The 72,089-nt window shown below is 49.5% G+C and overlaps 1 long non-coding RNA gene across 1 annotated transcript; it reads left to right on the top strand.

Annotated features, from left to right (window-relative positions):
- The first annotated feature begins 1,142 nt into the window (after window positions 1-1,142).
- Window positions 1,143-37,337, top strand: LOC116966204. The gene is made up of 2 exons (XR_004409933.1): window positions 1,143-1,212; window positions 37,223-37,337. It is a non-coding gene; the product is annotated as an uncharacterized LOC116966204 (long non-coding RNA).
- The last annotated feature ends 34,752 nt before the right edge of the window (window positions 37,338-72,089 follow it).

Genomic DNA, 72,089 nt, shown 5'->3' on the forward strand with positions numbered 1-72,089 from the left:
GCACGTGGAAAACAGTGCCCAGCAGGCTGCGTGTTGAAAACTCTGCGCAGCTTGCCGTGAGGAGCAGAGGCATTGTGACGTCATCAGCTCACTTCAGCTCATTAGATTTTAAAAAGATCTCGGATGAGTGAAGAATTTGAAGGAATAATTAATCAAATTTTCAGATGAGGCAATTTTCGAGATCATGAGGTAAATCTACCGGAATACGAAAACATTTCACCATTAGCGCGTCGGGTTTTCGAGGAGGTGTGAATCAAAGAAAAAGACTCAAGTAAACAAACACACAAGTAAACATCCAAGATCAGAGTTTTATAATAATACTAGACCAAGTGCAGAGCCGTTGGGTCTGTACCCCCAACGTGCGGTTGCGGGGGTGGGGGGTGGCATGCGGCGTCACACACCCTAACCACCCCCACACACACACTAACTGTGGCTTTAGTCCACAGTGGTGGGGGGGGGGGGGGGGGGGGTGGGGGGGCGCCGCCTGGAAGCAGGTGGGCCTCGATTGGTGGGAATGTGGGCATTGTGACGTCAGCCACTCAAGCGGCGATTATATTTTTTTAAAAGTGAGTTTTGTAATCAATTTTATTCAAAATCTGGGGAAATTATTGACCAAGGAGTGGATTTCTGAACTCATAAGATAAATCCCTACCGAAATTGTAAAAATTGTAAAACCTCTGCGTTTTGCATCAGGAAATACATTTCAAAGGCAAAATGCCGTACACACACACATACACACACACACACACATAGTTTTAAAAGTATATAGATAGATAAGATTTTCTGTTTAATATTTCTTATTTTCATTTTTTAATTTTGAATTATATATTATTGTCACTTTGTGGATTTTTTGAATTTTTTTTTGTTTTTTGATTTATTTATTTGAAACTAATGTTTTGGTTTTTTGGATTTTAAAAAGCTATATTTATTTGTAATTGTTTTCCTCTGCCCAAGCTCCCTCGGCGCGCATGCGCGGCAGTCTCGTCGACCATCGATTGATGACGATGGAGGAGGCGGGCAATTGGCCTGGCCGCGTCATGATATTTGAATCAGCATATATTTGCATCTGATTAGTTTCCGCCGGTTCCCCCGAAGTGAGGCGAAGGGGAGGGGGGTGTGATTGACGGCCGTTGCCCGGCGACGTGAGCCGGGGGAGGGCTCCAGCGCTTGGCCACTACTGAATGGAGTCAGCGCCAACCGATGGAAGCGCCGGTAATGTGCACTCTCTCTATCTTCTTAATTTTTTGCATATTAATAGCTGCTCTTTGCATAATTTGGGGCTCCCTTTATTGATTGCAAGAAAGAAGGTCTAATGCATTGGCTGGAGCTCTTTCTACGGCTAAGTAGACAGAGCACCAACGTCTGAATGTTTTGCGTCAAACATCAAATTGGCAATAAAAAAAAGAATTACATTTTCAACAGATTAAGTATCTGCAAAAGATGCATAGGATGCTTTAGAGTGGAATGCAAATAGATAATGCGAGCAGCCCCTTGTATAAAAATTAGATTGAGCATATTGTTTGCAGTTATTGTGTCTGCTGGAATTAAATAATTTCATCAAAAGTGGTTTATTTTCATTATAAACTTTTGCGATTTCGTTTAGAGGGTGGATTTTAATGAAAGTTTACAAAGTAATTTGGCGGAGCGCTCATAATTTGGCAGGTTTAAACGATTCATTTGGTTGCAAAAGATAAAGTGTATTCTCTCTCTGTGTGTGGCAGGGAACGCGTGGGGATTTCGTTTATAAATATTTTTCTTTTTTCGGGAGGAAAACAAAATCAATGGCAAGGCACGGAAATTAATGCCGTATATTATCCCCAAAAAATCAATTAAAAGGTGTGGAATTGGGGTTGTGAGATTTCAACTGCTGTGCAGATCAGAGGAAGAAAGACAGTCTGGGAGGGAGATGGTGATGCAGTTTCTGTCTGTCGGGGAAACCCCAACCTTGTAAATTACCGGGGAACTCGTCAAATACACTTCTAATTGCGACTAAACAATGCAGCCGCGATTGAAGACGTTTCTGCTCTTTAACGTTGAATTTTTCTTGCATTTTAAACCGACGAGTCCTTGTCGGCTGGACTGGTTTTAGCATTTGCTGGGAATAGTCGAATGTGTGTGCTTAAAAAAAAATAATGATCATATTTGTCATGTTTTTTTGGCTTTTCACACGATTGAAATGGTGCGTTTTCTGCAGGTGATATTTGTGTGTGTGTGTGTGTGTGTGTGTTGTTGCATGCGGCGAACATTGCTCATTGTTCACACTGGATGTTCATTGTCAGGGGCGATGCGTTTGAACCATTATATCCCTTTAAGTGTGTGTGTGTGTGTGTGTGGTTTACTGGACAGGTACATGTTTTAAAATTTCCCCTTCCACAATTACGCATTGTGTATAATACAGGACCCTGGGGTACATTTGTCTGCTCCCCCCCCCCCTGGAGGTGGAGTGGGGAGCCTTTCGTGTAAGGGTAGTCGTGCCTTCATTTGTCATTTGTGGCTGGGGCTGGGGCGACAGACCTCTATTGCCCGTCTCGATGGCAGCTTCACAATGGATGATTCAACCCCCCCCTGAACGATGTGTTTCTGTCCTGTCGATTGTGTTTTTTGCCTCTTGGCACCAGCAAGAGGATTTCTGTCCGAGACCCTCATGTTTGTGTTATTCACACGACTGCCCCACTGTGAATTCACCCGAAAACACCGTGGGTCTTCCTCCCCCCCCCCACCCCCACCCCTACCAAGCTGGATGGGCAGAAGGCATTGTCGTTGTCGAGAGCTCTCTATCTCATCGCTTTGTGTAAAAGGAGACACAGTACAAAGGCTCAGCAGGTCGGGCGCGAAACTGAGCAGACAATGAGGGAGGATTATGTGTAGGGAGTGTGGGGGGAAGGCAGGAAAACGAAGCCATTATTTGATCCCGCCGAATTACAAAGCAGGCTCTATGGTCTATCTATTTACAATTCCCCCCCACCCGGTCAATATCTGCCTGACTTCTCCCATGCCACCCACCAAAAATGGGGAATAATCCCAAAGATGTGTAAGGAGGAACCTCAGGTGCTGGTTTAAACTGGGGGAGAGACGCAAAATGCTGGAGTAACTCAGCGATTCGGACAGCATCTCTGGAGGAATATATGAGGTTTCGGGGCGAGACACTTCTTCATAGCAAAAGGATTTGAGTATAGGAGCAGGGAGGTTCTACTGCAGTTGTACAGGGTCTTGGTGAGACCACACCTGGAGTATTGCGTACAGTTTTAGTCTCCTAATCTGAGGAAGGACATTCTTGCCATAGAGGGAGTACAGAGAAGGTTCACCAGACTGATTCCTGGGATGTCAGGACTTTCATATGAAGGAAGACTGGATAGACTCAGCTTGTGCTCGCTAGAATTTAGAAGATTGAAGGGGGATCTTATAGAACTTACAACATTCTTAAGGGTTCAAAAGGGAACTGCAGATGCTGGAATATCGAAGGTACACAAAATTGCTGGGGAAACTCAGCGGGTGCAGCAGCATCTATGGAGCGAAGGAAATAGGCGACGTTTCGGGCCGAAACCCTTCTTCAGACTGATGGGGGGTGGGGGAAAGAAAGAAGGAAAAGGGGAGGAGGAGGAGGAGCCCGAGGGCGGGCGGATGGGAGGGTGGGAGGAGACAGCTAGAGGGTTAAGGAAGGGGAGGAGACAGCAAGGGCTAGCCAAATTGGGAGAATTCTATGTTAATGCCATAAGGACGCAAGGTCCCCAGACGGAATATGAGGTGCTGTTCCTCCAATTTCCGCTGTTGCTCACTCTGGCAATGGAGGAGACCCAGGACAGAGAGGTCGGATTGGGAATGGGAGGGGGAGTTGAAGTGCTGAGCCACCGGGAGGTCAGGTAGGTTATTGCGGACTGAGCGGAGGTGTTCGGCGAAACGATCGCCCAACCTACGCTTGGTCTCACTGATGTAAATCAGCTGACATCTAGAGCAGCGGATGCAGTAGATGAGGTTGGAGGTTCTTAAGGGGTTGGACAGGCTAGATGCAGGAAGATTGTTCCCGATGTTGGAGAAGTCCAGAACAAGGGGTCACAGTTTAAGGATAAAGGGGAAATCTTTTAGGACTGAGATGAGAAAAATATTTTTTATACAGAGAGTGGTGAATCTGTGGAATTCTCTGCCACAGAATGTAGTTGAGGCCAATTCATTGGCTATATTTAAGAGGGAGTTAGATGTGGCCCTTGTGGCTAAAGGGATCAGGGGGTATGGAGAGAAGGCAGGTACAGGATACTGAGTTGGATGATCAGCCATGATCATATTGAATGGCGGTGCAGGCTCGAAGGGCCGAATGGCCTACTCCTGCACCTATTTTCTATGTTTCTATGTTTCAGACAAAATGTCTCGACCTGAAACGTCACCTGCTCCTTTTCTCCAGCGATGCTGCTCCGAGCCGGTGAATTACACCAATTCTTTGGGATAATCCCAACACCCTGCAGCCCTCCAGCTGCTTTGGTGATAAATGCTGAATCTTGGTTCCAAATCCTCCGTGCCTGCTACCGCCAACCCTTGCGTTTAGGAAGGAACTGCCAATGCGGGTTGAAGATGGACACAAAATGCTGGTGTAACTTAGTGGGACGGGCAGCATCTCTGTAGCGGAACACAGAAACATAGACAATAGGTGGAGGAGTAGGCCAGTCGGCCCTTCGAGCCAGCACCGCCATTCAATATGATTATGGTTGATCATCCACAATCAGTACCCCGTTCCTGCCTTCTCCCCATATCCCCTGACTCCACTATCTTTAAGAGCCCTATCTAGCTCTCTCGTGAAAGTATCCAGAGAACCGGCCTCCACCGCCCTCTGAGGCAGAAAATTCCACAGACTTACAACTCTCTAGGTGAAAAAGTGTTTCCTTGTCTCCGTTCTAAATGGCCTCCCCCTTATTCTTAAACTGTGGCCCCCGGTTCTGAACTCCCCAACATCGGGAACATGTTTCCTGCCTCTGGCGTGTCCAACCCTTAATGATCTTATATGTTTCAATAAGATCCCATCTCATCCTTCTAAACTCCAGAGTGGAGAAGTCCAGCCGCTCCATTCTTTCATCATATGACAGTCCCGCCATCCCGGGAATTAACCTTGTAAACCTACGCTGCACTCCCTCAATAGCAAGAATATCCTTCCTCAAATTTGGAGACCAAAACTGCACGGGACCCTTCTGGTTGGGGCCCTTGTTCAAAATCTAAAATGCATTCTTCAAAATCTAGGAAGGGTCTAAGAAATGTCACCTGTCCATTTCCTCCGTAGATGCTGCCTGACCCGCTGAGTTCCTCCAGCACTTTATGTTTTGCTCAAGATTCCAGCAACTGCAGTTCCTTTTTTAAAATTTCTCCACTATTTTTTAATGCAAACCTTTGTCCCTCCATCCCAGTATCTTGGCATACAGTTCTGCAGAGACCGTTCCCACCGCAACTCCCTGGTCCACTCGTCCCTTCCCACCCAAACGCCCCCTCCCCAGGTGCCTTCCCCAGCAACCGCAGGAGATGCAACACTGTCCCCATCCCTTGACTTCATCATAGGACCCCGACAGTCCTTTCAGGTGAGACAGAGGCTCACTTGCACCTCCTCCAACCTCATCTCCTGTATCCGCTGTTCCGGGTGTGAACTCTTATACATCGGCGAGACCAAGCACAGACTGGGCGATCGTTTCACTGAACACCTCCGCTCAGCCCGCCTGGACCTACCTGATCTCCCGGTTGCCAAACACTTGAACTCCCCTCCCATTCCCACACTGACCTTTCTGTCCTGGGCCTCCTCCATTGTCAGAGTGAGGCCCAGCGCAAATTGGAGGAACAGCACCTCATATTTCACTTGGGCAGCTTACACCCCAGCAGTATGAACATTGACTTCTCTAACTTCAAGTAACCCCGGCATTCCCTCTCTCTCCATCCCTCCCCCTTCCCAGTCTTACTGTCTCTGACTACATTTTATCTCTGTTTTCTTTGTTGTCACTTCCTTCCAGCTAATAATGATCTATTCTACATTTTTCTTGATCTGCATCTCTTTTGATGTCTTGTTTTCACACCTTACCCTTCCTTATCTCTGTGTCTCCCACTCCCCTGACTCTCAGTTTGAAGAAAGGTCTCGACTCGAAACGTCACCCATTCAGACGATCATATGTGATAGGAGTAGAATTAGACCATTCGGCCCATCAAGTCTACGGGGTGAACGTGAAAACTCCGTACAGACAGCACCCGTAGTCGGGATCAAACACGGGTCTCCGGTGCTGGAAGCGCTGTAAGGCAGCAACTCTACCACTGCGCCACGGGGCCACCCTTCCCCTGCCTTCTCCCCGTAACCCCTGACACCCGCACTAATCAAGAATCTATCTATCTCTGCCTTAAATATATCCACTGACTTGGCCTCCACAGCCATCTGTGGCAAAGAATCCCACAGATTCACCACCCTCTGACTAAAGAAATTCCTCCTCATCTCCTTCCTAAAAGAACGTCCTTTGATTCTGAGGCTGTGACCTCTGGTCCTAGACTCTCCCACCAGTGGAAACATCCTCTCCACATCCACTCTATCCAGGCCTTTCACGATTCTGTACGTTTCAATGAGGTCCCCCCCCATCATTCTAAACTCCAGCGAGTACAGGCCCAGTGCCGACAAACGCTCATCGTACGTTAACCCACTCATTCCTGGGATGGTTCTTGTAAACCTCCTCTGGAACCTCTCCAGAGCCGACACATCCTTCCTCAGATACGGGGCTCAAAATTACTCACAATATTCCAAATGCATCCATTCCTTCTATCCGAAGATGCTGCCTGTCCCGCTGAGTTACTCCAGCATTTTGTGTCGAGCTTCCGTATCCAAGTTAGCTTTACTAATGATGAATGCATTTACCACAGTAAAACTGTGTAAATACTCGAATCAACCTCCACATTTGTACACATTTGTGTATAAAACCATGAGAGCAATAGATCGGGTAGATGCACGGGTATAGTCTCTTGCCCAGAGTAGGGGAATCGAGGACCAGAGGACATAGGTTTAAGGTGAAGGGGAAGAGATGATCTGAGGGGTAACTTTTTCACAGAGAGGGCGGTGGGTGTATGGAACGAGCTGCCGGAGGAGGTAGTTGAGGCTGGGACTATCCCAAAGTTAGACAGGTACATGGATAGGACAGGTTTGGAGGGATATGGGGCAAACGCGGGCTGGTGGGACTAGTGTAGCTGGGACATGTTGGCCGGTGTGGGTTAGTTGGGCCGAAGGGCCTGTTTCCAAGTTGTATCGCTCTATGACTCTATGACAATCCCCAGTTAAGGACGACACATAGAAACATAGAAAATGGGTGCAGGAGTAGGCCATTCGGCCCTTCGAGCCTGCACCGCCATTCAATATGATCATGGCTGATCATCCAACTCAGTATCCTGTACCTGCCTTCTCTCCATACCCCCTGATCCCTTGAGCCACAAGGGCCACATCTAACTCCCTCTTAAATATAGCCAATGAACTGGCCTCAACTACCCTCTGTGGCAGAGAGTTCCATAGATTCACCACTCTCTGTGTGAAAAATGTAGGTGAAAACATCTCCAGCCCCCGCCCGTGAACACCTCCAGCCCCCGCCCACGAACACCTCCAGCCCCCGCCCGTGAACAGATCCAGCCCCCGCCCACGAACACCTCCAGCCCCCGCCCGTACACATCCAGCCCCCGCCCACGAACACCTCCAGCCCCCGCCCGTACACATCCAGCCCCCGCCCACGAACCCATCCAGCCCCTGCCCGTGAACACCTCCAGCCCCCGCCCACGAACACCTCCAGCCCCCGCCCGTACACATCCAGCCCCCGCCCACGAACACCTCCAGCCCCCGCCCGTACACATCCAGCCCCCGCCCACGAACACCTCCAGCCCCCGCCCGTACACATCCAGCCCCCGCCCACGAACCCATCCAGCCCCCGCCCACGAACACCTCCAGCCCCCGCCCACGAACACCTCCAGCCCCCGCCCACGTACACATCCAGCCCCCGCCCACGTACACATCCAGCCCCCGCCCACGAACACCTCCAGCCCCCACCCGCGAACACATCCAGCCCCCACCCACGTACACATCCAGCCCCCGCCCGCGTACACCTCCAGCCCCCGCCCGCGAACACATCCAGCCCCCGCCCACGAACCCATCCAGCCCCCGCCCGCGAACACATCCAGCCCCCGCCCGTGAACATGGACACGGTACAGGCAGGAAAAGTGCACACATGAGAATATTTCATGGACATGCCAAATCTTGTAAGGAAGTAGAAATGTTGATGTGCTTTCTTCATGGTTGTGTCAAGGTGCTGGGCCCATATATTCAGAGATAGGCACGCTCAGGAATATGAAGTTATTGACTCTCCTCCACCATAATGTCATGAGGACAAGTTTACTGGATCCTCACTCTTTCTCTTCCTCAGCCAACAATCAGTTCCTTGGTTTCACTGGCGTTGTTCACCAGGATCTGTCCTGGTCCCTCAATACCACCAAACTGATCAAAAAGGCACAGCAGCGCCTTTACTTTCTGAGGAGGCTCAAGAAAGCTCACCTGTCCCCCCAGATCCTGTCCAACTTCTACCGCTGTACCATCGAGAGCATCCTGACCACCTGCTTCACGGTATGGTACAGCAGCTGCACTACAGCTGACAGAAAGGCACTGCAACGGGTGGTGAAAACCGCTCAGCACATCATCGGTGCCCCTCTCCCTACCATGGATGCCCTCCACCGCAAACGGTGTCTGAGACGGGCCTGGAAAATCATCAAGAACCCCTCTCACCCTAACCATGGACTATTTGGGACGACAGATGGCACAATGGGCTAAGTGTTCGGCTGGCAACCGGAAGGTAGCCGGTTCGAATCCCGCTTGGAGTGCATACTGTCCTTGGGCAAGACACTTCACCCAACTTTGCCTGTGTGTGAATGTGTGTGAGTGATTGGTGGTGGTCGGAGGGGCCGTAGGCGCAGATTGGCAGCCACGCTTCCGTCAGTCTGCCCCAGGGCAGCTGTGGCTACAGAAGTAGCTTACCACCACCGAGTGTGACTGATGAGTGAATGAATAATGCGATGTAAAGCGCCTTGAGTATTAGAAAGGCGCTATATAAATCCCATCCATTATTATTATTATTTGCCCTCCTCCCATCAGGGAGGCGGTACAGGAGCCTCAGGTCTCGCACAATTGCAGGCTGAGGAACAGCTTTTTCAATAACACCATTACACTGCTGAACTCAGAGTCCCGTCGCTAGCTATCTTTAGACTCTCCCATTTGTATACATTTATTTGCCTATGTACCAGTTTAATTCATCCACAGTCCACACATCGTTAACCAGTATTTTTATTTTTATTTCTGCTATCTTGCACTATGACCAGACGCTAAACTGCATTTCGTTCTACCTGTACTCGTATTTGTGCAATGACAATAAAGTTGAATTGAATTGAATTGAATTGAGACCATTTGGTCAGTCAACGTGGCACAGTGGTAGAGCGGGCGGGGGCTGGAGGTGTTTTCACCTACATTTTTACACAGAGAGTGGTGAATCTGTGGAATTCTCTGCCACAGAAGGTAGTTGAGGACAGTTCATTTGCTATATTTAAGAGGGAGTTAGATGTGGCCCTTGTGGCTAAAGGGATCAGGGGGTATGGAGAGAAGGCAGGTACGGTAGCAATGTTACAACATTTTGAGATTTTAAAAATCAAGTCTGCAATTTATCCCATCAGATAAAGCATAAAAAAAAGTTTAATTTGACACCTAATTCACTTTTATATCTCAAGTATTTAAAAAGTTATGGCCATTTTCATACTGGGAAATGAGCATCTTGTTCCCTATTGATTTTCTATGGACATAACAAAAAAGCTGTGATCGTGGACAGTCAAAAGCCCATAACTTTCTTAAAAATTAAGAGAACTGAATGAAATTTTCAGTTATCATAGATTGAAGCATTCTGAAACAAATATAAAATAATCTTACTTGGATGACCTGAAATTAAAGCATATAATTAGTTAGTTACCTAATTGTAGCTAATTTCAGACTTCAATTACTAGATCTAAACATCTATCCATTTCTTAATAAATGATTAACATTTTTAAATAGCCTAAATGTCCAAATAATATTCACAAATAATTCACAATAAAACATGATTTTTAAATCTCATTTACATTAATTTATAGACTAAATGGAAGGAGTTTAATGTTCAATTGCTGTAAATAAATGCCCATTTAAATCAGCTTTCCAGTGGGTCCCTGTGAACGCGCTGGTTTAGAACGTTCACATTGCGGTAGATTTGTGCCCCCAAATGCAGAGAAAAATACTGCGGGATATAATGGGCCGAAAATGAGCTACTCGCAATATTAAACTTTGTATAAAGGGATCTTAAGAAGCCCTTTTTAATGTAAAAATATACAGCCTACCTTCTATTATTTGCTTTATGAGACCCTGCGGTTGCTGGTGGTCGCGGGTTTAGAGATTGATTTTTAAACTACTATAACTATTATACGAGGCCTTTAAAACTAATAATAGCTTTTGCGACGGGGTCTTTCAGCGATTTTTCGTTAATAATTAACTAGGCTGAACATCTTCGATTGGAACAGCCTAGAGAAAATCGCGTTTTAAACCCGCCCCCCTCTAAACGGCGCCAAAATCGCGCACACCCGCAGCGACAGATTTTCAGCGACGCTTCAGGTAGGCTTTGCAACATACCTAGGTACGGGATACTGAGTTGGATGATCAGCCATGATCATATTGAATGGCGGTGCAGGCTCGAAGGGCCGAATGGCCTACTCCTGTACCTATTTTCTATGTTTCTAAATCTTTCCCCTCTCACCTTATTCCACATCCTCAGGAAGGATGAGAGTGGATCTTATAGAAACATGTAACATTCTTAATTCAGGCTAGATGCAGGAAAAATGGTCCCAATGTTGGGGGAGTCCAGAACCAGGGAGTCACAGTTGAAGAATAAGGGGTGGGCCATTTAAGACTGAGATTAGGAAACACTTTTCACCCAGAGAGTTGTGAATCTGTGTTAGATTTTGCTGTTAAAGGGCCTGTGCCACTTGGGGGACCTAATCCGCGAGTTAAGAAGAGTGTCTTCGACTTTCAAGCTCGAGGGCACTCGCCTGGGAAGCCTCGAGCTGGTTCGACCGACCGTGTTGAAACCGCCAGCTGGATCGACCGACTGCGCGCGCACACACACACACACACACACACACACACACACACACACACACACACACACACACACACACACACACACACACACACACAGGCAGGGAAAGCGGGGGAGCGCTATCTGAAATTCGCAGTGTACGGTAAGTCCTTTAGAGAGCGCGGGGGGGGGGGGGGGAAGGGGAGGGAAGGGGGAGAAGGGGGAGACGGGGGAGAAGAAGGAGAGGAGGCACTTGGAATAAAGGAGAAGTATAATAAAGTTTAGCGGGTTTTCGTTGGTCCTGAAAACTCCAATGAGCAAATCAAAATGCCCGGTCAGTGAAGGACATTGCCTACGGCTGCCCTCGACTGCCTGTAACTAAATGGCGACCCCACTCCACTGCACTACGTGTCAAAAAGAACCATGCCGACACAATTATACTCGTGGAACATTTTTCAACATGCTGAAACATTTCCGCGACCTAGCTGAGGCCACGAGTATTCGGGAACTTCCCTCGAGCATGAAGGAGAGTTCCAGCGACCTCATAGGACCACGTGTCGACCATGCTGCGAGTTTGAAGGTCGAAGACTCTCTTCTAAACTCGCAGATTAGGTCGCCCAAGTGGGACAGCCCAATTAGGCTAACGGAATCAAGGGATATAGTAATAATAGAAACATAGAAACATAGAAATTAGGTGCAGGAGTAGGCCATTCGGCCCTTCGAGCCTGCACCGCCATTCAATATGATCATGGCTGATCATCCAACTCAGTATCCTGTACCTGCCTTCTCTCCATACCCTCTGATCCCCTTAGCCACAAGGGCCACATCTAACTCCCTCTTAAATATAGCCAATGAACTGGCCTCGACTACCCTCTGTGGCAGGGAGTTCCAGAGATTCACCACTCTCTGTGTGAAAAAAGTTCTTCTCATCTCGGTTTTAAAGGATTTCCCCCTTATCCTTAAGCTGTGACCCCTTGTCCTGGACTTCCCCAACATCGGGAGCAATCTTCCTGCATCTAGCCTGTCCAACCCCTTAAGAATTTTGTAAGTTTCTATAAGATCCCCTCTCAATCTCCTAAATTCTAGAGAGTATAAACCAAGTCTATCCAGTCTTTCTTCATAAGACAGTCCTGACATCCCAGGAATCAGTCTGGTGAACCTTCTCTGCACTCCCTCTATGGCAATAATGTCCTTCCTCAGATTTGGAGACCAAAACTGTACGCAATACTCCAGGTGTGGTCTCACCAAGACCCTGTACAACTGCGGTAGAACCTCCCTGCTCCTATACTCAAATCCTTTTGCTATGAAAGCTAACATACCATTCGCTTTATTTATAAGCACTTTAAACAACCGCAGCTGCCACAAAGTGCTGTACATGAGAACTCATGGACAAAAAGTTATTACAAACCATTAAAAACCATAAAACGAAGGACTAAAAACAGTAAAAATTAAAAGACATTAAAAGCACTAAGAACAGTAGCAATGTCTCAGCCAGTGTCGAAAGCCAGAGAATAAAAATGTGTTTTTAGGGAGGATTTGAAGATGGACAGTGAGGGGGCCTGTCTGATGTGCAACGGCAAGGTGTTCCAGAGGGCCGGAGCAGCAACAGAAAAGGCTCTATCCCCTCTGAGCTTCCGCTTAGACCGTGGTACCACAAGGAGCAGCTGATCAGCTGACCTGAGGCACCGGGCAGGAGCATATAGGTGGAGCAGCTCAGAGAGGTAAGGCGGGGCGAGCCCATTCAACGATTTAAAAACAAATAAAATAATTTAAAAATAAACTCGAAAGTGCACTGGGAGCCAGTGAAGGGAGGCCAAAATTGGCGTAATAAAAACATAGAAATTAGGTGCAGGAGTAGGCCATTCGGCCCTTCGAGCCTGCACCGCCATTCAATATGATCATGGCTGATCATCCAACTCAGTATCCCGTACCTGCCTTCTCTCCATACCCTCTGATCCCCTTAGCCACAAGGGCCACATCTAACTCCCTCTTAAATATAGCCAATGAACTGGCCTCGACTACCCTCTGTGGCAGAGAGTTCCAGAGATTCACCACTCTCTGTGTGAAAAAAGTTCTTCTCATCTCGGTTTTAAAGGATTTCCCCCTTATCCTTAAGCTGTGACCCCTTGTCCTGGACTTCCCCAACATCGGGAGCAATCTTCCTGCATCTAGCCTGTCCAACCCCTTAAGAATTTTATAAGTTTCTATAAGATCCCCTCTCAATCTCCTAAATTCTAGAGAGTATAAACCAAGTCTATCCAGTCTTTCTTCATAGGACAGTCCTGACATCCCAGGAATCAGTCTGGTGAACCTTCTCTGCACTCCCTCTATGGCAATAATATCCTTCCTCAGATTTGGAGACCAAAACTGTATGCAATACTCCAGGTGTGGTCTCACCAAGACCCTGTACAACTGCAGTAGAACCTCCCTGCTCCTATACTCAAATCCTGTACTCAAATACTCAATGTGCTCCCTCTTTCGAGTTACGGTCAAAAGGCGAGAGGCAGCATTTTGAACCAGCTGGAGACGAGCCAATGAAGCTCGTGCGACTCCAGAGTAGAGTGCGTTACAGTAATCTAGCCTAGATGTAATAAAGGCATGGATTACTGTTTCAAAATGCTGCCGCTCGAGGATGGGCTTCACCTTTGCCAGCTTCCTTAGGTGAAAGAAGCTGGACTTAACTACCGCGCCTATTTGTTTATCTATGGGGGAAAAGCAAGAACGGGGCCCTGATTTTGGATGATCAGGTAGCTGGGACATGTTGGCCGGTGTGGGCACGTTGGGCCGAGGGGCCTGTTTCCATGCTGGATCACTCTATGATTCTGAGTACAGGAAGGTGGTGGAGGGATGAGATGGTGTCCAAACAACAACTTCTCTCTCAGTGTCAGCCAAGTGAAGGAGCTGGTCTTGGAGTTCAGGAAGCAAGGTGGGATACATGCTCCAGTCAACGTCAATGATGCAGAGTCTGAAGAAGGGTCTCGACCCCAAACGTCACCTGTGCCTTCTCTCCAGAGATGCTGCCTGTCCCGCTGAGTTACTCCAGCAATTTGTGTCTACCTTCAATAGACAATAGGTGCAGGAGTTGGTGCACAGATAATAACCTCTTACTCAACACATCAAAAACACACAAACTCATCATTGATCTCAGACGTAAGGCACAACCCAAGACCCCCCTACTCAACTCAGGCGAACCCATATCCACCACTGACTCATTCAAATTTCTTGGCACTCACATAAGCAATAACCTCAAATGGAAAATCAATACAAATCACATCTACAAAAAAGCCAACCAAAGACTCTTCTTCCTCCACCAGCTCAAGATGTTTAGAGTGAGGAAACATCTCCTAATCAAATTCTACACAGCCATCATCCAAAGCATGCTCACTTCATCAATTACAGTCTGGTTCAGCAGTTTAGACACTCACTCCCGTAATAAATTACAGCGCATAGTTAACAAAGCATCCAAAATCATCAGCACTCCCCTTCCATCAATAGCATCACTCCATCACAAACGGTCTGTGTCAAGGGTGAAGAAAATCATCTCTGATCCCTCCCACCCAGCTCACCACATCTTCCACCTGCTGCCATCAGGAAGGCGCTACAGCTCACTGCCCGCCAAGACATCTCGATTTAAAAACAGTTTTTACCCACACGCAATCCGAATTCTGAACACACTATGATAACAGCACATATCCTCCCCATGCATGTACTGTATATTGTATGATGTTGTGTTTTATGTTATGTTTGACGGGAATCAGCCTACCTTGTAACATCCTGTACTGAACCTGAATTCCACCAGCTTGACTGTGTGGTCATTAAATAATCTAATCTAATCTAATCTAATTTGGCCCTTTGAGCCAGCACCGCCATTCACTGTGATCATGGCTGATCATCCCCAATCAGTACCCCGTTCCTGCCTTCTCCCCATATCCCCTGACTCCGCTATCTTTAAGAGCCCTATCTAGCTCTCTCTTGAAAGTATCGAGAGAACCGGCCTCCACCGCCCTCTGAGGCAGAGAATTCCACAGACTCACCACTCTCTGGGTGCAAATGTGTTTCCTCATCTCCGTTCTAAATGGCTTTCTCTTCATTCTTAAACTGTGTGTGCCCCTGGTTCTGGACTCCCCCAACATCGGGAAAAATAGTGCAGCTGGTGGTCCACATGTTTCTTTGTGTGAATATCACCCACAATTCTAAACGCTTTAACTCCCCCTCCCATTCCCACACTGACCTTTCTGTCCTGGGCCTCCTCCACTGTCAGAGTGAGGCCCAGCGCAAATTGGAGGAACAGTCACCTCATATTTCGCTTGGGCAGCTTACACCCCAGCGGTATGAACATTGACTTCTCTAACTTCAAGTAACTCCGGCATTCCCTCTCTCTCCATCCCTCCCCCACCCAAGTCGCACCAGCTTCTCGTTCTCACCCAACAATCAGCTAACAATGGCCTGTTTCATTTATCATCGTCACTTTAAAAAAAATATCATTCATTCATTGTTCTGTGTCTCTCTACATCACCGTCTATATCTCTCGTTTCCCTCTCCCGTGACTTTCAGTCTGAAGAAGGGTCTTGAGCCTTCTCTCTCATGGCCGTCCGAAGGGGGGGTGCGTTGGGTGCGACTGCACCCCCCCTTTTCTCCCCTAAGAAAAAAGTCACCAAAAAAAATCAAAAAAAAATCGGTTTAAAAAAAAAAAAAAAAATCGGAAAAATAAAATCAACTTTGGAAACGGCCAGTTCTCTGTTCTCCCGTCCCCGGGCGGGAGTGTCTGAATCTGAACCCAACGCCTGTAACCCCAACACCAGACGGCGCTGCGGCGGAGCCCGCTCCCCTCGCCTTCCCCCGCCGCCGGGGCTCAAGCCATCTTCCCCTCACACCACCCCCGCTGGGCCCACGCCACCCCCGCTGTGACCACGCCACCCCCGCTGGGCCCACGCCACCCTCACAGACCCCCGCTGGGCCCACGCCACCCCCGCTGGGCCCACGCCACCCCCGCTGGGCCCACGCCACCCCCGCTGGGACCACGCCACCCCGCTGGGCCCACGCCACCCCCGCTGGGCCCACGCCACCCCCGCTGGGACCACGCACTCCTGCTGGGACCACGCCACCCCCGCTGATCCCCGCTGGGCCTACGCCACCCCTGCTGGGCCCACGCCACACCAGCTGGGTCCACGCCACCCTTGCTGAACCCCGCTAGGCACACGCCACCCCCATTGGGCCCACGCCACCCCCACTGACACCCGCTGGGCCTCCGCCACCCCCACTGGCCCCACGCCACCTTCATACCCCCCGCCCGCTGGGCCCGCGCCACCTTCATCTTCGCCACCCCCCCGCAAGAAAGAGGGGGGGATGTGAGGGGGGGAGGGGGAGAGAGAGATGGGGGAGGGGAGAGGGAAAGGGGGATTCTCTTGAGTGAGATTGCAAAATTAAGGTAGGTTTTTGAGCCATTATATTTTCTACTCCATATGAATTATATTAAACAATATCAAATAATATCAAACAATTGGAATTGCTTTCTTTTCCTTGATAACAATACTGAAAAATATGAATTCTATAGTTTGTGACTAATACACATTTTAATGGGATCATTATATACAGATGTAACATTTCCATTTTGAGATCGGGGGGGGGGGGGGGCAAATATGCGTCAAGCCGATAGCCTAGATAGCCGATAGAGTTAAAAGATAGCCTAATCGATAAGGAGCTGAGAAGAGGAATCAGAGCTGCCAAGGAAAGGTACTCTGAGAAGTTGAGGAGCAAGTTCTCAGCTAATGACTATTCTTCAGTTTGGAAGGGCATGCAAGAAATCACCAGCTATAAGAGGAAAGCCCCCCGCTCTTTGGACAATCGTCAGCTGACGAACGACCTGAATGAGTTTTACTGCAGGCTTGAAAATCAAAAACGTAATCCTGGTACCCCTCCCCAACAAACACAGCCAGACCCCAGTCTGCAACGAATGGACCCTGCACCCTCTCCTTCCCATTCACCACTTCACACCTACTTAAGGCAAGACTCCAGTATGAAAAGACTGGACCCTTTCCCACCCCACCCAACACTTCACATCCACTCACAGCCTGACCTCAGTCTGCAAAGACTGGGCCCTTCTACACCCACCCCACTCCAATCACCACTTCACACCCAATGACTGCACCTCCACAGACACCTCTGTCAAGCTTCTCAAGTTTGCGGATGACACAATCCTGATTGGACTGATCCAAGATGGGAATCTCCGTATTCTTTTCAGTTTGACATCTTTCCTATAACACGGTGCCCAGAACTGAACACAATATTCTAAATGCGGTCTCACCAACGTCTTATACAACTGCAACATCACCTCCCAACTTCTATACTCAATACTCTGACTGATGAAGGCCAAAGTGCCAAAATACTTTTTGACCACCTGATATACCTGCGACACGACCTTCAAGGAACCATGCAACCATCAACCATTCCTCTGCCCACCTGGCTAATTGATCCAGATCCTGTTGCAATCTTTCACAACCATCTTCACTATCTGCAAAACCACTCACTTCTGTATCATCAGCAAACTTGCTAATCTTGCCCTGTTCTGTGACGTTTCACAGAGTGCTGGAGTAATTCAGCGGGTCAGGCTGAGTATAGAAGTTCGGAGGTCATGTTGCAGTTGCATAAGAAGTTGGTGAGGCCGCATTCAGAGTATTGTGTTCAGCTCTGGGCACCATGTTATAGGAAAGATGTCATCAAACTGGAAAGGGTACAGTGAAGATTTATGAGGATGTTGCCAGGACTAGATGGCCAGAGCTATAGGGAGAGGTTGAGTAGGCTGGGACTCTATTCCATGGAGCACAGGAGGATGAGGGATGATCTAATAGAGGTGTATAAAATCATGATTTGAATAGATATGGTTGAGTCTTTTGCTCAGGGTAAGTGAATCGAGCAGCAGAGGACATAAGTTTAAGGTGAAGGGTAAAAGATTTAATAGGAATCTGTGGGGTATGTTTTTCACACAAAGGGTGGTAGGTGTATGGAACAAGCTGCCAGAGGAGGTAGTTGAGGCAGGGACTATCGCAACATTTAAGAAACAGTTAGACAGGTACATGGATAGGACAGGTTCGGAGGGATATGGATCAAACGTGGGCAGGTGGGACTAGTGCAGATGGGACATGCTGGGCCGAAGGGCCTGTTTCCACACTGTATCACTCTATCTTTCCCACTCAAACCCATTCTCCTGCCTTCTCCCCATTACCTCTGACACCCGTATCAATCAAGAATCTATCAATCTCCTCCTGAAAAATGTCCATTGACTTGACCTCCACAGCTGTCTGTGGCAATGAATTCCACAGTTCATCACCCTCTGACTTAAGAAATTCCTGCTCATCTCCTTCCTAAAGGAATGTCTTTTAATTCTAAGGCCGTGGCCACTGGTCCTAGACTTTCCCACAAGTGGAAACATCCTCTCCAAATCCACTCCATCCAGGTTTTTACCAGGCTGGGACAGACGGCAACAGCTTCACACCGTGCCCCAAAGCTTGTGTCCTGTCCTGCATCACCCAAGGCAGCAGAGATTTTATAGGAGAGGGCAAGCACCGTAACAAAGTAGCTCACGATGGCTTGGGTAACATTCAGGAATGTCTATGCATGGCACATCATGAATATTACTGAAGAACGGTCTTGACCCGAAATATAATCTATACCTTTTCGCCAGAGATGCTGCCTGACCCACTGAGTTACTCCAGCACTCTGTGACATGTCACCTATCCATGTTCTCCACAGATGCTGCCTGACTCACTGAGTTACTCCAGCACTCTGTGACATGTTACCTATCCATGTTCTCCACAGATGCTGCCTGACCCACTGAGTTACTCCAGCACTCTGTGACATGTCACCTATCCATGTTCACCACATACGCTGCATGACTCGCTGAGTTACACCAGCACTCTATGAAACGTCGCATATTCCTATTCTCCGCAGATGCTGCCTGACCAACTGAGTTACTCCAGCACTTTGTGACTATTTTCCCTTCACCCTTCTGCCCAAGCCCACTCTCCCCCCTCCTTTCCTATGTTCCTTTCCACCCATAAACCTCTCTCTGCCTTTACATTTCACTCCTCTTTCAAATCTGCTCTACTTATCTACATGCATTTTTCTTCTTCACTTTTTAGTCATAGAATGATGCAGTGTGGAAACAGGCCCTTCAGCCCAACTTGCCCACACCGACCGACATCTAAACTAGTCCCACTCACACGCGTTTGGCCCAGATCCATCTAAATCTGTCCTATCCATGTACGTGTCCAAATGTCTCAGTCCCAGTCTTAACTACCTCCTCTGGCAGCTCGTTCCATACACCCAGCACCCTTTATGTTAAAAAGCTACCTCAGATTCCTGTTAATTTCTGAAATATTGGTCATAAATTTGGTGCAAAAATGCTCCAAAACAAGGCTCAGAATGAATCAGAGAGCATTTAAAACCCCTGAGCTTCCAGGGCCCGCTTAAGGGCCTTGGACCCTGGCATCGAGGGACTTCATGCTCCGCGCTCGTGATGTGCGCAGCGCGCTTATTATTTCACGTTAAGTTTTTTGTAATCCTGTCATGCCACTCCCCTTTTTAAAAAGCTTCGTACAGGCCTGTCTCTTGAGATGCTGCCTGTCCCACTGAGTTACTCCAGCTTTTAGTGTCTATCTTCGGTTTAAACCAGCATCTGCAGTCCCTTCCTACACATCATCCACAATATGTCCAGGATCACCAAATTGGTGCTACAGCTAAAAAACACACCAACACCACTACTTCCTCAGAAGACCAAGGAAGTTCGGCTTGTCTCCAAATTTAATTTAGTTTAGTCCAAAGACACAGCTCGGAAACAGGCCCTTTGGCTCAACGAGTCCGTGCCGACCAGCGATCCCCGCACACTAACACTATCCTAAGAAGGGTTTCGGCCTGAAACGTCGCCTATTTCATAGAAACATAGAAACATAGAAATTAGGTGCAGGAGTAGGCCATTCGGCCCTGCGAGCCTGCACCGCCATTCAATATGATCATGGCTGATCATCCAACTCAGTATCCCGTACCTGCCTTCTCTCCATACCCTCTGATCCCCTTAGCCACAAGGGCCACATCTAACTCCCTCTTAAATATAGCCAATGAACTGGCCTCGACTACCCTCTGTGGCAGAGAGTTCCAGAGATTCACCACTCTCTGTGTGAAAAAAGTTCTTCTCATCTCGGTTTTAAAGGATTTCCCCCTTATCCTTAAGCTGTGACCCCTTGTCCTGGACTTCCCCAACATCGGGAGCAATCTTCCTGCATCTAGCCTGTCCAACCCCTTAAGAATTTTATAAGCTTCTATAAGATCCCCTCTCAATCTCCTAAATTCTAGAGAGTATAAACCAAGTCTATCCAGTCTTTCTTCATAAGACAGTCCTGACATCCCAGGAATCAGTCTGGTGAACATTCTCAGTACTCCCTCTATGGCAATAATGTCCTTCCTCAGATTAGGAGACCAAAACTGTACGCAATACTCCAGGTGTGGTCTCACCAAGACCCTGTACAACTGCAGTAGAACCTCCCTGCTCCTATACTCAAATCCTTTTGCTATGAAAGCTAACTTTCCTTCGCTCCATAGATGCTGCTGCACCCGCTGAGTTTCCCCAGCAATTTTGTGTACCTAACACTATCCTACACCCACAAGGGGCAATTAACACATACACCAAACCCAACCTGGTTTGGCACAGGAGATTGATTGGGGACGATCAGCCATGATCACAATGAATGGCGGTGCCATAGAGCAAGTGCGGAACTCGCTATCAAAACATGGAGGGGACGGGGGACACAATTTTATGGCGGCCACGCGCGCATGCGCACACTCACACACACGCCCGAGGCTTTGGAGGCTCAATCCAGCGCTAAAAGCGGAGATTTTAAAATCGGGATGACAAAAACTTGGGGGGGGGATGTCCCTCACCTCTCAAAACATGGGGGGGGGGGCGTGTCCCCTCTGCCCCCCCCCCCCGGGTTTTCCGCCCCTGCCATAGAGGGAGTACAGAGAAGGTTCACCAGACCGATTCCTGGGATGTCAGGACTTTCATATGAAGAAAGACTGGATAGACTCGACTTGTACTCGCTAGAATTTGGAAGATTGAGGGGGGATCTTATAGAAACTTACAAAATTCTTAAGGGGTTGGACAGGCTAGATGCGGGAAGATTGTTCCCGATGTTGGGGAAGTCCAGGACGAGGGGTCACAGTTTAAGGATAAGGGGGAAATCTTTTAGGACTGAGATGAGAAAAACATTTTTTATACAGAGTGGTGAATCTGTGGAATTGTCTGCCACAGAAGGTAGTTGAGGCCAGTTCATTGGCTATATTTAAGAGGGAGTTAGATGTGGCCCTTGTGGCTAAAGGGATCAGGGGGTATGGAGAGAAGGCAGGTACAGGATACTGAGTTGGATGGTCAGCAATGATCATATTGAATGGCGAATGGTGCAGGCTCGAAGGGCCGAATGGCCTACTCCTGCACCTATTTTTTATGTTTCTATGTTTCTAATCGACCTACAAACCTGCACGTCTTTGGGAGGAAACCAGAGGACCCGGAGAAAACCCATGCAAGTCACGGGGAGAACGTGCAAACTCCGTACAGACGGTGTCCGTGGTGGGGATGGAACCCGGGTCTCTGGCGCTGTGAGGCAGCGACTCTACCCGCTGCGCCACCGTGTTGCCCTTCTCAAACAGTGTGTTTCAGGCATATTTAAAGCACGTTTTGTAGCCAAGTCTCGAGATTCTGGGTTTATACGCCTCTCCCACTTATGTTTGTCCACTATCGACTTTTGATCACTTTCTTGTGCTTTCCCTCAGTCTGGGGCTGTTTTAAAAACTTTCCATTTCTTCTTCTGGTAATATTATACATCTAAACTTGTTTGAACTTTGTTGCTGCTTTTTACTGTTTCCTTCCTGTGCTCACCGCACTGCCGAATTAATTTAAATCCCCCCCCCCCCCCACCCACCCCGCCACAGAACCTCTGTATCTTCTGCTGAGAATGTTGGTGGCAGCTCTCTTAAGGTGCAAACCTCCCAGCACCCCCTCCCCTTCCCCCTTCCCCCTCTCCTCCTCCTCCTCCTCCTCCTCCTCCTCCTCCTCCTCCTCCTCCTCCTCCTCCTCCTCCTCCTCCTCCTCCTCCTCCTCCTCCTCCTCCTCCTCCTCCTCCTCCTCCTCCTCCTCCTCCCCCTCCTCCCCCTCCTCCCCCTCCTCCCCTCCTCCCCCTCCTCCCCCTCCTCCCCCTCCTCCCCCTCCTCCTCCTCCTCCCCCTCCTCCCCCTCCTCCCCCTCCTCCCCCTCCTCCCCCTCCTCCCCCTCCTCCCCCTCCTCCCCCTCCTCCCCCTCCTCCCCCTCCTCCCCCTCCTCCCCCTCCTCCTCCTCCCCTCCCCCTCTCCCCTGAATTTCTTTAGCCAGAGGGTGGTGAATCTGCGGAATTCTTAGCCACAGACAGCCATGGAGGCCAAGTCAGTGGATGTTTCTAAAATTGAGATAGATTCTTGATTAGTGCGGGTGTCGGGGGTTATGGGGAGAAGGCAGGAGAATGGGGTTAGGAGGGAGAGTTAGATCAGCCAAGATTGAATGGCGGAGTCGACTTGATGGGCCGAATGGCCCTTGACACCCGTTCCAATCAAGAATCTATCTATCTCTAGCTTAAAAACATCCACTGACTTGGCCTCCACAGCCCTCTGTGGCAATGAGTTCCACAGATTCACCACCCTCTGGCTAAAGAAGTTCCTCCTCATCTCCTTTCTAAAAGAGCATTTATAGTGGCTGATTAGGAAAAGGGGAGATGCAACGAGACCTGGGTGTCATGGTACACCAGTCATTGAAAGTAGGCATGCAGGTGCAGCAGGCAGTGAAGAAAGCGACTGGTATATTAGCATTCATAGCAAAAGGATTTGAGTATAGGAGCAGGGAGATTCTACTGCAGTTGTACAGGGTCTTGGTGAGACCACACCTGGAGTATTGCGTACAGTTTTGGTCTCCTAATCTGAGGAAGGACATTCTTGCCATAGAGGGAGTACAGAGAAGGTTCACCAGACTGATTCCTGGGATGTCAGGACTTTCATATGAAGAAAGACTGGATAGACTCGGCTTGTACTCGCTAGAATTTAGAAGATTGAGGGGGGATCTTATAGAAACTTACAAAATTCTTGAGGGGTTGGACAGGCTAGATGCAGGAAGATTGTCCCCGATGTTGGGGAAGTCCAGAACAAGGGGTCACAGTTTAAGGATAAAGGGGAAATCTTTTAGGACCGAGATGAGAAAAAAAAATTTCACACAGAGAGTGGTGAATCTGTGGAATTCTCTACCACAGAAGGTAGTTGAGGCCAGTTCATTGGCTTTATTTAAGAGGGAGTTAGATGTGGCCCTTGTGGCTAAAGGTATCAGGGGGTATGGAGAGAAGGCAGGTACAGGATACTGAGTTGGATGATCAGCCGTGATCATATTGGATGGTGGTGCAGGCTCGAAGGGCCGAATTGCCTACTCCTGCACCTATTTTAGGGACGACAGATGGCACAATGGGCTAAGTGTTCAGCTGGCAACCGGAAGGTAGCCGGTTCGAATCCCACTTGGAGTGCATACTGTCGTTGTGTCCTTGGGCAAGACACTTCACCCACCTTTGCCTGTGTGTGAATGTGTGTGAGTGATTGGTGGTGGTCGGAGGGGCCGTAGGCGCAGATTGGCAGCCACGCTTCCGTCAGTCTGCCCCAGGGCAGCTGTGGCTACAGAAGTAGCTTACCACCACCGAGTGTGACTGAGGAGTGAATGAATAATGCGATGTAAAGCGCCTTGAGTATTAGAAAGGCGCTATATAAATTCCATCCATTATTCATTATTAGTATTTTCTATGTTTCTATAGTTTGTTATCATGTGTACCAATCGACAGTGGATAGTGTAGGAAGGAACTGCAGATGCTGGTTTAAACTGAAGATAGACTGATGATGAAATGCTGGAGTAACTCAGCGGGACAGGCAGCATCTCTTGAGAGTAGGAATGGGTGACGTTTCGAGTTGAGTTCCTTCTTCAGACTGAGATTAAGGGATAAGGGAAACGAGAGATACAGACGGTGATGTAGAGAGATAAAGAACAAACGAATGAAAGATGTGCAAAACAGTAACGATGATAAAAGCCATTGTTTGCTGTTTGCTGGGTGAGAACGAGAAGCTGGTGCAACTTGGATGGGGGAGAGATGGAGCGAGAGGGAATTCCGGGGCTAGTTGCAGATAGAGAAATAAATAGCTTTTTTTGTTGTGTGCTATCTAGTCAGCAGAATTATTACACAAATTACCATCAATCTGTCCACAGTATACAGATACAGGTTAAAGGGAATAACGTTTAGTGCCAGGTAAAGTTCGATTAAATATAATAATAATAATAATAATAATGGATGGGATTTATATAGCGCCTTTCTAATACTTAAGGCGCTTTACATCGCATTATTCATTCACTCCTCAGTCGCACTCGGTGGTGGTAAGCTACTTCTGTAGCCACAGCTGCCCTGGGGCAGACTGACGGAAGCGTGGCTGCCAATCTGCGCCTACGGCCCCTCCGACCACCACCAATCACTCACACACATTCACACACATTCACACACAGGCAAAGGTGGGTGAAGTGTCTTGCCCAAGGACACAACGACAGTATGCACTCCAAGCGGGATTCAAACCGGCTACCTTCCGGTTGCCAGCCGAACACTTAGCCCATTGTGCCATCTGTTGTCCTATATATATTCCGAGGGTCTCCTATGAGGGAGATAGTAGTTCAGGACCGCTCTCTGGTGGTGGTAGGATGGTTCAGTTGCCTGATAACAGCTGGGAAGAAACTGTCCCTGAATCTGGAGGTAGACAAAAATGCTGGAGAAACTCAGCGGGTGAGGCAGCATCTATGGAGCGAAGGAATAGGTGGCGTTTTGGGTCAAGACCCTTCTTCAGACTGATGTGGAGGTGGGGGGGGGGGGGGGGTGGGGGGGGCAGGAAGAAGAAAGGAAGAGGCGGAGACAGTAGGCTGTGGAAGAACTGGGAAGGGGAGGGGAAGGAGGGAGAAATCAAGGACTACCTGAAATTGGAGAAGCCAATGTTCCTACTGCGGGGGTGTGAACTACCCAAGCGAAATATGAGGCGTTGCTCCTCTAAGTTGCGGTGGGCCTCACTCTGGCCATGGAGGAGGCCCAGGACAGAAAGGTTGGATTCGGAATTGGAGGGGGAGTTGGAATGCTGAGCCATCGAGAGATCAGGTTGCTTAGTGCGAATCGAGCGGAGGTGTTGGGTGAAGCGAATCTGGAGGTGTGCGTTTTCATACTTCTGTATCTTTTGCCCCAATGGGGGAGAGGGGAGAAGAGGGAGTGGCCGGGGTGCGAATTGTCCTTGATTATGCTGCTGGCCTTGCCGAGGCAGCGTGAGGTGTAGATAGACACTGGAGTCATAGAGTGATACAGTGTGGAAACGAGCCCTTTGGTCCAACTTGCCCACACCGGCCAACATGTCCCGGCTACACTAGTCCCCCATGCCTGTGCTTGGTCCATATCCCTCCAAACCTGTCCTATCCATGTACCTGTCTAATTGTTTCATAAACGTTGGGATAGTCCCAGCCTCAGCTACCTCCTCTGGAAGCTCGTTCCATATACCCACGACCCTCTGTGTGAAAAAGTTACCTCTCAGATTCCTATTAAATCTTTTCCCCTTTGCCTTGAACCTATGTCCTTTGGTCCTCGATTCCCCTACTCTGGGCAAGAGACTCTGTGCATCTACCCGATCTATTCCTCTCATGATTTTATACACCTCTATAAGATCACAGCTCATCCTCCTGCGCTCCATGGAATAGTGACCCAGCCTGCTCAACCTCTCCCTGTAGCTCACACCCTCTAGTCCTGGCAACATCCTCGTGAATCTTCTCTGAACCCTATCCAGCTTGACGACACTTCACGCAATACTATATGAACTGCATGCCTCCTCAATGCTATAGAAACATAGAAAATAGGTGCAGGAGTAGGCCATTCGGCCCTTCGAGCCTGCACCGCCATTCAATATGATCATGGCTGATCATCCAACTCAGTATCCTGTACCTGCCTTCTCTCCATACCCCCTGATCCCTTTAGCCACAAGGGCCACATCTAACTCCCTCGTAAATATAGCCAATGAACTGTGGCCTCAACTACCTTCTGTGGCAGAGAATTCCAGAGATTCACCACTCTCTGTGTGAAAAATGTTTTCCTCATCTCGGTCCTAAAAAATTTCCCTTTTATCCTTAAACTGGTAACCCTTGTTCTGGACTTCCCCAACATCGGGAACAATCTTCCTGCATCTAGCCTTTCCAACCCCTTAAGAATTTTGTAAGTTTCTATAAGATCCCCCCTCAATCTTCTAAATTCTAGCGAGTACAAGCCGAGTCTTTCCAGTCTTTCTTCACATGAAAGTCCTGACATCCATGAAACTTCTCTGTACTCCCTCTATGGCAAGAATGTCTTTCCTCAGATTAGGAGACCAATTTATCCACCAATGCATCTTTCCACATGGGGTCTGAATGCATTTTAGGTATTGTTCCCTTTGTCTTTAATTCTTACTTTATCAATAGACAATAGACAATAGGTGCAGGAGTAGGCCATTCGGCCCTTCGAGTTAGCACTGCCGTTCAATGTGATCATTGCTGATCATCCACAATCAGTACCCTGTTCCTGCCTTCTCCCCTTATCCCTTGAATCCGCTATCTTTAAGAGTTCTATCTAACACTCTCTTGAAAGCATCCTGAGGATTGGCCTCCACTGCCTTCTGAGGCAGAGAATTCCCCAGATTCACATCTCTGGGTGAAAATGTTTTTCACCATCTCAGTCCTAAATGACCTACTCATTCTTAAACTGTGGCCCCTGGTTCTGGACTCCCCCAACATGGGGAACATGATTACTGCCTCTGGCATGTCTTGTGAACCTTGTGAACCTACGCTGCACTCCCTCAATAGCAAGAATGTCCTTTCTCAAATTTGGAGACCAAAACTGCACACAATACTCCAGGTGTGGTCTCACTAGGGCCCTGTGCAACTGCAGAAGGACCACTTTGCTCCTATACTCAACTCTCTTGTTATAAAGGCCAATTGGCTTTCTTCACTGCCTGCTGTACCTGCATACTTACTTTCAGTGACTGATGAACAAGGACCCCCAGATCCCGTTGTACTTCCCCTTTTCCCAACTTGACACCATTCAGATAATAATCTGCCTTCCTCTTCTTGCCACCAAAGTGGATAACCTCACATTAAACTGCATCTGCCATGCATCTGCCCACTCACCTTTCTTGGGGTCCAGTACCAACCTGCATGTTGAAAAGAACTTGAAGATGCTGGTTTAAACCAAAGATAGACACAAAAAGCTGGAGTAACTCAGCGGGACAGGCAGCATCTCTGGAGAGTAGGAATGGGTGACGTTTCGGGTCGAGACCCTTCTTCAGACTGAGAGTCAGGGGAGAGGGAAATGAGAGATATAGATGGTGAAGTAGAGAGATATAGAACAATGAATGAAAGATATAGGTATGTTGCAAAGCGTACCTGAAGCGTCGCTGAAAATCTGCCCCAGCCCGTGTGCGCGATTTTGGCGCCGTTTAGAGGGGGGCGGGTTTAAAACGCGATTTTTCTCTAGGCTGTTCAAATCGAGGATGTTCAGCCTAGTTAATTATTAACGAAAATTCGCTGGCAGATTCTGTCGCTTGAGCTATTATTAGTTTTAAGAGCTTTAGGTAATTGTTATAGTAGTTTAAAAATTAACCTCTAAACCCCCGACGGCCGGCATCCGACCGGATCTCATACGGGGGACAATAGGAGGTAGGCTGTTTATTTTTACATTAAAAAGGGCTTCTTAAGATCCCTTTATACAAAGTTTAATGTTGCGAGAAGCTAATTTTGGGCCCATTATATCCCGCAGTATTTTTCTGGGCATTTGAGGTACAAATCTACCGCAATGTGAACGTTCTAAACCAGCGCTTTCACAGGAGCCCACTAGAAAGCTGATTTAAATGGACTTTAATTTACAGCAATTGAACACTAAATTCCTTCCATTTGGCCTATAAATTAATGTAAATGAGATTTAAAAATCATGTTTTATTGTGAATTATTTGTGAATATTATTTGGACACTTAGGCTATTTAAAAATGTTAATCATTTATTAAGAAATGGATAGATGTTTAGATCTAGTAATTGAAGTTTGAAATTAGCTACAATTGGGTAACTAACTAATTATATGCTTTAATTTCTGGTCATCCAAGTAAGATTATTTTATATTTGTTTCAGAATGGTTCAATCTATGATAACTGAAAATTTCATTCAGTTCCCTTATTTTTTAAGAAAGTTATGGGCTTTTGACTGTCCACGATCACAGCGTTTTTGTTATGTCCATAGAAAATCAATAGGGAACAAGATGCTAATTTCCAAGTATGAAAATGGCCATAACTTTTTAAATACTTGAGATATGAAAGTGAATTAGGTGTCGAATTAAACTTCTTTTTATGCTTTATCTGATGGGATAAATTGCAGACTTGATTTTTTAAATCTCAAAATTTTGTAACATTGCTAAAAGATATGCAAGAAGAAACGATGATAAATGAAACAGGCCGTTGTTAGCTGTTTGTTGGGTGAGAACGAGAAGGTGTGGGAGGGATGGGAGGAGAGGGAGTGCCGGGGTTACCTGAAAATTCGAAGTCAATGTTCACACCACTGTAAGCTACCCAAGCGAAATATGAGATGCTGTTCCTCCAATTTGCGCTGGGCCTCACTCTGACAGTGGAGGAGGCCCAGGACAGAAAGGTCAGTGTGGGAATGGGAGGGGGAGTTCAAGTGTTTGGCAACCGGGAGATCAGGTAGGTCCAGGCGGGCTGAGTGGAGGTGTTAAGTGAAACGATTGCCCAGTCTCTCTGATGTAGAAGAGTCCTCATTCGCCAGCTTCTCCTGGACCACCTATATTGAAGCAAGGAGCAAGACAGCTCACCAGCGCTTCTACTCCCTCAGAAGGCTTAGGAAGTTCAGCATATCCCCTACAACTCTCACCAACTTCTACAGATGCGCCGCACAAAGCATGTTATTAGGATGCATCACAGCAGGGTTTGGGAACGGCTTCATCCAAGACCCGCAAGAAATCGCAGAGAATTTCCAAAGACGTACAGGTCTGTAGGTTAATTGGCTTGGTGTAAAATGTAAAATTGACCCCAGTGTTAGTGAGCAGGGATCGCTGGTTGGCATGGACGCAGTGGGCCGAAGGGCCTGTTTCCACAATGTATCTCTAAACTAAACTAATCTAGGTTGAGGTGAGAGGGGGGAGAGTTTAAAGGAGATGTGTGAGGCAAAGTGTTTTTTTGCACAGTGTGGTTGGTGCGTGGAAGGAGATACCAGAGGAATGTTTCAAAAGCATTTAGACGGACATATGAACAGGCAGGGATTGGAGCATGCAGCCCATGTCCAGATAGATCTAGGTGAGAGGGTCCAGAGGAGGTTTACAAGAACCATCCCAGGAATGAGTGGGTTAACGTACGATGAGCGTTTGTCGGCACTGGGCCTGTACTCGCTGGAGTTTAGAAGGATGAGGGGGGCACCTCATTGAAACGTACAGAATAGTGAAAGGCCTGGATAGAGTGGATGTGGAGAGGATGTGTCCACTAGTGGGAGAGTCTAGGACCAGAGGGCACAGCCTCAGAATTAAAGGACGTTCCTTTAGGAAGGAGATGAGGAGGAATATTTTTAGTCGGAAGGTGATGAATCTGTGAAATTCTTTGCCACAGACGACTGTGGAGGCCACAAGTCAGTGGATATATTTAAGGCAGAGATAGATAGATTCTTGATTAGTGCGGGTGTCGGGTTATGGCGAGAAGGCAGGAGAATGGGGTTAGGAGGGAGAGATAGATCAGCCACGATTGAATGGCGGAGTAGACTTGATGGGCCTAATTCTGTCATCAAGTCATTTAGGTAATCGATTGGAAGATGGCCTCCTCTTGTTGTGTATGGCGTGCACAGCCTAAAGGTGTAGGCCAAGGGGAGGAGACATCCAGGCCAGGACTGTGTGGATGGGCTTTGATGCCCCCAGGGAAAAGCCTCAGTGGGCAATCCTTCATGATGGGTGGGATGGTCTGGTTTGGATGTCCGCAGTCGCAAACAGGGCTGGCTGTCATCCCTCACTTATGCAGGTGAGGGGCTGTTCTTGCATGGAGGGTGCGGATTCTGTTCAGGGTTAGCCATTGCTTGCAATGGAGGTCAAACCCGGTGGTTTCAGTGCGTGGGGTCTGAGATGACCTCTCCGTTGTTGGTGTTGCCTTCTTTCCAGGCTCTTCCAGGGATTTAACGAAAGACCAGAAGGGTTTGCAGGACTTCAGGCGCATGTTGGGCAGCTTGTTCAAGTCAGCATGGATGGGAAGGTAAGGGTTAGCCTCGATGGTGCACCAATCTTTCAACATCCTCTCCCTTCCGCGTATGCTGGGAGGGGTGATATGAGAGAGGGCAGGAAGCCACTGCAAAGGTTTGGTCCCCTAAGCTGAGGAAGGACATTCTTGCTATTGAGGGAGTGCAGCGTAGGCTTACAAGGTTAATTCCCAGGATGGCTGGACTGTCATATGCTGAGAGAATGGAGCAGCTGGGCTTGTACACTCTGGAGTTTAGAAGGATGAGAGGGTATCGCATTCAAACATATAAGATTGTAAAGGGCATGGACACGCTAGAGGCAGGAAACATGTTCCCGATGTTGGGGGAGTCCAGAACCAGGGACCACAGTTTAAGAATAAGGAGTAAGCCATTTAGAACGGAGACGAGGAAACACTTTTTCTCACAGAGAGTGGTGAGTCTGTGGAATTCTCTGCCTCAAAGGGCGGTGGAGGCAGGTTCGCTGGATGCTTTCAAGGGAGAGCTAGCGAGGGCTCTTAAAAATAGTGGAGTCAGGGGATATGGGGAGAAGGCAGGAACGGGGTACTGATTGTGGATGATCAGCCATGATCACATTGAATGGCGGTGCTGGCTCGAAGGGCTGAATGGCCTACTCCTGCACCTATTGTCTATTGTCTATTGCATAGGTGTTGACTTAAGTGTCCCTGTGATGACCTGTATTGCAGAGTTAAGGACAGTGTCAACTGGTTTGGTGTGGCAGCTATTAGCCCAATCTGGTGAGCAAAACTCGACTGTTGAGTAGATGGGGGCTAAGCTTGCGGTATGGAGGGTGTGTGCATTGGATCCCCTGCTGTTGCCTGCAAGTTTCCTGATGACGTTGACCCTTGCTTTCAATTTATCAGCCACCCTCTTCAGGTGTTCACGATAGGTGAGGATGCGATCCAGGGTGACTCCGAGGTACGAATGGTATGTTAGCATTCATAGCAAAAGGATTTGAGTATAGGAGCAGGGAGGTTCTACTGCAGTTGTACAGGGTCTTGGTGAGACCACACCTGGAGTATTGCGTACAGTTTTGGTCTCCTAATCTGAGGAAAGACATTGTTGCCATAGAGGGAGTACAGAGAAGGTTCACCAGACTGATTCCTGGGATGTCAGGACTTTCATATGAAGAAAGACTGGATAGACTCGGCTTGTACTCGCTAGAATTTAGAAGATTCAGGGGGAATCTTATAGAAACTTACAAAATTCTTAAGGGGTTGGACAGGCTAGATGCAGGAAGATTGTTCCCGATGTTGGGGAAGTCCAGAACAAGGGGTCACAGTTTAAGGATAAGGTGGAAATCTTTTAGGACCGAGATGAGAAAAACATTTTTTACAGAGACAGTGGTGAATCTCTGGAATTCTCTGCCACAGAAAGTAGTTGAGGTCAGTTCATTGGCTATATTTAAGAGGGAATTAGATGTGGCCCTTGTGGCTAAAGGGATCAGGGGGTATGGAGAGAAGGCAGGTACAGGATACTGAGTTGGATGATCAGCCATGATCATGTTTAATGGCGGTGCAGGCTCGAAGGGCCGAATGGCCTACTCCTGCACCTAATTTCTATTTCTTTGTTTCTATGTACCTGGGGAATTCTTCATTCTTCACCGGCTTACCACAAAAGGACACTCGGAGCTTTGCATTGGCGAGCAGATTGTTGAGGTGAAAGGCAGTGACAGGTGTCTTAGATGGGTTAGGGCGAAGTCGCTCTGGTGTTATCCTCAAGGGCAGCTCCCTGATAGGCAAGGGCAAGGTCATCTACATATGCAAACTCCCTGGATGAGGTAGTTGGCATATCACTCACATCAATGTTGAAGGTTAGAGGAGCTAGGACAGAGCCCTAAGGGGAGGCCATCATTCAGGGTCCTGGTCTGGTTCCCAAACAAGACCCTACATCTACACGGTTAATTCCCGGGATGGCGGGACTGTCATATGTTGAGAGAATGGAGCAGCTGGGCTTGTACACTCTGGAGTTTAGAAGGATGAGAGGGTATCTCATTGAAACATATAAGATGGTTAAGGGTTTGGACACTCTAGAGACAGGAAACATTTTCCCGATGTTGGGGGAGTCCAGAACCAGGGGCCACACACAGTTTAAGAATAAGGAGTAAGCCATTTAGAACGGAGACGAGGAAACACTTTTTCTTACTGAGAGTTGTGAGTCTGTGGAATTCTCTGCCTCAGAGGGCGGTGGAGGCAGGTTCTCTGGATACTTTCAAGAGAGAGTTAGATAGGGCTCTTAAAAATAGCGGAGTCAGGGGATATGGGGAGAAGGCAGGAAAGGGGTACTGATTGTGGATGATCAGCCATGATCACATTGAATGGCGGTGCTGGCTCGAAGGGCCGAATGGCCTACTCCTGCACCTATTGTCTACAGTTGCTGGGATGGATGAGAGAGCGCTTCAAGATTCTGGATGGCCGAATTCTGCACCAATCATTTACGGACTTACGAACGTTTGAGATGGGATTAATTTACATTGGTATCATGTTCATTCCAGACATGGTGGGTTTTGAAGGGTTTGTTCCTGCTCTATGGAGGGGAGACTTAACTCCCATATCATTGAGTGAGGAGTTCAGGAGAAAAATGCTGAAGAAAGGTCTTGACTCGAAATGTCACCTATCCAATTTCTCCAGAGATGCTGCCTGACCCGCTGAGTTACTCCAGCACTTTGTAGCTGTCCACGTTCTCCACAGAGATGCTGCCTGACCCGCTGAGTTACTCCAGCACTTTGTACCTGTCCACGTTCTCCACAGAGATGCTGCCTGACCCACTGAGTTACTGCAACACTTTGTACCTGTCCACGTTCTCCACAGAGATGCTGCCTGACCCACTGAGTTACTGCAACACTTTGTACCTGTCCATGTTCTCCACAGAGATGCTGCCTGACCCGCTGAGTTACTCCAGCACTTTCTCTCCTTTTGCGTAAACCAGCATCCGTAGTTCCTTGTTTCGACTCAGAAAAAAAAATATTTTGACAATAGACCTTTGGGTCCAACTAGGGCCATAGAGCTTCAAGATGTTTACCTAAGTTAGTCCCATTGCCCCTTATATATCAGAATCTTTTTCCATATATCTGGACTTACATCTGATCTTATAGACGTGAATGATCTTATAGAGTGTATGGATCGTATAGAGGTGTATAAAATCATGGGAGGAATAGATCGGGTAGACTCACAGAGTCTCTTGCCCAGAGTAGGGGAATCGAGGACCAGAGGACATGGGTACAAGGTGAAGGGCAAAAGATTTAATAGGAATCTAAGGGGTAGCTTCGGTTTCCTCCCACACGCCAAAGATGTACGGGTTTGTAGGTTAATTGGCTTTGGTAAAATTGTAAATTGTCCCTGGTGTGTGTGTAGGATAGTGTCAATTTTAATTTAGTTTGGAGATACAGCGTGAAACAGGCCCTTCGGCCCGCCGAGCACAGGCCGACCAGTGATCGCTGTACACTAACACTATCCTACACACACTGTTTAACCTACAAACCTGCACCTCTTTGGAGTGTGGGAGGAAACTGAAGATCTCGGAGAAAACCCACGCAGGTCACGGGGAGAACGTGCAAACTCCGTACAGACAGCACCCGTAGTCAGGAGAAAACCCGGGTCCCTTGCACTGTGGAGCAGCAACTCTAATGCTGCACCACCATTGGATAGCATTGGTGTTTGGGGATCGCTGGTATGCACGGACTGGGCGGGCCGAAGGGCCTGCTTCCGTGCTGCATCTCTGAACTAAACTAGAAATGTGAAGATGGACCTAATTTGAGGAAGGACATTCTTGCTATTGAGGGAGTGCAGCGTAGGTTCACCAGGTTAATTCCCAGGATGGCGGGATTCAGGTTAAATGGGACAATGGTGTATCTGCTCCATTCTGTGTTAGTAACGGAGTGCGGCAAGGAGGAATTTTGTCTCCTATTTTATTTAATGTTTATATGGATGAACTATCAAATCAGTTAAATAGGTTAAAAACTGGCTGTCTTGTGGGCAACACTATTGTTAATCATCTTATGTATGCAGACGACCTGGTCCTGCTCTGTCCATATAGTGCTGGGCTGCAGCAGATGTTGAAGGTGTGCTCTCAGTATGGCCTTGATTATGACATAATCAAGGCCATACTGTGGTAAATTGGATTAGTAAGTATGCAGATGATACTAAGATAGGTGGGGTTGTGGATAATGAAATAGATTTTCAAAGATTTATGCCAGTTGGAAGAGTGGACTGAAAGATGGCAGATGGAGTTTAATGCTGATAAGTGTGAGGTGCTACATCTTGGCAGGACAAATCAAAATAGGACGTACCTGGTAAATGGTAGTGAATTGAAGAATGCAGGTGAACAGAGGGATCTGGGAATAACTGTGCACAGTTCCCTGAAAGTGGAATCTCATGTAGATAGGGTGGTAAAGAAAGCTTTTGGTGTGCTGGCCTTTATAAATCAGAGCATTGAGTGTAGAAGTTGGGATGTAATGTTAAAATTGTACAAGGCCAATTCTGGAGTATGGGGTACAATTTTGGTCGCCTAATTATAGGAAGGATGTCAACAAAATAGAGAGAGTACAGAGGAGATTTACTAGAATGTTGCCTGGGTTTCAGCAACTAAGTTACAGAGAAAGGTTGAACAAGTTAGGGCATTATTCTTTGGAGCGCAGAAGGTTAAGGGGGGACTTGATAGAGGTCTTTAAAATGATGAGAGGGATAGACAGAGTTGACGTGGATAAGCTTTTCCCACTGAGAGTAGGGAAGATTCAAACAAGGGGACATGACTTGAGAATTAAGGGACTGTGTGGAATGAGCTTCCAGTGAAGGTGGTGGAGGCAGGTTCGTTTTTATCATTTAAAAATAAATTGGATAGTTATATGGACGGGAAAGGAATGGAGGGTTATGGTCTGAGCGCAGGTAGATGGGACTAGGGGAGAATACGTGTTCGGCACGGACTAGAAGGGTCGAGATGGCCTGTTTCCGTGCTGTAATTGTTATATGGTTATATGGTTATAAAGTATAACGCTAAGAAAAGCCGCATATTGATAGTTAGAAGCGCTGAGGACAGGGAATCAACTTTTCCGACCTTTTATTTGTCAGACAGTCCTCTTGCTGTGTGTGAGAAAATTAAATACCTAGGTCATGTCATATCCGATGACTGGACGGATGACAAAGACCTCTACCGACAGCGCTGTAAAATTTATCTTCAAGCTAACATGCTTATAAGGAAGTTTTCTATGTGCTCTGACTCTGTGAAGTGTTCCCTGTTCAGAACCTACATCACACCGTTATATACTGCTCAATTGTGGTCTAATCATAAGAAAAAGAGTATGCAGAGGCTCAAGGTAGCATACAATGATGCAATGAGGTTGCTACTTCGTGTCCCTAGGTGGCAAAGTGCCAGTCAATTGTTTGTGTCCACTAGAGTGCCAACCTGTGAGGCACTCTTAAGACAGCTGATGTTTAGTTTTATGTGTCGCCTGGACAAATCAGAGAACCACATAATTGAAGCCCTAGTCAGCCCTCTGAAAAGCTGCTATAGATTCACTTCTAGGCTAAGATGGCATTGGTGCAATAGCTTGTATATTTTATAGGCTAATATGCAATTTTTAATGTATTTTTGTATCTCCTTATACTGTATGATGTGTTATATGGACCTGTGTCTGAAATAAAGCTTTAATTTAATTGTCATATGTTGATAGAATGGAGCAGCTGGGCTTGTACACTCTGGAGTTTAGAAGGTTGAGAGGGCATCTCATTGAAACATATAAGATTGTTGAGGGTTTGGACACGCTAGAGGCAGGAAACATGTTCCCGATGTTGGAGGAGTCCAGAACTAGGGGCCACACACACAGTTTAAGAATAAGGAGTCGGCCATTTAGAACGGAGACGAGGAAACACTTTTTCTCACAGAGAGTGGTGAGTCTGTGGAATTCTCTGCCTCAAAGGGCGGTGGAGGCCGGTTCTCTGGATACTTTCAAGAGAGAGCTAGATAGGGCTCTTAAAAATAGCGGAGTCAGGGGATATGAGGAAGGACATTATTGCCATAGAGGGAGTGCAGAGAAGGTTCACCAGACTGATTCCTGGGATGTCAGGACTGTCTTATGAAGAAAGACTGGATAGACTTGGTTTATACTCTCTAGAATTTAGGAGATTGAGAGGGGATCTTATAGAAACTTACAAAATTCTTAAGGGGTTGGACAGGCTAGATGCAGGAAGATTGTTTCCAATGTTGGGGAAGTCCAGGACAAGGGGTCACAGCTTAAGGATAAGGGGGAAATCCTTTAAAACCGAGATGAGAAGAACTTTTTTCACACAGAGAGTGGTGAATCTCTGGAACTCCCTGCCACAGAGGGTAGTCGAGGCCAGTTCATTGGCTATATTTAAGAGGGAGTTAGATGTGGCCCTTGTGGCTAAGGGGATCAGAGGGTATGGAGAGAAGGCAGGTATGGGATACTGAGTTGGATGATCAGCCATGGTCATATTGAATGGCGGTGCAGGCTCGAAGGGCCGAATGGCCTACTCCTGCACCTAATTTCTATGTTTCTTTGTTTCTATGATATGGGGAGTAGGCAGGAACGGGGTACTGATTGGGGATGATCAGCCATGATCACATTGAATGGCGGTGCTGGCTCGAAGGGCCGAATGGCCTCCTCCTGCACCTATTGTCTATTGACCATAATGCAACTGAATAGCCCACTTCAGACTTTTGAAACTAAATCGACCTTTAAATGTTGTTTTTCCGCATAGAGTCCTGGCTATGTGGAACAGCTTCCCAGCCAGAACAGTCAATGACGTACCTATTTATACTCTCGCAAAGGAGCTGCTTGAATACCTGGCTGAGAAAGGATTGGCCATTACTAAGGTACGTACCAACGTTGTATGATACAATACGATAGAACTTTATTCATCCCAGGAGGGAAATTGATCTGTCAACAGTCACGAAACACAACAAGATACATGAAACATGAACTTAAAGTGACCAGTCGAAAGGATTGGAGATGTGCAAAGATTTGGGGAATGGGGGGTGCGGGGCGGGTTCAGTCTACCTGGGACGACAGATGGCGATTTGGGACGACAGATGGCACAATGGGCTAAGTGTTCGGCTGGCAACCGGAAGGTAGCCGGTTCGAATCCCGCTTGGAGTGCATACTGTCGTTGTCTCCTTGGGCAAGACACTTCACCCACCTTTGCCTGTGTGTGAATGTGTGTGAATGTGTGTGAGTGATTCGTGGTGGTCGGGGGGGCCGTAGGCGCAGATTGGCAGCCACGCTTCCGTCAGTCTGCCCCAGGGCAGCTGTGGCTACAGAAGTAGCTTACCACCACCGAGTGTGACTGAGGAGTGAATGAATAATGCGATGTAAAGCGCCTTGAGTATTAGAAAGGCGCTATATAAATCCCATCCATTATTATTATTATTACCCCACGACAGAAAGATTACAAGAACCATCCCAGGAATGAGTGGGTTAACGTACGATGAGCGTTTGTCGGCACTGGGCCTGTACTCGCTGGAGTTTAGAAGGATGAGGGGGGGACCTCATTGAAACGTACAGAATAGTAAAAGGCTTGAATAGAGCGGATGTGGAGAGGATGTGTCCACTAGTGGGAGAGTCTAGGACCAGAGGTCACAGCCTCAGAATTAAAGGACGTTCATTTAGGAAGGAGATTAGGAAAAATTTCTAGTCAAAGGGTGGTGAATCTGTGGAATATTGGATATTTTTATGGCAGAGATAGATAGATTCTTGATCAGTATGGGTGTCAGGGGTTATGGGGAGAAGGCAGGAGAATGGGGTTAGGAGGGAGAGATAGATCAGCCATGATTGAAAGGTGGAGCAGACTTGATGGGCCGAATGGCCTAATTCTACTACTATTCCTAATGTACAGTTTGATAGCCACAGGGTAGATGGATCATGTTGGCCAGTGTGGGCAAGTTGGGCCGAAGGACCTGTTTCCACACTGTATCACTCTATGAGGGATATGGGCCAAATGCGGGCAGGTGGGACCAGTGTAGCTGGGGCATGTTGGCCGGTGTGGCCAAGTTGGGCCGAAGGACCTGTTTCCACACTGCATCACTCTATGACTCTATGAGGGATGTGGACCAAGTGCAGGCAGGTGGGACTAGTGTAACTGGGGCATGTTGGGGAACCTGCTCCCTTATACATCAAAGGAGACATGGTGGAGAGAGTCACTGGCTTTAAGTTCCTGGGAATAAACATCTCCCAGGACCTCAAATGGCAAATGAACACCGTCACTCTCGTGAAGAAGTCAAATCAGCGGCTGTATTTCCTGAGGTCTCTGCGGAGAGCAAACGTCTCACAACCGCTGCTGCTGTCCTTCTATCGATGCGCCGTGGAAAGTATCCTCTCCTATGGAATCCTGGTGTGGTTTGCTAGCTGTACTGTGGCTGAGAGGAGGGCGCTGCAGGGAATTATAAAAACTGCGCAGAGCATTACAAACGCCCAACTGCCCTCCTTGGATGACATATACGAGGCCCGATGCTTGCGCCGGGCCATAAATATCAAGCAGGACACATCCCACCCAGCCAACCATCTTTTTACTCTGCTACCCTCCAGGAGGCGATTCAGGACTCTGAAGGCTCGCACCGGTAGACTAAAAAATAGTTTCTACCCATGTGCGATAAAAGAGCTAAATTCCAACAGAGAACGCTGGGGAAGCAAAATGTAATTCCAAGAAATGCCGCCAAATTCTTTTAAATTCTTTTAAATTCTTTTAAAATACCTATTTATTTTTTACTAATAAGTGTACATATGTGTTAATGGTTGTCGTGTTTGTATTTTTTTTAACCGGAGGAGATGTAATGGAATTTCGTTGCACAGTATTGTGCAATGACAATAAACGTATTCATTCATTCATTCATTCATTCATTCATTCATTCATTCATTCATTCATCATTCATTCATTCATTCATTCATTCATTCATTCATGTTGGCCGGTGTGGGCAAGTTGGGCCGAAGGGCCTGTTTCCACACTGCATCACTCTATGACTCTATGAGGGATGTGGACCAAGTGCAGGCAGGTGGGACTAGTGTAACTGGGGCATGTTGGCCGGTGTGGGCAAGTTGGGCCGAAGGGCCTGTTTCCACACTGTATCACTTTATGACTCCCTCGTGCAATCCAGGCAGTTTGTAGTTTGGAGATTACTTGGAGTTTGTTGTGTGTTCAATAGCCTGTCGGTTGTTGGGAAGAAGTTGTACTGGACGTTACAGTTTTCAGGCTCCTGTTCCTTCTTCCCGATCCCCGCACACAAACACTACCCCACACACACTGGGGACAATTCACGATAATACAAAAGCCAATTAACCTACAAACCTGCACGTCTTTGTCGTGTGGGGGGGGGGGGGAGGAAAGCGGAGCCATTTACCTTGATCACCATGCTCTTTGTCTCCTTTTCACACCTTACACTTCCTTATTTCTGTGTCACCCTCTCCCCTGACTCAGTCTGAAGAGGGGACTCAACCCGAAACGTTGCCCATTCCTTCTCTCCGGAGACGCTGCCTGTCTCGCTGAGTTATTCCAGCATTTCGAGATACAGCGTGGAAACAGGCCCTACGGCCCACCGAGTCTGCGCCGACCAGCGATCCCACACATTAATACTATCCTACACACACTAGGGACAATTTTTACATTCACCAGGCCAATTTAACTATATACCTGTACGTCTTTAGCGTGTGGGAGGAAACCGAAGATCTCAGAGAGAACCCACGCAGGTCACAGGGAGAACATACAAACTCCGTACAGACAGCACCTGTAGTCGGGATGGAACCCGGGTCTCTGGCGCTGTAAGGCAGCAACTCTACCGCTGCACCACCGTGCCGGGCTGTCGTTCGTAGTGTGCAAATACCATGAAGCTTGTTGGGGAGAAGCTGTTCCTGAACCTGGACCTTACAGGCTCCTGATGGCAGTGGTGAGATGTGAGCATGGCCAGGATGGTGTGGGTCTCTGATGATGTTACATAGAAACATAGACAATAGGTGCAGGAGTAGAGGCCATTTGGCCCTTCGAGCCAGCACCGCCATTCAATATGATCATGGCTGATCATCCAGAATCTGATCATCCAGAATCTGTGGGTTTAGTCCACTGTATTTTGTGTAGTACCCGACTGATGAGACCGTAGTACCTATTGATGAGGTAGAAAGAAGGGGAGAACATAGAGATTAGTTTCCCCCCCCCACCTCAATACGCAGAAATGTATCCATGCCACTGCCTTGAGTTGGTTCCATGCGACATACATTGGTACGTGGCGATTCAATTGGAATATAAGGTAATCGATATCTGGTGTCCATATTGCTTTGTAATCTCAGCAAATACTTTTGGTTTAAATGTTCGTTTACAGTATTTAGCTCACATGATAGGTAAGTTACTGATGGTCAAACATGTTTAACGACATACGGTTACCAATTGTTAAATAAATTGTCACATAATATCAATTTTATTCCGCCCAAGTGGTTTGGTATATGCCACCACTGTGATGTTGTTAATTTATAAACGAACATGCAAAATGGTGCACTACTGAGCAATATGCTTGCCCAATAGTAAGTAAGTTTTATTTTTATAGCACGTTTTAAGTCAACTCGCATTGACACCAAAGTGATTTATAAAAATAGATAATACGTTTGCATACCATAGAAAAAGGTTAACAAATAAAGAAAATGGACTCAACACATATAGAGTTCTACACAAACGTCCCCCCCCCCTCACAGCAGAATCAAATTTCCACTGTGGGGAAGGCACCAGAATGTTAAGTCCTCTTCCTCTGAAAACCCCCGAGGTCGGCCCATTTGTGGCCTTGCAGCCAGTCCGATGAATATACTCAATAGAACATACTCAATATTTCTAACTAGGTTTAATGCCCAGTGTCTATAATAATAATAATATGTATCTTTTATTGTCATTGCACGTCAGTGCAACGAGATTTAGTGTGCAGCTCCACTGATGTACAAGAAGGTAAATAAATACAATACATAAATAAGCAAGCTGAATTGATTGACGTGACCATCTGAGGGAGACTGTCCAAAGGGGGTGGGTGGGGGGGGCACTCATTAGGGCCGGTTCAGAGCCGCTATAGCTCTTGGGATAAAGCTGTTCCTGAGTCTGGAGGTTCGGGCGTAGAAGGCCTTGTAACGTCTGCCGGAGGGAAGTAGTTCGAACAGACCGTGGCAGGGGTGTGATGAGTCCTTATGGATGCTGAGGGCCTTCCTGAGGCACCGTGTGTGGTAGATGCCCTCCAAGGCTGGTAGCTCTGTCCCGATGATCCGCTGCGCTCTGTTGACGACGCGCTGAAGAACTCTCCTCTCCGCCTCCGTGCAGCTGAGATACCACACTGAGATGCCATACGTTAATATGCTCTCTGTGGTGCAGCGGTAGAACGTTGTCAGCAGCTGTTGGGGCAGACCAGTCTTTTTTAATGTCCTCAGGAAGAACAGTCGTTGCTGTGCCTTCTTGACCAGCGCAGCGGTGTTTGTGGACCATGTGAGGTCCTCTGAAATGTGAGTGCCCAGAAACTTAAAGCTGGACACTCTCTCCACACTTTCCCCGTAAATGGAGATTGGGGCGTATTCTCCAGAATGGGACCTCCTGAAGTCAATAATCAGCTCCTTGGTCTTGGAGGTGTTTAGTGCCAAGTTGTTATTGGCGCACCAGTCCGCCAGGTTCTGCACCTCCGCTCTGTAGTTTGTTTCATCACCGTTGGTGATCAGCCCAATCACTGTTGTGTCGTCTGCAAACTTCATGATGGTGTTGGTGTCGAATGCAGGGACACAATCGTGAGTGAAGAGGGAGTAGAGCATGGGGCTTAGTATAGTGATGACAACTCCAGATTAGTCCATTTGCCACCATATTCTAGGTATGGGATATAGTTTGAACACTAGTATCTCAGCTGATTGGAAAGGTACAATGTTCAGTAGCTGGTAATGCTGCTACTATCCCAATTACTTTTGCCATGTAGTTGATAGGTGGTTAAATGTTACCATAACTGATAGCATTAATGAATACCAGATAGACAATGTTGTAGATATCTGGATAATATGACAGAGCCCAGGCTAAAATAAGTTAGTAGCTAATGCAGCTGATATAGCTATTCCAAGGATAGTCTGTCGTTAACATATAGACATGCCATGACGAAATGTTCATTAAGTGTCAGGGCTGGTTTGAAATTCTGGAATAGCTTCGGCTCATATAAGCCAATTCAATAATAAGTCAACTTAAATCAAGTCAAGTCAAGTTTATTTGTCACATACACATGCGAGATGTGCAGTGAAGAAAAGTGGCAATGCTCGCCATGGTTGCCCCATCCAGGTAAATTGTGGTATATCCGAAATCTTATATAAAAGGGTACTGAATAGTATGCATCTTTAAAGTCGATGTCTACCATAAAGTATCCTTGGAATCCATGGTAGTAGTTACAAATTCCATAAGTGGGTATACCTGGTGAATACTCAAGTGGTTAATCAATGATGGTGCGACATTCACCATCTTGGGGTTTTTTGGTACCAAAGGCTCATATGAGATTTCTTATGACCCCTGGTATATCTTTCCCAGTAGCTAGACCCTCATGTTTCTTTGTGGGAGGGTAGACCCCTTGGGGTGTAAGTTGAACTGGTGGCAAGATATTCATTCTATTCCCCTTGAATATTTTTTGGTATATAACTACCAAGAGTGATAGCTTCCCAACCAGGTGTGAATCCCCCCCCCCCCCCTCTGTTAGTACAAACCCTTCACCTTTATGTGATGGTAGGAACCATACTTATCTGTCTTCACTGTTGTTTGGTGGTGTGTTCATTTCTTCGGTTTCTGGTTCCTTGTCTGTAGGGATGGTGTGTTGGGGGGTGGCGCATTTTCCATGGGGCCCGCTCTGGGCCCTGGCCTAAAAGGCTTATGGGATTGGCATGCAGGCCCCGAGCTTTCACCAGCACCATGACGTAGACGCCCCTGGTGGACGCATAGAGGAACTGCTGTCTGGTTTAGTGTGGTGCTCATTCCAGACCCTGCCCTCTTGAGCCGAATATTTTGGACACTTCGTCCAGTTTTTTAGGCTTGGTTTGGTAACTTGCCAGATAGCAGGATCTGTGGTTGTGAGGTCGGCGTTCTCACAGTCCTGTGATTTTTATAGGTTGAGGGCAGGTTTGTGACTTCCCTTGAGAAGTTGCGGAGCATACTGTGAACAGTAGGGTCAGGTGTTTTGCCATACTACCCTGCCCTTCTGGAATGAACATGCAAACATGATAGCCAACGTCAGGTTATCAAATGCAATTTTAAGATATTTGGGTTTTAAAATGCCCTGCTCAATGTATCCCCCAATAATGGTGGGCACTTTGAGTAAATGCAATTTTGGGGAGGCCAACGCCTCATGGCTTCCTGTCTTGGAGAGGTTTTTTGGAAAAACAGGTAGTAGGCTGGCAGTCAGTGAGACTGAAAGGCCATCTCGCTCGTGGTGAAGCCACGTAGCGGCCACACCCAGCAGCTCTTCCTGATCCTGTACCTCAAGCATACTCCCGATGTTGTTCAGCCAGTGACCCCTCTTCTTGACCAGCCCAGCTCTGGTCACCATCAATCCCTCGACAAGGGAGATGACCAGTGCTGTAGCACTGGAGCGGGAGTGTTATGCTCCCTTGGCGGACTTGCCCCTGCTCCTGGGGCAAGTCTCGCTGGAGTTTTATACTCCATGACCTTACTCAAGGCTTGGAGAGCAGACACTTGCTGGTTCCATCTTCTGTGTCTGTCTCCAGCCCGGGATTTGCTTGCTGACTTGCTCTGGAGACTGCCTGCCGTTTTCGGCCGGTATCTGCGGTTCTCGGGCGGCGTGTCTCCTTGTCGGGGGTATGCAGGGATACCGGCCGGTTTTGAATTTCCCTCCAGTCCGCTGCTGTTGGTCAGACAGCTGTTAGCGGACTGGGCATCGGCGCAGTACCCTGCTGTGGACCGCAGCGTGTGCGGTCCCGGTGCCGCCTCTCCCCCCTCCACTGACGGAACGCTCCTTCCCTGGAGTCGAACGGGGGCCGCTTCCCTCTGCTGCTTTGCTCCCCCTGGAGCAACAAACGAGAGCAAAGTCGCGACTTTAAACTGAAGGTAAGTACTTACGATGGCACAATGGACTAAGTGTTCGGCTGGCAACCGGAAGGTAGCCGGTTCGAATCCCGCTTGGAGTGCATACTGTCGTTGTGTCCTTGGGCAAGACACTTCACCCACCTTTGCCTGTGTGTGAATGTGTGTGAGTGATTGGTGGTGGTCGGAGGGGCCGTAGGCGCAGATTGGCAGCCACGCTTCCGTCAGTCTGCCCCAGGGCAGCTGTGGCTACAGAAGTAGCTTACCACCACCGAGTGTGACTGAGGAGTGAATGAATAATGCGATGTAAAGCGCCTTTAGTATTAGAAAGGCGCTATATAAATCCCATCCATTATTATTATTATTACCTAACGGCCTGCAGGCTTGTAGCGGGAGCGCCTGTACTCACGCTCGTCGCTGTTGCACTGCGTGAACGCAATGTCGCGCATGCGTGCTGGACGGGTTCTTCACGTAGTCACTCACGTGACTCCGAAGTAAAATGCAGAATAGATCATTGTTGGCTGGGAGAAGGTAACAACAAAGCAAACAGATAAAATGTAATCCTTATCCTTAAACTGTGACCACTTGTTCTGGACTTCCCCAGGAAGATTGTTCCCGATGTTGGGGGAAGTCCAGAACAAGGGGTCACACAGTTTAAGGATAAAGGGGAAATCTTTTAAGACTGAGATGAGAAAAACATTTTTTACACAGAATCTGTGGAATTCTCTGCCACAGATGATAGTTGAGGCCAGTTCATTGGCTATATTTAAGAGGGAGTTAGATGTGGCCCTTGTGGCTAAAGGGATCAGGGGGTATGGAGAGAAGGCAGGTACAGGATACTGAGTTGGATGATCATATTGAATGGCGGTGCAGGCTCGAAGGGCCGAATGGCCTCTACTCCTGCACCTATTTTCTATGTTTCTATGAATGGGTGACATTTCAGGTCGGGACCATGCTGATCCAGCAGATGGCGGCAGAGAGATGAGAACCAAAGTCCTGGCATCAATGGCATGCAGGTGGGAAGGAACTGCAGGTGCTGGTCTTAACCGAAGATAGGCACCAAACATTGCAGTAACTCAGCAGGACAGGCAGCATCTCTGGAGAGAAGGAATGGGTGACGTTTCGGGTCAAGTCCCTTCTTCAGACTAGTTAGGGATAACAGAAACGAGAGATATAGACGGTGATGTAGAGAGATAAAGAACAATGAATGAAGGGTGTGCAACAAAGTCTAACAAACAGCTCACAACGGTCTGTTTCCATTATGAATGAATGAATGAAAACTTTATTGTCATTCAGATATACACCTAGACACAGTGCACCTTGAACGAAATTTTGTTGCATTTGACTCTCCAAATCCGGTAAATAGTAAAAGTAAAAGTGCTAGGTGCGTCCATAAAAATGCCTCATGTGCATGGTTCTGTAAAATAAATATATATAAAAAGTTTTTAAAAAGTGTCGATATTTAAAACGTTCTAGCCTCGGTTTTGTTGATTGTTCAGTAATCTTATGGCCTGGGGGATGAAGCTGTTGCAGAACCTGGTTGTCCCGCTCTTCATGCTGCGGTACCTCCTCCCAGAGTATCATCCTTACTTAGCATTCATAGCAAAAGGATTTGAGTATAGGAGCAGGGAGGTTCTACTGTAGTTGTACAGGGTCTTGGTGAGACCACACCTGGAGTATTGCGTACAGTTTTGGTCTCCTAATCTGAGGAAGGACGTTCTTGCCATAGAGGGAGTACAGAGAAGGTTCACCAGACTGATTCCTGGGATGTCAGGACTTTCATATGAAGAAAGACTGGATAGACTCGGCTTGTACTCGCTAGAATTTAGAAGATTGAGGGGGGATCTTATAGAAACTTACAAAATTCTTAATGGGTTGGACAGGCTAGATGCGGGAAGATTGTTCCCGATGTTTGGGGAAGTCCAGAACAAGGGGTCACAGTTTAAGGATAAAGGGGAAATCTTTTAGGACCGAGATGAGAAAAACATTTTTCACACAAAGTGGTGAATCTGTGGAATTCTCTGCCACAGAAGGTAGTTGAGGCCAGTTCAGAAGGTAGTTGAGGCCAGTCCTATTTTCTATGTTTCTATTACTTATTTTGCATATCTTCCATTTATAGAAACATAGACACATAGAAAATAGGTGCAGGAATAGGCCATTCGGCCCTTCGAGCCTGCACCACCATTCAATATGATCATGGCTGATCATCCACAATCAGTACCCCGTTCCTGCCTTCTCCCCATATCCCTTGATTCCGTTAGCCCTAATAGCTAAATCTAACTCTCTTTTGAAAACATCAGTCTGAAAAAGGGTCTCGACATGAAACCTAACCTATTACCTTTGCTCCATACATGGCCTTCCGAAGGGGGGGGTGCGGAGGGTGCCCCCTTTTTTCCCTCTAGAGTAATAAAAAATCACGCCGCCTCCCCCCACCGCCGTTCAGGCCCGCCCGCACCCCCCCTCTCCCCCGCTCAGCCCCGCCATTCAGGCCCTCCCGCTCAGCCCCCCCCGCACCCACCCCCTCCCCCGCTCAGCCACGCCGTTCAGCCCCGCCCGCAGCCCCCACTCCCCCGCTCAGCCCCGCCATTCAGTCCCGCGCGCACCCCCCCTCATGCCACACCCCTTTTGCTTTGTAAAGCTTTGTACGGGCCTGCCATAGATGCTGCCTCACCCGCTGAGTTTCTCCAGCATTTTTGTCTAACTTGAAAACATCCAGTGAATTGGCCTCCACGGCCTTCTGTGGCAGAGAATTCCACAGATTCACAACTCTCTGGGTGGAAACGTTTTTCCTCATCTCAGTCCTAAATGGCCGACCCCTTATTCTTAAACGGTGTGACCCCTGGTCCTGGACTCCCCCAACATCGGGAACATGTTTCTTGCATCTAGCCTGTTCAATCCTTGAAGAATGTTATATATTTCTATAAGATTCCCCCTCATCCCTCTAAATTCCAGTGAATACAAGCCCAGTCGACCCATTCTTTCATCATATGACAGTCCCGCCATCCCGGGAATTAACCTGGTGAAGCTACGCTGCACTCCCTCAATAGCAAGACTGTCCTTCCTAAAATAATGGCCTTCCTCATTCATTGTTCTTTATCTCTCTGCATCACTGTCTATATCTCTCGTTTCCCTTCTCCCTAAAGAAAGGTCTGAAGAAGGGTCTCGACTACATACTTGCTATTGGTGGTTTGCAGAGCATGCCCTTTCCTGGCAAGATTCCTGCTATTCCTTGATTTTAGAACTGAACCCTTCTGAGATGAACGATGGAATGATCAATCCGACTAACAACCCCTATTTCTCTCTGTCTGTCTGTCTGTCTGTCTGTCTGTCTGTCTCTCTCACTCTCACTCTCTCTCTCTCTCTCTCTCTGCCCTTTCTCTCTCTCTGCCTCTGTCTCTGCCTTTCACTCTCTCTCTGCCTCTCTCTATGCTTCTGTCTGTGTGTGTGTGTGTCTCTCTATCTCTCTTTCTCTCTCTCTGCCTCTCTTTCTCACTGCCTCTCTCTGCCCCTCTCTCTCTCTGCCCCTCACTCTCTGTGCCTCCCTCTCTACCTCTCTCTCTCTCTCTCTCTCTCTCTCTCCCTCTCTCCCTATCTCCCTCTCTCCCTCTCTCCCTCTCTCCCTCTCTCCCTCTCTCCCTCTCTCCCTCTCTCCCTCTATCTCTCTCCCTGTCTATCTCTCTCTCTCTCTACCTCTATCTCTGCCTCCCTCCCCCTCTCTCTGCCTCTCTCTCTCTCTCTCTCTCTACCTCTCTCTCTCTCTCTGCCTCTCTCTCTCTGCCTCTCTCTCTCTCTGCCTCTCTCTATCTCTCTGCCTCTCTCTCGCTACCTCTCTCTCTCCCTCTCACACTGCCTCTCTCTCTCTCTGCCTCTCTCTCTGGGCACCGTGTTCTAGGAAAGATGTTGTCAAGCTTGAAAGGGTTCAGAGAAGATTTACGAGGATGTTGCCAGGACTAGAGGGTGTGAGCTACAGGGAGAGGTTGAGCAGGCTGGGACTCTATTCCTTGGAGCACAGGAGGATGAGGGTTGATCTTATAGAGGTGTATAAAATCATGAGAGGAATAGATCGGCTGCGACTCGACCTTCAAGGAACCATGCACCTGTACTCCTAGATCCAGATGCCTACCATTTATGTACTACCCAGAGGCCTACCATTTACTGTGTAGATCCTGCCCTTGTTCAACGTCCCAAAATACAACACCTCACATTTCTCTGTATTCAATTCCATCAACCATTCCTCAGCCTACCGGGTCCGCACTGACTAGCGATGCCCGCACTCTAACACTATCCTACACACACTGGGGACTATTTATACTTATACCGAAGCCAATGAACCTACAAACCTGTACGTCTTTGGAGTGTGGGAGGAAACCGAAGATCTCGGAGAAAACCCACGCAGGTCACGGGGAGAACGTACAAACACCGTACAGTCCGCGCCCGGAGTCAGGATCGAACCTGGATCTCTGGCGCTGCAAGCGTTGTAAGGTGGCAACTCTACCCGCTACACCACCGTGGCCGCCCGTTTTCCACACGGAGACCTGCTGAGTCATTTCCCCTCCATCTCCATTTCCCCTCCAACTACCTCCTCCGGCAGCTCGTTCCATGCACCCACCACCCACTGTGAGAAAGTTGCCCCTCAGGTTCCCATTCATTCTTTCCCCTCTCACCTTAAACATATGTCCACAGCTTCTTGACTCCCCTAGCTGGGATAAAAAACAATGCATTCACACCAGCTATTCCCCTCGTGATTTATGCCCATCGATAAGATCACCCCTCAGGCTCCTGAACAAATCTAGCATGGGAGGAAACTGAAGATCTCGGAGAAAACCTTTCCCCTTTCCCTGTAACCCTTGTTCCTGAACGATAGAGTTTCAGTTAGGAGGTCACGTTGCACAATTTCACAAGTTCACACGTTATAGGAGCAGAATGAGGCCATTCGGCCCATCAAGTCTACTCCGCCATTCAATCATGGCTGCTCCATCTCTCCCTCCTAACCCCATTCTCCTGCCTTCTCCCCATAACCCCTGACACCCGCACTAATCAACAATCTATCTATCTATGCCATAAATATATCCACTGACTTGTGGCCTCCACAGCCGTCTGTGGCAACGAATTCCACAGATTCACCACCATCTGACCAAAGAAATTCCTCCTCATCTCTCTACAAAAAGAATGTTCTTTAATTCTGAGGCTGTGCCCTCTGGTCCTAGACTCTCCCACTAGTGGAAACATCCTCTCCACATCCACTCTATCCAGGCCTTTCACTATTCTGTAAGTTTCAATGAGGACCCCCTCATCCTTCTAAACTCCAGCGAGTACAGGCCCAGTGCCGACAAACGTTCATCGTACGTTAACCCACTCATTCCTGGGATGGTTCTTGTAAACCTCCTCTGGACCCTCTCCAGAGCCGGCACATCCTTCCTCAGATACGGGGCCCAAAATTCCTCTCAATATTCCAAATGCGGCCTGACCAGCGCCTTATAGAGCCCTGGTCAGCATTACATCCCTGTTTTTGTACACAAGCCCTCTTGAAATAAATGCCAGCATTGAGTTTGCTTTCTTTACTATTGATTCGACTTGCAGATGAACTTTTTGGGAATCCTGCACCAGCATTCCCAAGTCCCTTTGCACCTCCGATTTCTGGATCCTCTCCCCAGTTAGAGAATGGTCCACGCCTTTATTCCAACTACCAAAAATGCTACTGACTGCACACTTTGCTGCACTGTATACCATCTGATGTTTCTCTGCCCACTCTCCCAACCTGTCCAAGTCCTTCTGCAGAGTCCCTGCATTTCTCCACATATTTTCGTGTCATCCACAAATTTGGCCACAAAGCCTTCAATCCTAACCTAAACCCTAAAGCCTTCAATCCCCTCATCCAATTCATTATTATACAACGTCAAGAGTAGCGGCCCCAGCACCGACCCCCACGGAGCTCCACTGGTCACTGGCAGCCAACCAGATCGAGTCATAGAGTGATACAGTGTGGAAACAGGCCCTTCGGACCAACTTGCCCACACTGCCCAACATATCCCAGCTACACTAGTCCCACCTGCCTGCGTTTAATCCATATCCCTGCAAACCTGTCCTATCCATGTACCTGTCCAACTGTTTCTTAAACGTTGGAATAGTCCCAGCCTCAACTACCTCCTCTGGCAGCTCGTTCCATACACCCACCACCCTCTGTGTGAAAAAGTTACCCCTCAGATTCCTATTAAATCTTTTCCCCCTTCGCCTTGAGCCTATGTCCTCTGGTCCTCGATTCCCCTACTCTGGGCAAGAGACTGTGTGCGTCTACCCGATCTATTCCTCTCATGATTTTATACACCTCTATAAGATTACCCCTCATCCTCCTGTGCTCCAAGGAATAGAGTCCCAGCCTGCTCAACCTCTCCCTGTAGCTCACACCCTCTAGTCCTGGCAACATGCTGGATGTGATTTGGTTTGTAAAACAGAAGGATTTTCTGCATAGATTGGGGATTGAGCGATCCTCAATACTGCAGTATATCCCCAACTAACGGGCACCAAAGACAATCCTGAATAAATATTGAGAAACAATAGACAATAGGTGCAGGAGGAGGCCATTCGGCCCTTCGAGCCAGCCCTTCAATGTGATCATGGCTGATCATCCCCAATCAGTACCCCGTTCCTGCCTTCTCCCCATATCCCCTGACTCCGCTATTTTTAAGAGCCCTATCTAGCTCTCTCTTGAAAGCATCCAGAGAACCTGCCTCCACCGCCCTCTGAGGCAGAGAATTCCCCAGACTCACCACTCTCTGTGAGAAAAAGTGTTTCCTCATCTCCGTTCTAAATGGCTTACTCCTTATTCAACTGGCCCCCGGTTCTGGACTCCCCCAACATCGGGAACATGTTTCCTGCCTCTAGCGTGTCCAAGCCCTTAACAATCTTTTATGTTTCAATGAGATGCCCTCTCATCCTTCTAAACTCCAGAGTGTACAAGCCCAGCCGCTCCATTCTCTCAGCATATGACAGTCCCGCCATCCCGGGAATTAACCTTGTGAACCTACGCTGGGCTCCCTCAATAGCAAGAATGTCCTTCCTCAAATTAGGAGACCAAAACTGCACACAATACTCCAGGTGTGCAGAGATGTTGTAATGGATCGCAATCTAAAGAACTTGTAAATGTGCAGCAGAGATTTTACTGGGGTAATAGAATAGAATAGAATGCTATTTATTGTCATTCAAGCCTAGGTTTGAACGAAATGTCATTTTTACAGTTTTTTTACATTACAAAACAATCCAAGACCCACACTTAACACAGTTTACATAAACATCCATCACAGTGAGTCTCCAACATCTCCTCACTGTGATGGAAGGCAAAGTCTTTAGCTCTTCCCTTTGTTCCTTCTCCCGCGGTCCAGCAGTCCAACTGCAGTGTCGAGGTGAACTGGAGTTCCGATGTTAAAGCCCCCGGCGGGCAATGGTAAGTCCTGAGGCCGTTTAAGCCGCGCCGGGCGATGTTAGGCCCCGGCTCCATGTCCTTAAACCCGCGGTTCCAGCAGGAGAAGTCGCGTTGCGGAGCTCGGAAAAGCGGTCTCCCACCAGGGACCTGCGAGCTCCCGATGTTCCCGTCCACCGGGTCTGCGACCGGTGCCTCCGAACTCCAAACGTCGGGTCACAGCCGCTCGCCACCACAGCTCTTCCCGCTCCGATGTTAGCGAGCTCCGCGATCTCAGTTCCGCTGGCTCTGCAACTGGAGCCCTCAGGTTAGTCCCGGCCGGAGGTCACCGCCGGCTCCACGATGTTAGGCCCAATGACATCCGAGACCCGACAGGGAATAGTCGGGTCCCCGCACAGAGGAAGAGATTTAATGGGGCCTGAATGAAAAAAGCCGTAGGATATCACAATAATACTTTCACAATAATACAATCACAATAATACTTTATTAGCCAAGTATGTTTAGCAACATGCGAGGAATTTCATTTGCCGACTCAGTCATACAATTAAAAAGGAATGGAACGCACAAAATACATTTTAACACAAACATCCACCACAGTGACTCCTCCACATTCCTCACTGTGATGGAAGGTGAAAAAAAGTTCAATCTCTTCCCTTCTTTCTTCTCCCATGGTCGGGGGCCCCGAGCCCTCCGTTGCGATCTTGACTCCCATAGCCGGCAGTCGGGCTCTCTGCATCAGGGCGATCAGCTCCTGCATCACGTTCGAGTGTCCATGCGCGGGGCGGTTGAACCCCGCGTCGGGGCTGGTCGAGCCTCTGCAGCGTTGGAGCTACCGACTAGCCTCTCCCAAGACTGCGAGCCCTGATGGTAAGTCTGCGGGCCGTGGTGGGGCTCAAAGTCAGTCTGATGAGGCCCCCCTACCTCCTCTGGCAGCTCGTTCCATACACCCACCACCCTTTGTGTGAAAAAGTTACCCCGGATTCCTATTAAATCTTTTCCCCCTTCACCTTGAACCTATGTCCTCTGATCCTCGATTCCCCTACTCTGGGCAAGAGACTCTGTGCGTCTACCCGATCTATTCCTCTCATGATTTTATACACCTCTATAAGATTCCCTCTCATCCTTCTAAGTTCCAGTGAATACAAGCCCAGTCGATCCATTCTTTCATCATATAACAGTCCTGCCATCCTGGGAATTAACCTTGTGAATCTACACTGCACTCCCTCAATAGCAAGAATGCCCTTCCTCAAATTGGGAGACCAAAACTGAGCACAATACTCCAGGTGTGGTCTCACCAGGGCCCTGTAAAGCTTATCCAGGCTTTTCACTATTCGATGTGTTTCAATGAGGTGCAAGGCACAAGCGACTGCTGGTGCTGGATACTGGAGCAAAGAATAATCTGCAGGAGGAACTCAGGAGGTCAGGCAGCATCTATGGAGGCAGAAGAGTCTTTACCTGCTGACTTCCTCCAGCAGTTTGCTTTTTGCTCCTGTGTTAATAGTGTTGCATCATAGCATTGCAGCATATTCCCAATTTACATATGTAATTCTTAAGGGATTGGACAGGCTAGATGCATGAAAAATGTTCCCCATGTTGGGGGAGTCCAGAACCAGGGGTCACAGTTTAAGAATAAGGGGTCGGCCATTTAGGACTGAGATGAGGAAAAACGTTTTCACCCAGAGAGTTGTGAATCTGTGGAATTCTCTGCCACAGAAGGCAGTGGAGGCCGATTCACTGGATGTTTTTCAAGAGAGAGTTAGATCTAGCTCTTAGGGCCAACGGAATCAAGGGATATGGGGAGAAAGCAGGAACGGGGTACTGATTGTGGATGATCAGCAATGATGATATTGAATGGTGGTGCTGGCCTGAAGGGCCGAATGGCCTACTCCTGCACCGATTGTCTATGTTTCTATGTTTTTTTGACTCCCCGATGTTGGTTTAAGAATTTGGGGTCAGTCCCGCCATCCCACTTGTGGCCTTATGAGCAGCGCCTGCATTTCCTTCCTACACATCATGCTTGCTGGCACTGCTGTGCTTTGGCTGGTGTCCCCCCTAAGAGCCCTCTCTTGGTGAAACAAGCACTAATATTGATGTTGCTCGAACGTAGTCGGGACCTTGTGTGTTACACGCCTTTAATTGTTTTGACTGGGGATCGGAAAGACGATTAAAGGGGCATTGATTTTTCAATCCTAACCGCATTGATTTTTAAATTTGTTATTGACTCCCACTTTAAATCTCTCTCTAAACTGCAGCTCAAACCACAGATGACAAGGGCTGATTAAGCTTGTTAACTGTGGGCATGTATCGGTGACTGAACCTGTGGAATTGATCAAATTTAACCCCCGCATATCTCTGAATGATTTATTTCTTCCCTGCTGTGAAATGCTTAGGTACACGGAACGATACGATACGATAGAACTTGATTTATCCCAGGTGGGAAATTGAGCTGCCAACAGTCATAAAAACACATAATACACGAAGCATGAAATTAAAATGAGGTTTGTGGGTGTGCAAAGATTGGGGAGGGGGGGCCAGTCTCAGTCTACCTCACGGCAGAAGGGGGAGGAGTTGTACAGTTTGATAGCCACAGGGAAGAAGGATCTCCTGTGACGTTCTGTGCTGCATCTTGGTGGGACCAGTCTGTTGCTGAAGGTGCTCCTCAGGTTGACCAGTGTGTCATGGAGTTTGAGGAGCATCCTCCCCTCCAAGGCCAACCTCCCGTGGATCCAACTCCAACTCCGCCCCCAGGACAGAGCCGGCCTTCCTGATGAGTTTGTTGACAATAGACAATAGGTGCAGGAGTAGGCCATTCGGCCTTTCGAGCCAACACCGCCATTCAATGTGATCATGGCTGATCATCCACAATCAGTACCCCGTTCCCGCCTTCACCCCATATCCCCTGACTCCGCTATCTTTTAAGAGCCCTATCTAGCTCTCTCTTGAAAGCATCCAGAGAACCGGCCTCCACCGCCCTCTGAGGCAGAGAATTCCACAGACTCACCAGTCTCTGAGAAAAAGTGTTTCCTCGTTTCCGTTCTAAATGGCTTACTCCTTATTCTTAAACTGTGGCCCCTGGTTCTGGACTCCCCCAACATCGGGAACATGTTTCCTGCCTCTAGTGTGTCCAAGCCCTTAACAATCTTATATGTCTCAATGAGATACCCTCTCATCCTCCTAAACTCCGGAGTGTACAAGCCCAGCTGCTCCATTGTCTCAGCATATGACAGTCCCGCCATCCCGGGAATTAACCTTGTAAACCTACGCTGCACTCCCTCAATAGCAAGAATGATCCCGCTGGCAGCACATGGCAGCAAAGAAGATGGCAATGGCCACCACCAATTGATAGAACATTTGTAGCATCTCACTGCAGACGTTGAAGGAGTGGAGCCTTCTAAAAAAGTACAGGCTACTCTGTCCCTTCTTGTACAGGGCCTCAGCGTTCCTGGACCAGTCCAGTTTACTGCCCAGGTACACTCACAGGTATTTGTACTCCCTAGTAAACTGCACATCCACACCATTGATGGAGACAGGGGACAGGGGTGTTCCTCTCCTCCCAATGTCCACCATTAAGCTTTGTTGGGATTTGCTTGCGCCTCCATCTTGTATCTCATGGTTTCCAGCTCCAGTTCCCTACCTCCCGTTCAGACCCAAGCCGGACTATAGATATCGACTGGCTATCTGCCGCCATACACGGCAGTTCTCCTTCCATGCTCTACAATCTACTCTGGCTGCGATGAGCCGGCACCAGCAGGACCTCGCTTTGTTTCTCCCGAAACGTCGGACCTCACTCACCCAGACCTGCAACGGACCCCAACTCTACTTCATCCGCTGGAAGATCCACGCCTTCAATCAACGATTCCTGGCCCACTTGGACTCCACCAAGGACCGTAAACTCGCCCGCCGGCCTCCAGGCTGCTCCTGCCACCGACACTCCGCGACTCAACCGCCTGCAGGCCCCGGGCCCCAACCGCCTGCAGGCCCCGGGCCCCTGCGCCGCCTGCCCGAGTCCCGCGACACCATCTTGGCCACGAGAAGAGGCACCAGCACTTGCTGCCTCCCTGACCGACCTTCGCTGAACTCCACGTCGATGCTGCCGTCGACCTTCACCTGCCTACCGAAGACGCCGATCCTCGCTGCCTCACCGGTAACTCTGACCATCGCCCCCTCACCGATTACGCCGTCCACGCTACCTCCCCGATTCCTCCGACAATCGCCACCATAACGTGACCGCCGAACATCCCTGCCTCACCGGGGCCCTCGAACATCGCCACCTCACCGGGGCCCTCGAACATCGCCGCCTCACCGGGACCCTCGAACATCGCCGCCTCACCGGGGCCTACTCACCTCGCCGCCTCACCGGGGCCCTCGAACATCACCGCCTCACCGGGACCCTCGAACATCACCCCCTCACCGGGGCCCTCGAACATCGCTGCCTCACCGGGACCCTCGAACATCGCTGCCTCACCGGGGCCCTCGAACATCGCCGCCTCACCGGGACTGTCGAACATCACCGCCTCACCGGGGCCCTCGAACATCGCCGCCTCACCGGGACCCTCGAACATCGCCGCCTCACCGGGGCCCTCGAACATCCCCGACTCACCGGGACCCTCGAACATCGCCGCCTCACCGGGGCCCTCGAACATCACCGCCTCACCGGGGCCCTCGAACATCCCCGCCTCACCGGGGCCCTCGAACATCATCGCCTCACCGGGGCCCTCGAACATCGCCGCCTCACCGGGGCCCTCGAACATCCCCACCTCACCGGGGCCCTCGAACATCACCGCCTCACCGGGGCCCTCGAACATCGCCACCTCACCGGGGCCCACGAACATCTCCGCCTCACCGGGACCCTCGAACATCGCCGCCTCACTGGGGCCCTCGAACATCACCGCCTCACCGGGGCCCTCGAACCTCACTGCCTCACCGGGGCCATCGAACATCGCCGCCTCACCGGGGCCCTCGAACATCGCCGCCTCACCGGGGCCCTCGAACATCACTGCCGCCTCACCGGGGCCCTCGAACATCCCCGCCTCACCGGGGCCCTCGAACCTCACCGCCTCACCGGGGCCCTCGAACATCCCCGCCTCACCGGGGCCCTCGAACATCGCCGCCTCACCGGGGCCCTCGAACATCGCCGCCTCACCGGGGCCCTCGAACATCCCCGCCTCACCGGGACCCTCGAACATCGCACTCACCGGGGCCCTCGAACATCGCCGCCTCACCGGGGCCCTCGAACATCACCGCCTCACCGGGACCCTCGAACATCGCCGCCTCACCGGGACCCTCGAACATCGCCGCCTCAACGGGACCTACTCACCTCACCGCCTTACTGGGGCCCTCGAACATCGCCACCGCCTCACCGGGACACTCGAACATCACCGCCTCACCGGGGCCCTCGAACATCGCCGCCTCACCGGGACCCTCGAACATCACCGCCTCACCAGGGCCCTCGAACATCGCCGCCTCACCGGGGCCCTCGAACATCACCGCCTCACCGGGGCCCTCGAACATCGCCGCCTCACCAGGACACTCGAACATCACCGCCTCACCGGGGCCCTCGAACATCACCGCCTCACCGGGGCCCTCGAACATCGCCGCCTCACCGGGGCCCTCGAACATCGCCGCCTCACCGGGGCCCTCGAACATCACCGCCTCACCGGGGCCCTCGAACATCGCCGCCTCACCAGGACCCTCGAACATCGCCACCTCACCGGGACCGTGGAACATCCTCGCCTCACCGGGGCCCTCGAACATCCCCGCCTCACCGGGGCCCTCGAACATCCCCGCCTCACCGGGGCCCTCGAACATCACCGCCGCCTCACCGGGACCCTCGAACATCGCCGCCTCAACGGGGCCCTCGAACATCGCACTCACCGGGGCCCTCGAACATCGCCGCCTCACCGGGGCCCTCGAACATCCCCGCCTCAACGGGACCTACTCACCTCGCCGCCTCACTGGGGCCCTCGAACATCGCCACCGCCTCACCGGGACCCTCGAACATCACCGCCTCACCGGGACCCTCGAACATCACCGCCTCACCGGGGCCCTCGAACATCGCCGCCTCACTGGGGCCCTCGAACATCGCCGCCTCACCGGGGCCCTCGAACATCACCGCCTCACCGGGGCCCTCGAACATCACCGCCTCACCGGGGCCCTCGAACATCGCCGCCTCACGGGGGCCCTCGAACATCGCCGCCTCACCGGGGCCCTCGAACATCGCCTCCTCACCGGGGCCCTCGAACATCACCGCCTCACCGGGGCCCTCGAACATCACCGCCTCACCGGGGCCCTCGAACATCACCGCCTCACCGGGGCCCTCGAACATCGCCGCCTCACCGGGGCCCTCGAACATCCCCGCCTCACCGGGACCCTCGAACATCGCACTCACCGGGGCCCTCGAACATCGCCGCCTCACCGGGGCCCTCGAACATCACCGCCTCACCGGGGCCCTCGAACATCGCCGCCTCACCGGGGCCCTCGAACATCACCGCCTCAACGGGGCCCTCAAACATCACCGCCTCACCGGGGCCCTCGAACATCACCGCCGCCTCACCGGGACCCTCGAACATCCCCGCCTCACCGGGGCCCTCGAACCTCACCACCTCACCGGGGCCCTCGAACATCGCCGCCTCACCGGGACCCTCGAACATCACCGCCTCACCGGGGCCCTCGAACATCACCGCCGCCTCACCGGGGCCCTCGAACATCACCGCCTCACCGGGGCCCTCGAACATCACTGCCTCACCGGGGCCCTCGAACATCGCTGCCTCACCGGGGCCCTCGAACATCGCCGCCTCACCAGGGCCCTCACCGCCTCACCAGGACCCTCGAACATCGCCGCCTCACCGGGACTGTCGAATATCGCCGCCTCACCGGGGACCTCGAACATCCCCGCCTCACCGGGACCTACTCACCTCGCCGCCTCACCGGGGCCCTCGAACATCCCCGCCTCACCGGGGCCCTCGAACATCGCCGCCTCACCGGGGCCCTCGAACATCGCCGCCTCACCGGGGCCCTCGAACATCGCCGCCTCACCGGGGCCCTCGAACATCTCCGCCTCACCGGGACCCTCGAACATCGCTGCCTCACCGGGGCCCTCGAACATCACCGCCTCACCGGGGCCCTCGAACATCACCGCCCTCACCGGGGCCCTCGAACATCACCGCCTCACCGGGGCCCTCGAACATCACCGCCTCACCGGGGCCCTCGAACATCACCGCCTCACCGGGGCCGTCGAACATCACCCTCTCACCGGGGCCATCGAACATCACCGCCTCACCGGGGCCCTCGAACATCACCGCCTCACCGGGGCCCTCGAACATCCCCGCCTCACCGGGGCCATCGAACATCACCGCCTCACCGGGGCCCTCGAACATCGCCGCCTCACCGGGGCCCTCGAACATCACCGCCTCACCGGGGCCCTCGAACATCGCCGCCTCACCGGGACCGACGAATATCACAGCCTCACCGGGGCCCTCGAACATCACCGCCTCACCGGGGCCGTCGAACATCGCCGCCTCACCGGCCATCCTAGACTGGGACCTCCCACATTTTGCCCGCTGACCCTGGACTTCACTCCCCGCGGGCCTCCACCATCGACTCCACTGATCCTCGTCACTCCAGCAGGCCGTAGCCATCGCCTTACTTGAATCCTAAACACAGCACCAGGTCAGAAGTCCCCACGCTGCAGACTCTGATATCACGGGGTCTAACTGCGCGTTGGCCCTAATCCTAGTCCCCCCAACACAGTGAACCTCAGTGGTTGTTCCACTGGGTCTTTCCCATTCCCCTCAAACCATGTGACCCCAGCTCCTCCCCACCCACACTATAGTCCGACGACAGATGGCACAATGGGCTAAGTGTTCGACTGGCAACCGGAAGGTAGCCGGTTCGAATCCCGCTTGGAGTGCATACTGTCGTTGTGTCCTTGGGCAAGACACTTCACCCACCTTTGCCTGTGTGTGAATGTGTGTGAATGTGTGTGAGTGATTGGTGGTGGTCGGAGGGGCCGTGGGCGCAGATTGGCAGCCACGCTTCCGTCAGTCTGCCCCAGGGCAGCTGTGGCTACAGAAGTAGCTCACCACCACCGAGTGTGACTGAGGAGTGAATGAATAATGCGATGTAAAGCGCCTTGAGTATTAGAAAGGCGCTATATAAATCCCATCCATTATTATTATTATTATAGTCCTCATACCCCTCTTCTCCCTGACCACCCACCACCACCCCCCCCCCAATAGACATCGCCTCGGCCTCACCTGCCTTCCTTCGGCCCCAACCCCTATCCCATGCCGGATGTTCACCATCCCCCCCCGACCTCCCCCTCTCCGACACCGAACAGTCTGTCCTCAGCAGAGGTCTTACCTTTGTCCCCCTCCGTCCCCACCTCAATGAGTTCCGCGCCCACCACGACTTGGAGCTGTTCTACCGTCGCCTCCGCCTCACAGCGTTCTTCCATGGGAAGGAGTCCTCGCCCCCCCAGTGATGACCCCTTTTCCCGTCTCCAACGCACCCCCTCCTCGTGGAACCCCCCTCATGGCCATCTTCCGGCTTTACACCTTTTTATCCAAAACTGCCATCGCGACATCAACCGCCTCAACTTCTCCACTCCCCTGTCTCACTCCAATCTCTCCCCCCCTAAACGCACTGCCATCGACTCACTCCACAACAACCCAGACTGGGTTATCAAACCCGCCGACAAGGGAGGTGCCGTGGTAGTCTGGTGCGTCGATCTCTACAAGGCTGAGGCCAGGTACCAACTCTCAGACACCTCCTCCTACTTACCCCTGGACCATGACCCCACTGACCAGCACCAGGCCACTATCTCCAGCGCCATCACCGACTTCATCAACTCCGACTCCCTGCCTCCTCAAGCCTCCAACCTCATCGTTCCCCAGCCTTGCACGGCCCGATTTCACCTTCTCCCCAAAATTCACAAACCTGACTGTCCCGGTAGACCCATTGTCTCTGCCTGTTTGTGCCCCACCGAACTTATTTCCACAAACCTTGACTCCATCCTATCCCCCCTGGTTAAATCCCTCCCTACCTATGGTCAAGACATGCTCACACATTCTTCGTCTCCTCCAGGACTTCCATTCCCTAGGCCCTCACCCCCTCATCTTCACCATGGATGTCCAGCCACTCTACACCTCCATCCCCCACCAGGATGGTCTCAAAGCCCTCCGGTTCTTCCTTGACCGGAGAATCAACCTATACCCGTCCACTGATACTCTCCTCCGCATAGCGGAGCTGGTCCTTACCCTTAATAACTTTTCATTTGACTCCTCCCATTTCCTCCAAATACAAGGCGTAACTATGGGTACGCGCAGGGGCCCTTTGTAGGGTACGTCGAATAATCCTTGTTCGAGACGTACCGTGGCCCTATCCCCGACCTCTACCTCCGCTACATCGACGACTGCATTGGTGCTACCTCCTGCACCCACGCACAACTCACTAACTTCATCAACCTCACCACTAACTTCCATCTGACACTCAAATACACCTGGAGCATTTCCGACACTTCCCTACCATTCCTTGACCTCACTATCTCTATCGCAGGGGACAGACTCCTGACCGACATCCACTATAAACCCACTGACTCCCATGGCTATCTAGACTACAATTCTTCCCACCCAGCTTCCTGTAAGGACTCCATCCCCTGCTCCCAATTCCTCCGTCTACGCCGCAACTGCTCCCAGGATGAGGCGTTCCACACCAGGGCATCGGAGATGTCCTCATTCTTCAGGGAACCGGGGTTCCCCTCTTCTACCATAGATGAGGCTCTCACCAGGGTCTCTTCTATACCCTGTGACTCTACTCTCACTCCCCATCCCCCCACTCATAACAAGGGCAGAGTCCCCCTGGTCCTCACCTTCCACCCTACCAGCCTTCATGTACAATAAATAATCTTCCGACATTTTTGCCACCTCCAACGTGACCCCACCACTTGCCACATCTTCCCATCTCCTCCCCTGTCTGCTTTCCGCAGAGGCCGCTCCCTCCGTAACTCTCAGGTCAATTCTTCCCTTCCCACCCGAACCACCCCCTCCCCGGGCACTTTCCGTTGCAACCGCAGGAGATGCTACACTTGTCCCTTTACCTCCCCCCTTGACTCCATTCAATGACCCAAACAGTCTTTCCCAGTGCGACAGAGGTTCACCTGCTCCTCCTCCAACCTCATCTATTGCACCCGCTGCTCTAGATGTCAGCAGATCTACATCGGTGAGACCAAGCGTAGGCTTGGCGATCGCTTCACCCAACACCTCCGCTCGGTTCGCATTAACCAACCTGATCTCCCGGTGGCTCAGCACTTCAACTCCCCCTCCCATTCTCAATCTGCCCTTTCTGTCCTGGGCCTCCTCCATGGCCAGAGTGAGGACCACCGTAAATTGGAGGAGCAGCACCTCATATCTTGCTTGGGCAGTCTGCACCCCAGCGGTATGAACATTGACTTCTCTAATTTCAGGTAGTCCCTGCTTTCTCCTCCCCTTCTCAGCTCTCCCTCAGCCCACTGTCTCCACCTCTTCATTTCTTCTTCCCGCCCCCTCCTCAACCCCCCTCCCCCCCACCCTCACATCAAACTGAAGAAGGGTTTTGGCCCGAAACGTTGCCTATTTCCTTCGCTCCATAGATACTGCCGCACCCGCTGAGTTTCTCCAGCATTTTTGTCCACCATTAACTCCTTAGTCTTGTCGGTGTTGAGCTGCAGGTTATTCAGCCCACACCATTCAACAAAGTCGTTGACTACACGTTGGTCACAGAGGCTGTTGTGTCTCTGGTGTAGACCATGTACCTGCTGTTGTGTATCTGGTGTAGACCATGTACCTGCTGTTGTGTCTCTGGTGTAGACCATGTACCTGCTGTTGTGTCTCTGGTGTAGACCATGTACCTGCTGTTGTGTCTCTGGTGTAGACCATGTATCTGCTGTTGTGTCTCTGGTGTAGACCATGTACCTGCTGTTGTGTCTCTGGTGTAGACCATGTATCTGCTGTTGTGTATCTGGTGTAGACCATGTACCTGCTGTTGTGTCTCTGGTGTAGACCATGTACCTGCTGTTGTGTCTCTGGTGTAGACCATGTACCTGCTGTTGTGTCTCTGGTGTGGACCATGTATCTGCTGTTGTGTCTCTGGTGTAGACCATGTATCTGGTGTAGACCATGTATCTGCTGTTGTGTATCTAGTGTGGAACAGGTACCTCAGAAGCTTGCATAGCCTTGCTCTTAAGATAGATACAAAAAACGCAGGAGTACATCCAGTAACTGGGATGGCGTGGTGGCGCAGAGGTAGAGTTGCGGCCTCACAGACACAGAGCCCCCGGGTCGATCCCGACTGCAGGTGCTGTCTGTACGGAGTTTGTACGTTCCCCCCGTGACCTGCGTAATTTTCTCCATGATCTTCGCTTTCCTCTCACACTCCAAAGACTTGCAGGTTCATCGGTTAATTGTCTTGGTGGGAATGTAAAATTGTCCCCAGCACGTGTAGGGTAGTGTTAGTGTGCGGAGATCAGTGGTCGGCACGGACTCGGTGGGCCGAAGGGCCTGCTTCCACGCTGCATCTCCAAAACAGAACTGAACTAAACTAAACTAAACTCAGCGGGACAGGCAGCATCTCTGGAGAGAAGGAATGGGTGACGTTTCAGTGTCGAGACCAGACTTCAAAACACAGTCCGAACAGTCCTACTCTCCAGAAATACTGCCTGTCCCGCTGAGTCACTTGCTAGATTAGATTAGATTAGATTTCCTTTATTTGTCATTCAGACCTTTCGGTCTGAACGAAATGTTGTTGCCTGCAGCCATACATGTAATAATAACAACACACAATAAACACAAATTAACATCCACCACAGTGAGTTCACCAAACACCTCCTCACTGTGATGGAGGCAAAAGTCTTAGAGTTACTGTCTCTTCCCTCCTCTTCTCCCTCTGCACTGAGGCGATACCCCACTGGGCGATGGTAAGTCAGTCCCGCGGTTCAAGCTCCGCGGCCCGGGGGTGGTCGAAGCTGCCGCCCTCCAGTCCAGCGGACGCAGCTGTTGCCACGGGAGCTCCAGAAAACAGGCACCAGCCTGTGACCTGCGAGCTCCCGACGATGTCATCCACTGGCCCGCGGCCGAGCCCCGGATTTAGGTCGCCGCCGCCATAACGCCGCCTCAGCCACCGGAGCACCGTCTCCGCCCCGCACCGGGCTGCCCCCACGGGAGCGCCTTCCAGCCGGGACCCAGGCCGCCCTCACCGGAGCGCCTTCCAGCCGGTAGCCAGGCCACCCACACGGCAGCGTCTCAGCCCCTACACCGGGCCGCCCACACGGGAGCGCCTTCCAGCCGGTAGCCGTGCCGCCCGCACAGGAGTGTCTCAGCCCCGCGCCGTCCGCCCTCACCGGAGCGCCGAGTCGTGCCGCTGCCGGAACGTTGCCGCAGCTCGAAGACGGCCAGCCTCGCGTTGGTGAGTCCTGGCTGGCTCTACCTCCGGAGCCTCGAGGTCGGTCGCAGGTTGGATGCCGCCAGCTCCGCCATTAGGCCTCAGCTCAGACGGGGGAAGAGAAGGGGGATACGACAAAAAGTCGCATTCCCCCGAAGGGAGAGACAGAAAACCCTGTTTCACCCCCCCCCCCCAACACACATAACACCACCTAATAACCGAACTAGACAAAAAAAACAACACAAAAAAGTAAAAACAGACGGACTGCAGGCGAGCCGCAGCCGTATCACAGCGCCGCCACTTCCGGAGTCATAGAGTCATAGAGTGATACAGTGTGGAAACAGGCCCTTCGGCCCAACTTGTCAACACCGTCCAACATGCCCAGCAACACTAGTCCATATCCCTCCAAACCTGTCCTATCCATGTACCTATCTAACTGTTTCTTAAATGTTGGGATAGTCCCAGCCTCAACTACCTCCTCCGGCAGCTCGTTTCATACACCCACCACCCTTTGTGTCGACCCTTTGGGACGACAGATGGCACAATGGGCTAAGTGTTCGACTGACAACCGGAAGGTAGCCGGTTCGAATCCCGCTTGGAGTGCATACTGTCGTTGTGTCCTTGGGCAAGACACTTCACCCACCTTTGCCTGTGTGTGAATGTGTGTGAATGTGTGTGAGTGATTGGTGGTGGTCGGAGGGGCCGTAGGCGCAGATTGGCAGCCACGCTTCCATCAGTCTGCCCCAGGGCAGCTGTGGCTACAGAAGTAGCTTACCACCACCGAGTGTGACTGAGGAGTGAATGAATAATGCGATGTAAAGCGCCTTGAGTATTAGAAAGGCGCTATATAAATCCCATCCATTATTATTATTATTTGTGTGAAAAAGTTACCCCTCAGATTCCTATTAAACCTTTTCCCTTCACCTCCAGCATTTTGTGTCTATCTTCAGTGTAATCCAGCACCTGCAGTTCCTTCCAACAACCAACCTCTTGGATGGCAAGAAGGATCTTACGTGACTTGGGTTCCTGAGACATCCTGATGCCAGGTGGCTTAGCTGTGATAGGAAAAATAATCAGCTCATAAATCATCAAATTGTAGAAAATGTACACAACAATTTTAATACAGAGAAGTGTGAGGTGTTGCATTTTGGGACGTCTAACAAGGTAGGAACTACACGGTGAAAGTGTAGTGTTGAAGAGCAGAGGGATCTAGGAGTACAGGTGCATGGTTCCTTGAAGGTCGAGTCGCAGGTAGATAAGGTGGTCAAAAAGGCTTATGGCACATTGGCCTTCATCAGCCAGAGTATTGAGTACAGAAGCTGGGAGGTCATGTTGCAGTTGTATAAGACGTTGGTGAGACCGCATTTAGAATATTGTGTTCAGTACTAGACACCATGTTATAGGAGATATATTATCAAGCTGGAAATGTTTCAGAGAAGATTTATGAGGATGTTGCCAGGACTAGAGTGTGTGAGCTACAGGGAGAGGTTGAGCAGGCTGGGTCTCCATTCCTTGGAGCGCAGGAGGATGAGGGGTGATCTTATAGAGGTATATAAAATCATGAGAGGAATAGATCGGGTAGATGCACAGAGTCTCTTGCCCAGAGTAGGGGAATCGAGGACCAGAGGACATATGTTCAAGGTGAAGGGGAAAAGATTTAATAGGAATCTGAGGGGTAACTTTTCCACACAAAGGGTGGTGGGTGTATGGAACGAGCTGCTGGAGGAGGTAGCTGAGGCTGGGACTGTCCCAACGTTTAAGAATCATCATGTCCCCCCCCCCCCCATAATTTGTAATCCGTATTTTAAAAGTCGGTTAAAAAAAAGCTATTAAAAATCACCGCTTTCGGCGAGACAGTGGACGAGAGAGACGTCAGTCAGCAGACATTGGGGGGGACATGATGATTCAGCGCGATGATTGGAGGAGGGAGATGTCCTGGTGGAGCAAAGATCATAGAACGGAGCTTGAATCGGTCCGTTCTCGTGGCTTTACATTGCTCGGCCCGGCTTAAAATCAGCCGCGGGATCTTCCACCGTCCCGCTGTCAAATTGGCTCCCGATGTTGAAGCCCCACGTGAAAAAGTGACTTCTATAACAATCAAACAGGTTTGCTTCTTAATAAACAGACAACTCACAATACGTTTGGTAGACCCGTTCAAAACTTTACTTATCATCGGCCGATGGAAGTGGTAAGGAAACCTGAGTCAAGTGGGCAATACAGACACTTCACTGTCCTCATTCCACTTCTCTGAACAACAGAATTACATTGTATTATATAGTGTTTTTTTGTCACCTTAGCACATTCCACAGACATTAGTCATGGTCAGAGGTACAGAGAATACACAGGATACTACAGGATGCATCAGGATACCACAGGTCACATCAAAGGCATCTTGTCATATGGCCCAGGAATCCATTTAATATTTTCTTATATTTTTAACATAATTCAGCCTTATCATTCCATCCTTTTATCAGAATGTTGATAACAACTACAGTCCTTGCCGAGTAAATACGAAAGACCATAAGCATCTCATCAGACATATTAATAGTACAACTAGTAATACAATCAATCCAAAGTGGACAATAATATAATAATAATAATAATAATAATAATAATAATAATAATAATAATAATAATAATAATAATAATAATATATCTTTTATTGTCATTGCACGTCAGTGCAACGAGATTTAGTGTGCAGCTCCACTGATGTACAAGAAAGGTAAATAAATACAATACATAAATAAACAAGCTGAATTGATTGACGTGACCATCTGAGGGAGACTGTCCAAAGGGGGTGGGTGGGGGGGCACTCAGCAGGGCCGGTTTAGAGCCGCTATAGCTCTTGGGATGAAACTGTTCCTGAGTCTGGAGGTTCGGGCGTAGAAGGCCTTGTAACGTCTGCCGGAGGGAAGTAGTTGAAACAGACCGTGGCAGGGGTGTGATGAGTCCTTATGGATGCTGAGGGCCTTCCTGAGGCACCGCGTGTGGTAGATGCCCTCCAAGGCTGGTAGCTCTGTCCCGATGATCCTCTGCGCTCTGTTGACGACGCGCTGAAGAGCTCTCCTCTCCGCCTCCATGCAGCTGAGATACCGCACAGAGATGCCATACGTTAGTATGCTCTCTGTGGTGCAGCGGTAGAACGTTGTCAGCAGCTGTTGGGGCAGACCAGTCTTTTTTAATGTCCTCAGGAAGAACAGTCGTTGCTGTGCCTTCTTGACCAGCGCGGCGGTGTTTGTGGACCATGTGAGGTCTTCTGAAATGTGAGTGCCCAGAAACTTAAAGCTGGACACTCTCTCCACACTTTCCCCATAAATGGAGATTGGGGCCCCAAGTCCTTCCAAACATATTAAATGGCCACCAACCTCCCCTGGAGCTATAATCATGGAATTCAGCTCCTATCTTCCTTATTTTAGCTACTTCCATTCTGATATGGGCAGCCAAGTTGGTAATGTTGAAGGAAGCACCGGCAATAAAAGTGCAACATTCTCGATCTATTATTGCACATGTCCCTCCTTTTTCTGCTAGGATAAAATCTAAGGCCATTCTGTTTTGTAATACTACGGTCCTAATAGCTACCATCTCAGCTGTTACCCCTTCTACCTCCTCCTGGGTTACACTCAAGGAGACGGCAGTGGCATTAGCAAGTGTCTCTAAAGCGGAGCCCATATTAATCAGTTCCCGTGACACTATTATACTAACATAGGACGGGAAAAGGATCATTAAAATTGGTCAGCCTTCATTAGACTTCGCTTAGAAACATAGAAAATAGGTGCAGGAGTCGGCCATTCGGCCCTTCGAGCCTGCACCGCCATTCAATATGATCATGGCTGATCATCCAACTCAGTATCCTGTACCTGCCTTCTCTCCATACCCCCTGATCCCTTTAGCCACAAGGGGCACATCTAACTCCCTCTTAAATATAACCAATGAACTGTGGCCTCAACTACCTTCTGTGGCAGAGAATTCCACAGATTCACCACTCTATGTGTAAAAAATGTTTTTCTCATCTCGGTCCTAAAAGATTTCCCCTTTATCCTTAAACTGTGACCCCTTGTTCTGGACTTCCCCAACATCGGGAACAATCTTCTTGTCCAACCCCTTAAGAATTTTGTAAGTTTCTATAAGATCTCCCCTCAATCTTCTAAATTCTAGCGAGTACAAGCCGAGTCTATCCAGTCTTTCTTCATATGAAAGTCCTGACATCCCAGGAATCAGTCTGGTGAACCTTCTCTGCACTCCCTCTATGGCAAGAATGTCCTTCCTCAGATTAGGAGACCAAAACTGTACACAATACTTCAGGTGTGGTCTCACCAAGACCCTGTACAACTGCAGTAGAACCTCCCTGCTCCTATACTCAAATACTTTTGCTATGAACTCCCCGTGTGCTGGTGTAACTGGTTCATGCTTCTCTTGTGTGGCACTGCATATGTAACATAACAATACCCTGTCACAAACATGCTGTTTCCCAAAAATACACCAGTGCCTTGGTTGTGGCAAAACAGGTAGATGTAACTGGCCTTTGCGGATCTCTTACAGGGCTCTCACTTAACTTTTTTTCCCTGTTGCCAGCCGGGCAACCTTGGCAGTTTTTTAAGTTGCCAAATGACAGTTTAGGTGGTCATTTAAGACGGTTTGCATGACGCGTGCGATAATGTGCTTGGATGAAGTGCGTAGTTACCAGTCGGAATTATTCTCAATGAAGCATTCACATATTATGTTCAAGAAGGAACTGCAGATACTGGAAAATCGAAGGTAGACAAAAGTGCTGGAGAAACTCAGCAGGTGCGGCAGCATTTATGGAGCGAAGGAAATAGGCGACGTTTCAGGTCTGAAGAAGGGTTTTGGCTGAAAACGTTGCCTATTTCCTTCGCTCCATAGATGCTGCAGCATCTGCTGAGTTTCTCCAGCACTTTTGTCTACATTCACATATTATTTCTGCTTCAAATAACTCACAAACTAAACATATTCACCAATCAAGACATGATATATACCACAATGACATGCAGCAAAATTATAATACAGTATCTCAACTCTTTTTACACGTTGCAATGAATGCAATTTCTATTATTTTTTTCCACTTCCAAACAAAAATGGGGTTAGATTATTCAGCGTATGATCAACCTGTGTCAATAAATCCTGGACCATGGTAACATATATGCTTAACCATGCACACTACAGATTGATGCAGGCATGTTTTCTGTGAAGGACTGAAAATGACCATGACATGGCCATAGCATGGGTCGTTATTGCTATTGGTACAGAAACACTCTCGCTTCCCACATAATTTATCCATAACAAAATATACAAGTTGCAAGGAATTTTCTAAAGGCATTTTATGATAATAGCTGTTAAAACCGACTATACCCATCTGACAGGTTAAACATTACACTAACTGACAAGAGATGGCCAAAGGACATAACTGCAGCAAATGTTCTTTTGGTAATATGTTTAAAGGTGTCAAAACGCCACACTACTGGACATTCAGATTAGATGTATGTGTTGTGAATAGCAATGAAGATACCCAGTTTGTAAGCACCAGATTTAAAAAAAATTATTGATAAACGCTGTTTCCATCATTCCCACTTCAGAATTAACGTTAAAATGTCAACTGAAATATCTCCTGACCAAATTTGAGATGTATATGATCAACTGTAGAAGTAAAACCTGGATAAATCCAATGTATAGTTGTGAATGTTGCTCATTAAATAACTACAGTACTGATACTCCATATTAAGAGCAATGATTTGCCGTTAAAATGAATTCTGTAATAACGTGTGAACGGCAGCAGTGACAATCGAACACTGCAGTTTTAATGTTTCATGTGTTCACAATATAATTAATCCATCTTTATGGACTAAAACAAATAATAACATTGGGAATTGAAACACAGTTGATTGCATTCCGTTATCAAACATAGTCAATGTTCGCTCTGAAGACATTTCCAGCACAATAGGGTCGGGGGGAGTGTGTGTGAATCAGTGCGTGGTGGATAGATGGCCGGGTGGGGGGGTTTGATAAGGCAATCGGTGCGGAATGGATGGATTGAGGCAGGTGAATTATTGCGTGTTGGTTGGAGTAGGTAAAATTGTGAGGGGAGAGCTCGGGGGATGTCAGTGGTGTTGAATGGGGGGGTTCAGTACGGGATGGATGGGGGGGGGGGATCAGTACAGGATGAATGGAGGGGGGGGTGGATCAGTACAGGATGAATGGGGGTTGACAAAAATGCTGGAGAAATTCAGCGGGTGAGGCAGCATCTATGGAGCGAAGGAAATAGGCAACGTTTCGGGTCGAGACCCTTCTTCAGACTGTTCCCCTCATTCTTCTTGAACGGGGGGATCAGTACAGGATGAATGGGGGGGTCAGCACAGGATGAATGGGAGGGAGGTCAGGTCAGTGTGGATCGGAGGGTCTGTGCAGGATGAATGGGTGATCACTACAGGATGAATGAGGGGATCAGTACGGGATGAATGGGGAGATCAGTAAAAGATGAATGGGGAGATCACTACAGGATGGATGGGGGGATCGGAGCAGGGTAAATGGAGAGTGGGTCAGTACAGGATGAATGGGTGGATCAGTGCAGTATGAATGGGGGGAGAAGTGCAGGATGGATGGGAAGGGGGTTCAGTACAGGATGAATTGGGGGACCAGTGTAGGATACATGGGGGGGGGGGGGTGGCAGGAGAATCAATGCGAGGTGGGTAGGGTGATGAATAGATTGGTGGGGGGGGGGGGGGATAGATGGGGAGGGGAGCACAGGCGATGTCAGTGAGGACTGAATAGGGATCAGTGCGGGATGGAGAGGAGGGGTCTCAGGATAAGGTGGGGGGGGGGTGGAGTGGGGCGTACGAGAGAGAGAGAGAGAGAGGAAGGGGCAGGGGCAGAGGAGGTGGGGAGGAAGGAAGGTCAGCGCTCCTCGGACAACATCGCCCTGCTGCCTTGGCCGTCCCTGTCCAACTCCAAGTGCCGCCGCCAAAGGGGGAGGCGGCTGGGATCTCCTCGCCACCGCCTCCCCTCCTCCGGCAGCCAACAGCAAGCTGCAGGCCGAGCGGTGCAGCTCAAAGATCCTATAGCTATAGTATCTTTGGTGCAGCTGCTTCAGATGGCGGAAGGAGGCCTCCCCCTCCCTCCCTCCTCCCGGCCTCGGCGTGCGAGAGGGGTTGTTTTGAAAGCGCCATTAGCGGATTTGCAAGCAGCGGCCGCTATCAGGGCGGGCGGGGTGCGGGAGGAGGAGGAGATGGAGCCGCTGTTCGGGGCCCGTCATTCGCTCCGACCCTTGGTCACCACGCACCTGGTATCTTTGCCCCGCAATACAGCCGTCACCGACACGAAACGTCACGTTCCTTTTCTCCAGAGTTGCTGCCTGACCTGCTGAGTTACTCCAGTTTTTTGTGTCTATCGGTATAAACCAGTATCTGCAGTGCCAAGCCGGGCAAAATGAATCGGCGTTTAGGTTGCCCGGCGTTTTGGCACCCGGGCAACCGCTAATTTCGAGCCCTGTCTTATTGTCTGTAGTCGGGGTATCTCTGCTGCGCTTGTCATGTTTGATTCCAATCTTGTTTAAAGGGAGGTGTGTACCATCCTTTAATTGTGGGTTAGTCCGCAAGTTTGCCATTCTGAAGGAAGTCCAGTCCATGTGGGCCACCCCAGAATAAAAGGAGGGCCAATAGCCCATTGTCCTTTCTTGTTTCCACGAACTGTTCACAGTCAATCAAATGTATCCAA

This window comes from Amblyraja radiata, chromosome 36 (assembly GCF_010909765.2).
Source record: "Amblyraja radiata isolate CabotCenter1 chromosome 36, sAmbRad1.1.pri, whole genome shotgun sequence".
NCBI classification, from domain to species: Eukaryota; Metazoa; Chordata; class Chondrichthyes; order Rajiformes; family Rajidae; genus Amblyraja; species Amblyraja radiata.